Source organism: Mercenaria mercenaria, chromosome 6, assembly GCF_021730395.1.
Source record: "Mercenaria mercenaria strain notata chromosome 6, MADL_Memer_1, whole genome shotgun sequence".
NCBI lineage: Eukaryota > Metazoa > Mollusca > Bivalvia > Venerida > Veneridae > Mercenaria > Mercenaria mercenaria.
Window position 1 is genome coordinate 59,461,379 of NC_069366.1, and position 72,089 is coordinate 59,533,467.

The window sequence follows — 72,089 nt, forward strand, 5'->3', positions numbered from 1 at the left end:
ACGGACGCCAGGCTATTTTGAACAGACCGCGAAAGAGCCGTCCGGGCCCCTTCCGGTAGTCTGATGATGTATTAAGACAAGGTAACCGTCAGGTAGGTCTCATGTTGGGTTAGAGCATTTCAAGACTCTTAACTGGTTACCTGTCTCAAAGAGAGTAGATCAGATAACTCTCTGTCATGTGCATAGAATAAAGTCAGACACAGCTCCAGAATATCTTAAGGAACATTTTGTACCCCTTACTCATGTCCATGACCGTTGTACCAGATCCAGAGTGTCTGCACTTCCTTCTTCCGATTCGATTGAGGCTAGCTATACTTTTAGTGACACTACCAAAGGTAGAAAGCTTTGGTAGAAAATCATTTGCTTTTAATGGTACCGGTATTGTTCTGTGGAACAGTCTCCCTCAACATCTTCCCACACGTTCAAGCATGCCATTAAAGCCCACTTAATGGCCAGGTAATTTCATTTTAGTCACTCTCAAATAGTATTTGAATCTTTTAATATGTTTAATTATAAGAATCTTAATTTAAAGATATTCTTATCAAAGTAATTTATCAATTTTTACTTTACTGCAGTACTGATTCATTTTTACAATATCAATTCTTCCATTTCTGCATTTCTGAATTATGTAAATTTGTGCAATACTCGTATAACATGACTTTCTGTCATGCCTCCAATTATCAGGGACCACAATGGAAATTTGAGGAATCCTTTCCTCTTTTTTTGTGTTATCCCTGGTATAGATGAGCATTACATGGCATTTATTTCATATAATTTAGTCTGATGAATTTCAACATTGTTATATGTATCATTATGCATCAATTTGTCATTTGTTTTAAATCGCCATATTATGTACACTTGTGCCAATTAAAACTACTGCTACTGCTACTGCTACTGCTACAACTACTAGGTTGCAACTGAATTTCAAATATTCTTTATACCTTCCCGAGTGCCGTCCGATGAGCCAAAGCTAACCATGCCACCGTCCAATTTCAACTGTCCCCCGACGGGCACCGGAAAATTTTGTCCGATTATTCCTAAAATCCTAGCAGTTCGACATTTTGGCTGGGGCTTACAGTTCCGACATTTGACAACTGCGGTGTTCCATAGTGTAAAGAAACGGACGGTTATTTCTATAGGAGGGATAGTCCACCGAGATTTTTTAAAGCAAGAAAATGTTGAAATCTGTAAAACGAAGTATAAATTTGAGGATGGGTCTTCCACCTTGACATTTTTTAAAACATCCAACATAAACATAAATGGTGTGCGTTTAGAGGTCTTCGATAGATATTTCCGGATAAAAAGATTTTTTTCTCATTAACCTTTAGCCTGCTGGCGGCAAGTAATTCTGTCTTTGCGGTCAGTGCAGACCAAGATGTTCTCAGGCACTGTTCGCTATCCAGTCAGTAAATTTTCAGTGAACACCCCTTTAAATAATAAATGGTTCTGCCCAAATGAATGATGGACCAGTCCATTATAGAAATTCAGCAGGCTAAAGGTTAAAGGTGTGTGGTTGGCGGGGGGGGGGGGGGAGAGAGGGGTCGAGAGTCCTCCACAGATATCTTTGAAACACAACGTACAAGAATGGTAAAATGTGGGCGTGGGCTTACTCAAATAATTTTCCAATAACTAAATTTTTAGTCGTTAGATTTAGATTTTTATTTTTACTGTATACATGCGAGTGGCTTTTTGGAGTCCTCCCCGGACAAGGCATGGCAATGGTGGGTTCTGTGTGTTTATATGGGTAAGAAATATATCATTTACTCAGAAATGAAGTTTCCTCCGCAATAAGGTATACAATGCCATGTATCTTATTATTTATCTACATAATATTATATAAATGCGAATGATTTTTTTTCAAAATAGGCTACTTATCGCAGATTTTGTTGTTGTTTTTTCTTCATTTGTATACGACGTATTATGAGAACACCTGCGGCGGGCGGCGGGCGGGCGGCTCCAAAAGTTGTTCGCTTTCTAACTTGAGCAGTTCTTATCCGATGTTCACCAGACTTGGCCAGAATGTTAACATCTCGGGCAAGTTCGGTAATCAGCCGGATAGTCCCAGTAGTTCTGGAGTTACGCTCCTTTAATTGCTCAAAATTGCAAGTCTATACTTACTTATGGGCGTTTGTGAAACCTGTCCCAGGGTCATGCGAACGACGCATCAAATAACTGTGGTGAAGAGTTGTGTCAAGTTCTTTCAATATCTCTCGATGTATGTCAAAGTTAGAGTTGCATTGACCTCTCTCACGTGTGTTCCAATGGTCCTGCTTGACTGAATCTAGGGCCGTTATATTTTCAAGGTCAAAAGGTCAAGATCGGATGAGTGACTAAGTTCCATTATGACTCTCTTTGAAATAATATTGTCCATTCGTCCAAAAAAATATTCTTTTTGTAAATCATGAGATTATTATCAATACCGTTTTGCGTTGGATGTGTACATATCCAACGTATTTTGCTACTACATTTTTGTAAACTACCAAACTGCGTTAAGTGTAAAGCATTTTGAAAGTGACTACCAAGACTCGGTTGAATTTTTGGTAGTGACTACCAAAATGCGTTGCTACCATTTTGAGGTGCAACAATGCTTCAACTAGCAGTTCGTTTTCCGTGACTTACCAACTCGTTAGTCATTAACTAACATATTAGGCCTACAATGCAAATTTCTACAGACATTACATCTTTCCCTACATTATAATTGTATCCAGTCTGTTCAATCACACGCCGAGCAAATATTTTTGACTATTTACCGGTATTTAAATATAACAACATAACATAACATAACATAACATTTATTTGGCATTAAACACATATACATTTATAGCCAAAATATTTTTACAATGCCGTGTTTGTTTATTTATTCACTTTTTTGAAAACATACACTAGTATAAATTAGAAAATTAAAATCCTATAAAAATATTATAACTATAGGGGAAAGTGTGGAAAACACAAACTTGAATGACTTGCAAGCTTATTTTATTTCACAAATATTGTTTAAGCAATTATTTCGAAAGATCATGGTTAAGTAAGACTAATACAAAATTTCTTGCCCTGAAAAAAAGGAGTACTCGAATATCACTAACAATGTAGGGAACTAAAGAATTGTACTGTTTTATATCCAGTTTGGATGCAGAATTTTGCGCCGAAATATCAAACTTTAAAAGCACCCCCCCCCCCCCCCTCTTCTTCCCACACCTCCTACCTTATCCCCAACCTTGACTTTGCAAGGGCGTAGCGGGTGCGAAAGCATTCCCCTTTTCAACAAAGTTTGCAAACTGTATGTATTTTACACACTTTCAATGCCATTTATCATTTTCTGTATTTTAGCTCGCTACGCTCGCTAACTTACATATTTTCTAAATTGCGGTAGAAGTCAGGCGATTGAGTACATCCCACTGCTAGAGATGTAAAAAGCAACAACAGGCCCAACAAAAAAAGGTATGCTGCCGTTGTGTGGCTTGCCTGGTTTCCATTGCACGTTGAACGATATGAAGGTATTTTGTTAGACTGATGTGAATCTGCACTGCGGTGCGTCGCGAGACAGTAGAATCAAATCCGTGTCTTCAACCATTTAGCCACAGAGGACAAGATACACATAATCTTGCCACTGCACAGTAATAGTAGTTTCGCTGTAACATTGTTCACCAAACGAGATGATAAAATACATGTTATCAGGTATGTGTTAACAATGCAACGTTGGAAGAAATGCGACTGTGGAAAAGAAAGAAAGAGAAAAAAACACACACGCATATCGTAGATTAGTAAATACCAGTTGCTCTTTTATGAGCAGGTTTACTAATGTTTATAGATGTTAAAAATTTTGAAAACTCAATTTTTAAAACTCAAATGATGTATTATATTATGGCTATTATTCTATTCAACGATAACTGTTATACACAATATTGGCAAACATGTTCGCAAATTGAGTAGAGGCCATGCACCAGTTGACTCAAAATACTGCTGCAGTATAATTAATCAAGCAAATTAGAGTTCATTATTAGGAACCTGTCAATGTGCAACTTTTTGTTTGTTCCCCGTCCGTCACAAAAAATAAATCCTGGGATGATTTTAAAAGCACAGGCCTGAGGCTGTTATTTCAATGCAGTTCTTGTCTCCAGAAAACGAAATACATTTCCTCATCCTGTACTCTCTATGTTTGGGCAGCTAATACCCGAAGTAACTGAACACAAACATCTTGGTGTCTTTCTTTCCAGCGATTGTAGCTGGCACTCACATATTGACTTTATTTTAGACAAAGCATGGAAAAGAGTCAACGTCATGCGTAAAATCAAGTTTTCCATCGATCGGAGATCTCTGGAAACTATCTACACTTCCTTCGTCCGGCCTATTCTCGAATACGCCGATGTTGTTTGGAGTAATTGTACAAATTATGAAGTAGATCAACTTGACAAAATCCAACACGAATGTGCTCGTATAGCTACTGGTGCAACAAAACTAGTTTCCCTTGAAAAACTCCATGAAGAATCTCCATGGGAAAGTCTGTCAGAGCGCAGATACAAGTATAGACTCATTCTTTTCTTTAAAATGTACACAAATAAGACACCTGAATATCTCTCAACTCTAATACCTCATCCAGCTGAGCATCGCTATGATTTAAGAAATCCGAACAATGTACGTGGTATACCGTCCAGGACCACTTTATACTTTAATTCTTTTCTGCCTTCAGTGATACGTGACTGGAACCTCTTACCAGATAGTGTTCGTAATTTAACAACATTATCTTCTTTCAAAGATTACTTGAATAAAGATATTCGCCGTATACCCAAATACTATTATGTCGGAAAAAGGAAGCTCCAAGTACTTCACACAAGATTACGGACTAAATGCAGTGCACTCAATCATCATCTATTTCTTAGAAATATATCACCCACGCCTCTTTGTCAATGCGGCCAGATGGAGACGAATGCCCATTATCTATTAGAATGTACCTTATATACAGACTGTCGCCAAAAACTTTTCAATAACCTTCAGAACTACGATATCGACGAAAACCTTCTTCTTTATGGAAACACTTCTTTACCGGACGAGGATAATGTCAATATTTTCACAAATGTACACTGTTACATAGCTGAAAGTAAGAGATTCCTGTAAATTTTTCTGAACCTCAACGAGACACTATTTTACCCCCTTGTTTTATTTTATGTTCTCTAATTCTAGAAAATTTAATGAACTACTTCTAACTTCTCTTCTCTCATTAGCGCTCATATTGTTGTTCCAGAAACATGATTTTTTGATATACTAGACTACATTCCCATAGATATTATATTTAAAGCTTCACTGTACTTTTGCGAAACAATAATTTACCTGTCCATTTTAGGAGAAGAACTCTATAAGACTTGTCTTTCGTTCTAATCCTTTTCATCTACTGTACATGTAATGTTTGTATTTCAATATAATTTTGTATATTTTTGGGAATAAAATATGTTTAAACCAATGCAGTTCTTGAATAAAAGAATTGACGAATGAATTCTGAATACCAAATAAAATGCATGAATATGAACTGACAAATAAAATAAATACACAGAAAAAATAGAAATATATTGCTTTAACTAGAGATACAAATATATTAACACAAGTAAATCTAAAATTTTACCGAGTTATGTGAATAAGATTTTAAAGTACATGCTATAGATAATTAATAGTCTCCTGGTGTCAACCAGGGGCAAGTTGTCAAATAACCTGTATAAAACTTGTGTGACAAATGAAGTGTAATACATCAGCGCGGTGCATCTTTGATGTATTTTCTCCACACCGTTAACACCTTTCTCTACGGGCCTTGCGGAGTCTGCCAAATTTTAAGTTTACTGTAAATCGTGCAACATTTGCCGCTACCTTTTCATTTTATCATAGAATATACATGTATATACATTTTTATTACTATAAGTATGAAAATAGTCAATTGTATCTACAAATAATAAGAAAAAAAAAACACTGAAAATATATTTTAAGTTCTCAAAAACTACGAAAGAGCATTTACACGAGGTGTGTGTGTGTGTTTTTTTTTTCGAATAAAGAATAACGATAGATTAATAGGGTTTGTTTTTCAGTTTAAGTTCGTATGATGACTTTTCAGCTTTTGATGGAACGTATTGTGAACTTTCGAGATATACATGGCAATATGCTCTGTCGTAATAAACGGTATATTTATAGGCTGATATTTTATCCGATCATACTCAAACTTTCTTTAAACATATCTCTCCTGTTCAACAACCTCTGTATAACAAGCGCATTTCACTTCCCACCGGCGTTTTATGTGAAGACTGAGTAGTTTAGACTTGGCAAAATCTAAGAACTCTTTGTTCAGCATGTCATCCGTTATTATGAACCTCTTAGTATTGCTGGTCTATGTTGATGTAATTAAAATATAGAAAGCTTTAAGTATAATAAGGAAGACAAAATAAATTAAAACGCACGAACATACCGCGTTTACAGTATCATTATTGTTTTATAATTGTAGATAAAAAAGGGTGTAATGACAGGCGTTATTCCTAAAATATGTCCAGCCTTTGGTATGTTACAACTGTACTATATCGCATTGAAATGTATTGCCATTTAATTGAATGAGACTTGACTTACAAGTAGTTCTGTTATGTCTTCCATGCGTAATCGTATGTTTGAATCCGTGCATGGACCGTCGTCTAGAACGCCACGGCGTGCAGGATATAATTTCAGCTCACCACTCTATAGGAGATCATATCATGGTTCAGCTACACCGACACCTAGATCTAACAATGTCACCGCGCATTTCCACAGTTTTGAATATCCTACATCTACTGATAGGCATAATTCTGGTACACATAGATACCGCTCCGTAACACCGCCGCCATACTTTGAAAGCATAAGTGAGCCGGCTTTTTCCCACGATGTGCGTCAATCCGGTTCGATTAGGAACATTGAATTACCGCCGCCAACGAGAACAAATGATAACATCCGGAATTATGACAGCTTCAGAACATCGACTTACTCCGTCAGACCCACTAGCACTATAAACAATAGGGTCATTCCGGACGTTATCAGGACATCGACTCATTCCGTAAGACCGGCAGATACAGCGTTATATAGAAGCAACAGTCTTCCCAGAAACCCCCGTGCTTATGGACGTATGACTGGTTCACGTTACGGAGAAGATTCTCTTTCTCCTGAGACTGGACACACGATACCTTCAAGGAACAGGAGTTTCTCACCAACTGGACGAAACAACTGGACAGTATCAAGGCACACCAGTAATCGCAGTGTACCGATAACGAACATAGTAAACAATAATCGCGATATCAGACGAGATCGATACATATCACCGGGGACCACGGTATCAGATATTCGCTATAGCAGTGCAGGTCCGAATGCAGTAACTCCCATACACATGTTAAATGGCACAGGTCCGGTGACATGGACTCCAGAGAACAGGGTTCATTTTCCGGAAGCAAGTTTCGACTACGAATTACCGCAGCCAGTCACCTACTTTACTTACAGCGATGATGAAGAAGATGGAAGGAACTACAGAGAGAACAGGAACTGTAAGTATCATTTCTTTGTACATTTGAAATAGGAAAGTAACTTAGTTTCAGTTCTATATAATTGAGAAACTGGAACGATATAACATGTCGACAATTATACGAAAAAGTTCCGAATGAGGCAACAATATTGAACTCAATCGCATACGAACAGCGTGACAAGTTACAAGACAAGAACTTTTCAGTTCTATATATTGAATGATAAATCTGTTTTATAGGCATGTTTTGCGGTACTGTTGTACTTTTTTCATAATTACAGTGTTTATACTATAGCTGCCAGTTTTTTTTCATTAACGTACTATACATCATCTTTTTGTAAAATCCTGTTTTAGATTACTGTTTCCTCACAAATTTGCCATGGTTTTGCAAATTGCATTTGCATAGATGAATGTATTGCATATTATGTATTAAAATCATTGTTTTGATTATTGAAAGTAACGCTTTTCTAACGAAGTAATTAAGCATATTCTCGATTTGGACAGCTGCTTTATTTGTTTTTAACGTAAAATAGATAACCTTATAGAATTACCACTGCAAGAAGTTTCACATATATATATAAAAAGGTGTTAATATATCTTTTATGCCCGTGAAAGCAATAAAAGATAAAACTGTTCGTTGTTTATATCTGGTTGGTTCAAACTCACAGTGGGATTTTTTTGCCAATGACCGTTCCAAGGAGGCGACCCACGATGCTCCCAAACGACTGATGTGTTCTTGTTGCCTAAAACGTTTTGTTTGATATAGTTTTGTGTAAATGTCAATGATCTAAACACACATTGCAGATGGTTTTGTTTTGGGGATACTGTGTTCTTTGAGTGTCAGAATTTCTATTGGATCTTCCCAGCAAACAAAAGACGTCTTGAAGACGTCTTTATTTGGTTGTCTTGAAGACGTCTTTATTTGGTTATGTTATAATCGCGACATCTGTGACCAGAAAAAGACGTGTTTTCTGAACAGAACAGAACATGCATTTGATTAGAATTAATAAACAGCTCATCTTCTTTTATAATACAATATATTTGCATGCATACGAAAATGTTAAGTGACAAAGCATTGAGTGAGAGTGAATAAAACTTTGTACTACAATTTGGAGGATATTTTCTCCAACACAGTACATATATATTTACACTACAGTACATATATATTTTTACACTCTATTGATATTTTCTAAATCTTTTATGTTGTTTTACCTTCTTTTCTATGAGAAAATTCAAGTTTTCGTTCTTCTTAACTGCAATAACATTTACAACATAAACTGTAAGAAAAAGTAATATTAGATATATGTTGGATCGAAAGTTTGATCATTTCATAACTTCCACATAGAACTGGAGGGTGTAGCATTTTTATTGTGATTCCAATAGCCAATGTATTGGCTAGCGTTATAAAAGTCATGAAAATGAACTAAAATATGTAGATGATATTTCGTTACCGCTTCAGAAAATGTTACTAATTGTTATTAAAATTGTCTATTGTCTATTTTTAGAAATGGTATAATTACTTTTAATTATACATATACATGCATGTTAAAATATTCAGGAAAGCAATATTATTATGATTTAACTGGGATTCAATGAGAACATTAATAAAACCTTTTTCGTAACCACGGTAACAAAGGGTCTGTCTCCCTGCATTTGCTATCTATTAGTTTGGTTTACGCAATATTCGGCGGGAAAGATGCACACTGATGTACTCAGGGGTGATGTAGAAGAAGGGAGTACAATACTTTAAATATTATTATAACTTAATGATTATATTCATCAATAAATGTATATTTATAAGACCAATGGATTTATTAAATATCTGTTTTAACAACAAAATATTTCATTTTTACAAAGTTGGAGAGGATGTTTTCATCAGCAAATGTTTATAATATTTTTATGCTTCCATTAATTATTTCATTAGTAATTTATAAGTCTCAGAAATGTTTCTGCATATTTATTTTATTTACGGGAAAATGATAAACACTCGAAGTTTTAATGAATTTCAGGTGATACTAGGACCAATGGTTTAGTCGTGTGTAGAGCTATTAGATTAACACTTAGTGATTGGATTACCTATTGGACTTATTATGTTATATTTACTTAAACAAAATACAATCCCAGATCTTTGAAATAAAGATCAGAAAATACATGCTGATTACAAGTGTTAGATAAACAGAAAATAATGGGTATGAACTACTAGCTTTGTTATCCATTGGATAATGGTTGGAATTCACATTCCAGAAAACATTATGTCTTGCCATGAAGACATCACTTTAATACATGCCATAAAGACGTCTTTAAACAACCTGAACGCACATTACCAAAACAATTCAGAAAAAAACGTCATTAATTAAGGCGTCTCTAAAAAGACGTGTACTCACAAAAAAACAGAGGTCATAATGACGTCACAGAAAGACGTCATAACAGCCAAAATAGACGTCTTTTGCTTGCTGGGTTTGGTCTTGTTAATTGTTTTAAGAGAACGAGTGAGGTCATTACGGAATCTAAGAACAATGGTCCTGTAAACTGACCCTCATACATTGCTGAAATACGGCGGAACATCATTATTACTACTAGTTTTATAGATAGAATAAACGTCAAAAACTGATTTTGTAATAACTATCATATTTTTAGCTTTTCCACTGAACCAAAACGGCTCTGACGTCATATTAAAAGAGCTGGACTGTCATGTAGCAGAAAATGCACGAGATCACCATACGGATAGATTTGCAAAGTCACGTGACGAGTTTCTCGTTGTGAGACGGGCACAGACATTCCGTATTAGCTTGATTCTCAACACACGGTTCTCAGACTCTGATCATGACATCTGTATGGAATTTACAACTGGTAGGTAACTGTTACTTTTAATAAAATATTAAAATCTAGTTTATGGCACTGTTAGTTTCTGTTGAGTATAACAGTTTAGATTTTACTTATTTACCCCATGATCGATCGACACTAGCCTCTGGATATGTACTGTAGTCCCAATCCACGACTCTAGTTACCTCCCCTGACGGTTCGTTCACAGATGCAATATCAAACTGAAATGAAATGAAAGTGAAAATTACGCAACGGGTTGGACTACTGGATATGTACCCGGCGTCTTACACTTCGTTTCCATTTGTTTCTTACCCTATCTCACAGCTATTGTTGTGATTGTAAGCCGTTCCTTACACATTGCTGATTATTCCTCCGATCATTGTCACTTCATGACATTTTGACGTCTCAATATTCTAGTTTAAACAAAATCTATACCCCACTCACTATATGCTTTAAGGTATCTGATCCAGAAATAAGCAAGTTCTATATAACAGTGCAAATATTGATGCCTGGTAACCTTATATAATTTTGGTATCATTTGAAAGTGTATTGTCTACTGAAAAAGAAAAACCAAATTAGCGCTCTACATGACAAAAATATGGTATAGAATTTTTATTTTTTACTTAATAGTCTTCAATGATACTTCTACAGAAATCCAAATATTACAGTGTAAAATGTATCATTTCGCAGTTAAAAACACGACAATAATGATTCTTACATATTAATTATGATAATCGTACGCGCACAACTCTCACCACATGGTACCTCAAAAACAACATGAGGTCACCAGGCATCGAAATTTACCTATTTGTGGATCGGATACCTTAAAGAGAACAAATCAGGCAAAAGAGACAACGTAACACAACGTAACATAAACAGCAACTCACGATCAACTTTTCTCCAGGTTTTTGTTTCCCTTTCGCACTGTTCGTTAGAAAGCGTATTATAATAAACATAATTGACTTGCAGGTCCTTCACCTCAACCAGGCAAAGGTACCTTTATCAAACTGTCGTCTGCTTCAAAGATGCAAACTTTTGATACCTGGGGGATCAAAATAGAATCTGTAATGGGTAACAGAGTGACAGTCGGCATTGAAACATCAGCAGAAGCTATTGTCGGCGAATGGAAAATGGAGGCATCAGTGAATTACAAGAAAAGACAGGAAAACAACAGATCAGTGAGGAAAGAAACATATCTTTACATGCTGTTTAACCCTTGGGATAAAGGTAAACACGTATGCACGGAATTAGTATGTTCGTCCTGAACGTTTACCATGGAGTAAGGTTTACTGACTCGCAGTGCATGCTGCGCTAGGTCTGTGACTAGAAACATGTACAGACTTAATGAATGACAAGTGAAAACTGATGCATGACTGACGAGTTTGAAAACAGTTCATCCATTATTTAGTTTATGTAGGCACACAAATGTATGTATTAAGTCAATTTGATGTATCCGATAGTGTTTAAAACCTGGAAAAATACCCCCTGTCGCATGGGATATACATTTGCTACCAATAATTTCCTCCATTCATTCTAAAGGCACTGCAGAAAGTATATTAAAGATTTGCTGGGATTGGCCCTTTTCCACGAAAAGATACGGAAAGAACCAACATGAGGCTAGCTTTTTCCGAAGGAAAGCCGCACCTTATATCAAAATGATGTACCTCTGAATTACAACTAACGTATACTTATGGAGTACGATTGTGACGAAAGCTTAATACGATATTGATTGAGTTTTGGGTCTGATTCGAAGAATACCAGCTCGAATACATTTTCATATTGGATGGTCCTTTTCTTGCATACCAGACGGGGATTTCCGGTATTTTTACCGGTGCTGGAAAAATCTATCTTACACCCCGGGGTGTAAGATGACTCTCGTGCTTTAAATGACGTATTACGAACTATGTATATGTGGAAGATTTATGTAGTTATTTATATTTTATTTCGTAAAACGGACTAAAAATCCAATACCTTGACAGTTCCTCTTTGTTCCTGATAGTATATTTCTCGATTCAAAACACGTTATTTTATAAAATATTCATAACGTTACGCTGGAACTGATAAAACAAAACCGGAACTAAACATTGTTATTTGTCTTTGAAACGTCATGACGTCTTTCCTGTTTACGGACGTTGATTTCCCGCGCTTTGTTTAAATACGCTTCTATAAGAAATAGTTCTAAAAAGAAAGCCGTTCGACTGATTTTATTTTTATTATAATATCTTGATATCGGTATGCAAGAAAAAGATTCTGTCACTGGTTATAGGTGCAGATGGGAATATCCGCCTCTCGGGTAACTGTTTATGCGGTAACTCGGTAGGAACCTCGTTACCGCCTAAACAGTTACCCTCGAGGCCGGAAATTCCCATCTGCACCTACAACCAGTGAAAGAATCTTATAATACAGTGTGATTGAACACGCAAACCTTTGGATAAGCGGTTGCAAGTTTATCCTCAAGTAACCACTTACTCTGATAGTTCGAAGGTTCACATGAAAAAGTTTTCACTATTTTGTTGCTAATTTCATAATTTGCACTAGAAGAAATATTTTACAGGGGATGTCGTCTTTTTTCCTGACAAAACTATGCTATCAGAGTACATTCTCAATGACAGTGGATGTATTTTTACTGGAGGATACGATCAGATTGCGGCCAAACCTTGGTTTTATGGACAGGTATTTTTAAACACATTGATATATTTTGCCTGCTTTTATTTCTATATTTTTTTTGCAGTCTGACATTCAATTGTAAATAGTAAAGAAGACTTTTGGGTGTTACGGAAATGCGTATGAAGGAAGTCGTGTGATCTGAGCCACGTTTCTGTATGAAGAATGCCGAGTTATCTGATTAGAATAATAGGCGTTAAGTTGGTCTGCAGTTTGCATTTTGCAGTTCGCAATTCGAATTGCAAACTGCAAACTGTTTTGCATTTTGCAGTTCGAAATGCAAACCGCAAACTGATTTGTATTTTGCAGTTTGCATTTTGCAGTTCGAAATGCAAACCGCAAACTGATTTCCATTTTGCAGTTTTGCATTTTGCAGTTCGAATTGCAAAATGAATGATTTTGTGGTTCGAGTTATATATAAGTAGATGAACTTCGATTCGCTTTCCGAGAAAGTTGCGCTTTTTACATTCAATGAATGTGTACATTGTATCCTTCGTATATTATCTCATATTGTACAATCACTGAAGAAAGATTATCCCTGAGGGAATATTATCTAGAAACTATTACATATATGTCTTTGATTCTCACGGCAGGTCACACTGCAAATAATATTGAATGAATTTTAACTGAATGTTCTTTTGTTTTGTTCACTCTCGCATTGCTATGCATGTTTAGTATATTTTGTTCTTAAAACGATGAACTGTACATGTTCAAGTTATATCAATAAATTACTGTTCTGTTCTGTTCTGTATTTTGCTTTCAGGCTTTTAAATTAAACATTTCAACCCAATTTGCACTTTTAAATTTGAATTGCAAACTGCAAAACACTATGCATTTTGCAGTTCGAATTGCAAAATGAATTTTATTTTGCGGTTCAAGGTATATATATTTGTACGGCGATTCGCTTTATAAATTTATTTATTTATTTATTTGGGTTTTACGGCGCACCAACACAGTATAGGTTATATGGCGCCAAACAGGACTACAAATTTTGGTTCCACATCTCATTTACATTAAATTAAAGACATGAGGTATGGAATCAAAATTTGCATACCTGCTGGAATCACAGAGTTACTGCAAAACCAAGTGTTAAGACCCTATCAGTCGCCTCTTACGATCATGCAAGGGTAAAGCAGTGGTTCCAATTCTTTTCATACACAGATCGTCCCAGAACCACATGGGGCCGCTTTATAAATAAAGATTCTGTAATTTTTTGCCTTTCATGCTTTATTATTTAACATTTCCATCTAATTTGCACTTCGTAATTTGAATTGCAAACTGCAAAACATATCCATTTTGCAGTTCGAATAGCAAAATGAACTGTTATTTTGCGGTTCACGTTATATATATTTGTTTGTTTTTCGTGAATATGGAATATATCTCGCTTAGAGGTGAGAAAATCTCAAATATTTTCACAAGCGCGTAGCGCCAGTGAAAATGTGAACATTTTCTCACTTTGAGGTGAGATATATTCCATATTCACGAAAAACAAACAAATTTTCTTTTTATTTTATGCTTAATTATGTTGAGATAATTATGCATTTTGCAACAAATTTTAATCTTAGCGCGGGAAAATGGTCACAAAAAGGTCACACTTTCTGCGTTCAAAATTGACTACGCCAATGTTATTATATGTATATATTTCCCTTTTTCTTCTATAGAACTACGTGTACATTTAGTGAAGAAATATTACAGATACTTTGATATTCAAGTTCTTTTAAAGGTTCCGTAACACTTAGAATTTACTTACAGAATATTACTTTTTGTCGACTCTACCTAACACGAATAGATCTAATACTACGAATAATTTGGAAACGTGTTTGGGCGCCATTGTCTATGTATGACTGGTAACATGAGGAGCGCCAATCACCTAACAACGTAGGAAGTCCAGTTGCGTAACAAAAGCTCGCTCCGCCTCTACGAAAACTATGACTGACTATCTTCGAAGAGTTTAAGCCACTTAGAGCGAGGCAATTGCGGACACGGTTAATGAAAAGATCATATGTAAGGGTAACAAATGGCCATAAACTTTGTAAATAAAAGCCGGGCCCAGGAGTAAGCTGAAGACAGGAGACGGTAAATTTGATTTGATGCAAGGCATGAGTAAGTCAAAAGTTTGTGATTTAAACTGAATCACTTTACTCCATTTTTATGCTAGTTTGTGGTGCTTATAGACTCTTGAGACAACAGTATATACCGTCATATTAGACGCGGATCAAGATAATAGAACTGTTTTATAGCACTAATAAGACATTATTACATCGTCTATGAAAACAAATCTTTTAAGAGACGACTGTTTAAAGTGTTCAAACAGTTATAGAATTTTTACCCTCTCATTATTTTGATAAAACTCATTTTGTCATTTATTTTCATTGCATCCATCTAATGTTTCGTACATATGATAAGCTGTAATGCTTAAATCTAAATAAATGCTTAGTAAGATATAGCATAAATGTGCCTAAACAAAATATGTCATGATACACAATTTAAAGCAAAATATACTTTCTAATATAATGTGACATGTTCGTCTCTATTCTGGTAGACCACAGTTTCTGTAATGAATAATTAAAGTAGAAAACAACTTTAAAGAAAGCAAAAATATGTCGTTTCATGATGTACAGTGTAACATATTACGCTGACTTGACCTAAAACTTTCTATTATTTATGAAAGGTTACTAAGTTAAACAGTTAACAGAAATGTGCACGTATGAATATCTAAATGCAAATTTGCGGTAGTTTTTAATGTAAAAATCAATATGTAGCATAATGCTCTATGTCTTGAGGAGAAAAGTGTTAGTTATAATATATAGGTCTACGGAGTTCAAATGCCTTGTATACAAATATTGACAGAGTTTTCTGAATCTGCTTGTTTTCAGACGTTAACAACTCCATAAATTTTGGTATGTTTGGATGTTTCCAATAATATTTCTTAATATGATTTTGTTAATTATCTATAATATTCTTTGATTTATTAGTGGCACTCTTCCTAGTTCGCCATAGATAAAAGAATTCTGTGTTTGTAACCTTACGCCTAAAACGTTTTTGCAAAAGTGTATGTGCATATTTTCTATATATTCAGTACAACATATAAAACAAGGTCACAATCAAACATACTAATGAGAATAGAATTTCTACATTTATATTAACTGCAAAACGAATTTTTATTTTGCGTTTCAGTATTCAGTATTTCAATGTCCTTTTCGCTTTGTAATTTGAATTTCAAACTACGATTTTTATTTTGCTTTTCAGAATTTAGGATATCAATGTCCATTTCGATTTGTAAATCATGATTTTTTTATGTATGTACAAACTGAGAATGAAATAAACTTTGAAACTTTTAATTTGAATAACAAAGTGCAAAATATTTTGCATTTTGCTGTTAGAATTGTAAAATATTTTTTCATATCGATTCAATATATGTAATAAACTGCTTTTCAGTTTCTTAGAAAAGTGGTAATGGTTGGGATTTTCCAGACTTTAAAATTTAACAATTCAGTCTTATTTGCGTTTTTTGATTTGAATTGCAAACTGCAAAATATTTTGCATTTTGCAGTTCGAATAGCAAAATGCATTTTTATTTTCGATTCAATATATGTATCGAACTACGATGAAGGTTCTCAGAAGCATGGCATTTTGAGTGTGTGTGTGGGCGGGGGGCGCTTTTCTGGCTTGAAATTTTAAAGTTTCAATTAGGTTGCGTTTTATAATATGAATTGCAAACTTCAAAATATTTTGCATTTTGCAGTTCAAATTGCAAAATGATTCAATATGTATTGAACTGCGATGAAGTTTCTCAGAAAGGTGGTATTGTTTGGGGTTTTCAAAATTGAAAATTTAACGTTTCAATCTTAACGTTAACGCGTGTTCATTATATTTTCGTGTTATAACATCATCAGATATCCCTCGGGATACGTTGCTACTCTCGCCCTCGCCCTACCGAGCTTGGGCACCAAACGATCCCTTGGGATTCTGCAGATGTTATAACAAGAAAAAAAAAACGTGCGTTATCTATTCGTTCATTTTGAAAATTAATAATGCAAAGCGCAAATGAGAATGAAATGTTGAATTAAAAATTCTGAAAAGTCCAAAACATTAACATCTTTCTCGGAAAGCGAATCACGATTAATTTATATCTTAAACGGCGATCATTTTTCAATTTGAATAGCAAAGCGCAAAATATTTTGCTGTTAGCAATTAAAAATACAAAGCGCAAAAGTGACTGAAAAGTTCGATTTTAAAGTCTGAAATATATTCATTTTTAAATACTGAAAAGCTCAAAACATTACAATTCATATATATATAATGAATAATAAGTAAAACTTCATTTTGCCATTCGAATCGCAAATCGCAGAAAAGAAAAACGATGTGACTGAAATATTCAATGTTATAGCCCGAGTTGCTCAAAATATTAAATTTTTCATGGAAAGCGAATTGCGAATTATATATATCTCTCGAACTGCAAAATAAAAGTTCATTTTGCAATTCAAACTGCAAAGTGCAAAATGCAAAATATTTTGCAGTTTGCAATTCAAATTACAAAGTGCAAATTAGATTGAAATCTTCAATAATAAGGCCTGAAAGGCAAAAAAATAATAGATTATTTCTTAGAAAGAGAATTGCCGTCCTTATATATCTTGAACCACTTAAATCTTAAAAATGCATTTTGCAATTCGAACTGTAAAATGCGAAATGTTTTGCAGCTTGCAATTCAAATTACAAAGTGCATATTAGAGTGAAATGTTAAATTTCAAAGCCTAAAAAATGCGCTTCATATGTATCGTGAATCGCAAAATACAAAATTCATTTTGCAATTCGAACTGCAAAATGCAAAATGTTTTGCAGTTTGCAATTCATATTACAATGTACAAATTAGATTGAATTGTTAAAGTTTCAATCCTAAAAAGCCCAAAACAATTACAGCTTTCTCGGAAAGCAACGCGGTTCATACAAATCTTGAATTGCAAAATAAAAACGCATTTTGCAATTTGAATCGCAAACTGCAAAACAGTTTGTGGTTTTCAATTCGAATCGCAATCTGCTAAACAGTTTGCAGTTTGCAATTCGAACTGCAAATGCAAAACAGTTTGCGGTTTGCAATTCGAATTGCGAACTGCAAACTGCAAACTGCAGACCAACTTAACGCCTATATTAGAATATGCAATTACTGGTACACATCTCTATGCGTTCATTCCCTTAAGTAGGTGTTCTTTGGCGGATATCTTTTCAGCCATTTTCGTCCAAATGGTTGAGCCAGTAAATAAATTGAGGATATTATATCAGTGTCTTAAAATATTGAATTTATTAAACGAGTTAAATGAAATTAGTGTATTATCAATTTTATGTAATAGTCTTATTTCACTCCCTTCACGTGAAACATGTGAAAATATTTGTTACAGTTTGAATCTGGTATATTAGAAGCTGCCATTCTCTGTATGAACAAGGCGTTCAAATCGCGGCCAAGGCGAGCAATGGGAGATCCGGTTAGGGTGTCCAGAGCCATTTCCAAAATTGTATGATATTCTTTTATTCTTTTATAGTTTAGAATATATTACATAGAAAAGAAAACTAATTCATTCGCAATTTAGATCCAATTAATTTAATTCCTTATATTTCATGATAATAATTACTCAACGGAATTGCCAATAATTAAAGGATTGAGGCAACGTTTCGATCTGATAGGTTTTCTTACTATGTATTCTTACAATGTATTACATTTCAGGAAGTAAAAACATTTTCAAAATTGTTTTAAAAATGAGAATGTGATGAACGTTGCAATATTTGATGAAAATGGCAGTCATTTTGTCTCCAAGGCTGCATAAAACAAAATGGCGTGTTTTATTTAATTTTGGATTTTTGTTTGAACTGCATGCCCTTTATACCTTAAAATAATTCCTCTACTATTTCGAACCACGAAGCTAACGATCACGTTTCAGATGTTGAACTGAAGAAACAGTAGAAATTAATCTATTTAAAATTTGTTTTTTATGTTTTATTGTATGGTTATAAATAAAGGTAAACAGTAACGACGATAAAGGTGTTATAACTGGCAGCTGGTCCGGTAACTATAGGAACGGAACTGCACCTCTTGCTTGGGTAGGCAGTGTGTCCATTCTGAGACAGTATATGAAGTCAAAGATGCCAGTGAAATATGGACAATGTTTCGTCTTTGCTGGGGTAGTAACAACCCGTAAGTCTTACCTTACCAGGCGATATTTAGTCACATAATTATACATGTCTGTAATATTTTGGTATTATGAACATAATCATTTTCATATACATGTCATGATAAAAAATAAAACAATTTAGATAACATATTTCATGATGTTTTAACAAAACCTTTATAGACAGTGTTTATTGGCAGTGTTTATTTAACCATTATCCAGCTAAAATTTTAAAATGAACTGGTCCATCATTCAATTTGGGCAGCACCACTTATTATTTAAAAGGGTATTAACTGAAAATTTACATACTGAATAGCGAGCAGTGCAGACCATGATCAGATGTGCAGGCTGACCTTGGTCTGTACTGGTTGCAAAGGCAAAATCACTTGCCGGTGCAGCAGGCTAGGGATTAAACAAACCACCGAATATAACCGCAGGATCAACAATGAACTCCCTTATATGCCGGAAAGGAAACATTAGAAAAATATAAAACAAGAGAGATTTTGAATCCGCAAACACATGGTCCTGCTATTCACATTTTAATCTTAACTTGTGTTTTAATTGAAAACAACAAAAACAACAACAACAAAAAACAACAAACAAACAAAGGTTTGTAGAAAGTGTTTACAAGAAATTCTGTTTAATACATAATCTTTATAGAAGTTTCCCTTGTACTAAATCTTTAGTATCATTTTAGTTATTGAAATTATCTTATGTACATATATAACCGGTATGGCTAAGAAATATTGCTCTCTATCCTATCACTTCGCTGTAAAAAAAGTTTGCCTAAATTTGTATTTAACAAATGATCTAATTAATCCTCACATCAGAAACAAGTTTACCTGAACAGCTTGCCAAAATACATATTACAAAATAAAAACTTACTGACGTTACGAGCCTTCAAAACGCCTTCTAATTTGATTAAGACACAATGAACGAAACACTTAATAAAATGGTACGTTTGAAGAATATACAGTCACGAGCAAGAACGAACATGTCAGTTATGTTCATTCACTTAGCTTAGCGAAAGCTCTGTTGATATCATGTGACACAGGTGTAACAATGTACAGACCCGAATTACAGTTTGCACTAACATATTTAATTCGGATTATTGCGTCAAAATTACAATTATTCGATATTTGTTCTGCGCTATTTCAGTATGTAGAGCCCTTGGCATCCCATGCCGAACCGTGACCAACTTTTCGTCAGCTCATGATACTGACGGTAGTGTGACAGTAGATGTGCACTGGGACGCTCTTGGAAATTCCGAACTTACCTCACTCAATACTGATTCAATCTGGTAAATCGGTCATCTTAACATATCATCATATATCGTCAACTCAACATATCGTCATCTCAACATATCGACATCTCAACATACCGTCATCTCGACATGCCGTCATCTCAACACATCGTCATTTAAACATACCGTCATCTCAACATATTGTCATCTTAACATCTCATCATATATCAACTCAACATACCATCATCTCAACATATCGTCATTTCAACATACCGTTAGTTCAACATATTGTCATCTCGACATACCGTCAGCTCAGCATATCGTCATCTCAACATACCATCATTTCAACATACCTTCATCTCAACATACCATCATCTCAACATATCGTTATCTCAAACTATCGTCATTTCAACATACTATTATCTTAACATGTCGTCATTTCAACATACCGTCAGTTCAACATATCATTATCTCGAGTTATCGTCAGCTCAACATACCATCATCTCAACATATTGTCATTTCAACATATTGTCATCTCAACAAATTTCCACCTACCGTCAGCTCAAAATATCGTCATCTATTTCTTCTCATGTAGTCATCTCAACATATCGTCATCTCAACATATCGTGTCCTCAACTTTAGAGTCTGGACTCAAGATTGTAATGTTGTCTTTGTGTAAGTAAGAACAATTTTGTGTCAAAGGGTTAGGATAATCTTCCGAACTAAGGTTTTGATCGCAAGATGTGTCTTTGCGTTTACAGGAACCTTTATGTTGGAATAAAGAGAATATTCTTTTGAACTGAAGTATAGCTCCATACACACATTATAGTCTCAAAATTACAATCTGTCTGTTTGTTGTCAGGAAACTTTCGTATTTCTAATGCTGAGTATTATCTTGCGAACTAAGATAAAGCTCTTATGAATTTAATATTGTAATATTGTCTTTGTGATTACAGGAACTTTCATGTTTGGAATGATGCATGGATGAAGAGGAAAGATTTACCTCCCGGAAATGACGGGTGGCAGGTTTTAGACTCGACACCACAGGAAACTAGTGACGGTAATATGAATATAGATTTTGATATTGTTACACGCACTGAATGCCTCGCCGGTCAATAGTGAAAACTATTTACTGAAGAAAGGGCAAATAAGTTTGACAATTGACAGGCAAGCTATTAAATAAATGCTTTATTAGGTATATGATATCAGAAATAGATCTCAATGTTCGCAGATGTTTTTTTCAAGTTTTGACTTCAGCCCAGTTAACTTGTGTTTATATAGCACAGACTATGGACTGGCGTTCCATAATGACATGCAGATTTCTTATCTGGTGCGTGATGTAATTTGTGACGTCATTTTAATGTAGGGGAGAACGGGATTGAATGTGCCACGGGTTGGTTGTGCCACACATGACTTTCCATGTTTATTGAAGAGCTGTGACGGCATTTTCAAATATTTTAAACCGCGCAATTTTTCAAATACACATCTTGGAAAGCACATATGGGGCGCCGTTTTACTATTTTATAGGCATTTTTTGATATCAAAAAATCATTTCTTGATATCAAAAATTAGATTTCTTGATATCAAGAATTCCATTTCTTGATATCAGAAAATCATTGCTTGATATCAAAAAATCAGTCACATTTCTTGATATCAAAAAATCGATTTTTTGATATCAGGAATTCATTTTCTGATATCAAGAAATGCTGTCCATTTTCTGATATCAAAAAAATAGAATTTTTGATATCAGGAAATGAAATTTTGATATTAAAAATTCGTGTTATTTCTTGATATCAAGAAATCGAATTCTTGATATCAATAAATGATTTTCTGATCTCAAAAAATCGACTTCTTGATATCAATAAATCAATTTTCTATATCAAGAAATCAAGCCTATTTTTTTATATCAAAAATTCGGCACTTCACGATCTAAATATAGATGGATTGAACAGGATCATGTAGAATTGTATAATCCCCGCTATGGAACGCCTAAACTGTCTTGACATGATGATTATTACTTCATCATGTACATTTCCCAATATATTCGGTACAAATTATAATCTTTCTTGTAGATATAAAACAGTTTGTTATGTACATTTACTAGTTTGTCCGGTACATTTCTTAGTTTGTGTTGTGCATTCACCAGTTTGTGCTGTCCAATTAATAGTTTGTTATGTGCTTTTCCCAATATTTGCGGTACAAATCATAACTTGTCTTGTAGATAAAGCAGTTTGTTATGTTTTAATAGACAGATATGTATTAGTTATCTTTTCAAAAGTTTCCGAAAATAGATAATTGCCGAAAAGAACTTATTTAACAAAAGTAGTCTATTTGTTGTATGTATGAGAATCCACTTGTGAAGACAAAAATTGTAAGGGTACACGTTGTGTAATTTAACATGAAATCGGATATTTTTTAAGCAATCAGTTGGACAGCACAAACTGGCGAATGCACAACACAAATAAAGAAATGTACCGGACAAACTAGTAAATGTACATAACAAACTGTTTTATCTACATAACAAATTATTATTTGTACCGAACATATTGGGAAAAGCACATAACGAACTATTAATTGGACAGCACAAACTAATGTATGGACATCACCAACTAATAAATGTACCGGACAAACTAGTAACTGTACATAACAAACAGTTTTGTCTACCAAATATACTGGAAAATGCACACGACGAACTATTAATTGTACAGCACAAACTAGTGAATGCACAACATAAACTAAGAAATGTACCGGACAAACTAGTAAATCTAAATAACAAACTGCTTTATTTACAAGAAAGATTATGATTTGTACCGAATATATTGGAAAAAGCACATGACAAACTGATAATCATTATGTCAAGACAGTCTAGGCGTTCCATACCCCGCACTAAATGAATTAATTAGGGGTTATCCCTAATTGCATGTCTATTTTTAGAATAGCGGGAATTTCTGATATCAAGAAATACTGGCCATTTTTTGATATCAAGAAATCGAATTCTTGATATCAAAAAATTTCTTGATATCAAGAATTCGATTTCCTGATATCAAAAAATATAACTAATTTTTTGATATCAAGAAATGATTTTCTGATATCAAGAAATCGAATTCCTGATATCAAGAAGTCGATTTTTTTGATATCAAAACTTCATTTCCTTATATCAAAAATTCGTTTTTTTTTATGTAAAAAAATTAGACAGCATTTCTTGATATCAAAAAATGAATTCCTGATATCAAAAAAAAAATCGATTTTTTGATATCAAGAAATGATTTCTTGAGATCAGAAATTCGATTTCTTGATATCAAGAATCGTTTCTTGATATCAAAAAATAATTCTTGATATCAAGAAATCGAATTTTGATATCAAGAAATCATTTCTTGATATCAAAAATGCCTAGAAAATAGTAAAACGGCGCCCCATAAGTATGCACAAGCACTGTAAACAAAAGGACAACGAAACTGTGTTTGAAAAACCAGTTTGCACCGCTATAAGTAAATTTTTGATGTTATTACACATTTGTGTTCTGACTACGTTATCATGTATATTTATTGACATATGATATATTATGAAATTCATAATTTTGAGATGTGTGATAACAGAAATATTAAAAGGTTTAATGTCATGTAGTTTTATAATGTTATACCATACTGTATGGTGAGGGTTAACCCCGCAAATGGTACCCCGAATACTGTCACATCCTACCCCAGACGCGGGGCAGGTTGTGACGTTTGACAGGCCACGTTCACACTAGCAGTATTCTTAAGCTAAAGACTATATCCGCTGTTGTTACATCTCATGTTTTAACGGAAATGTTATTTCATGTAAACATGGTCTTGATGTACTGATAAACTGAAACAGCGCCCGAGAAGAAACCAAAATATGAAAAATGGCACATTCAACCCCGTTCTCCCCTATGTTGTCACGTAAAAACGACTAAATTGACGTCGATATTTTAAATTTCACACAGTTTCTCTCAAGTTAAAGTAATGAATATCATTTATGTAATAGGTGTCATATGTGTAGATGCGTACGCAATAAAAAGATTGTAATGTTTTGTCTTTGTATCGAGGCATAGGGGGCCTAATTATGCACTTGTTCTTTCGTGGAATATTATTTGTCCCCAAAAGGCGCGCAATATTTCCGCTTTTGAACCCGTGTGTATTTCTCTATACAAATCTGATAATTTATATTTATATCAATGTTTGTGACCTTTTGCTGGTACTTCAAAGTTTACTTTATCTAAAAGATATTTGTAGTGACTCTGATTAATTGTTTTTAATACCATTTTGTTGAAAAATCTATGATATAGTCGGGATTTTGGCTTACCGATTTAAATATTTTATGTATATAACGAACTATATCAGAGATAATTGGATTCGTATGATGGCACATTTCTGCTTCAAGATAGCTAGATAGCTATCACGATGATATTGTAAACTTTCCGAGAAAATTGTGCATTTTTTCTGAAAATATTTTAGCGCAAAATTTCGAGTTGGTGCTTGAAACTGCCACGAGATACTTGATTGCTATCACGATAATATTTTCTGAAAACATTATCGCATTAAATTAGTGTTTTTTAGATTTGCTTTTTTTTATTTTCAGGAAACTTAATGCTATTTGAAAAAAAAACCGTTTCAGAATAGTTCGAAATATCACAAGATAATTGCTGAAAGCATCGAAATAACTATCTTGCTAATAAATGGCATGTGTGGGCACTTATGCAAAAATATCGAGATACTAATGTAAATTGTCGTAATAACATTTCCAGGAAACTTTCGAGTATTGAGATAATCTTTTCAGAAAACTGCGTTTTATCAAGATAACGTTTTTAAGTATCGCGATTGCTACCTAGCTATATCGTGGCAGAAATATGCCACCATAGATTCGATATCTTTGCACATTTACTTTCTTATTGCCGTTATATTTCATTTAGGCGAATTCCGATGCGGTCCAGCGCCACTGACAGCCGTATTGAACGGAAAATGTGACATGAATTACGACACGGCATTTATCTATGCCGAGGTAAATGCGGACCGAGTTCACTGGAGCAAACAGGACGACGGAAATTGGCAAATGATAAATATAGACAAAGCTATGTGAGTGTAGTGTGAAATTTAAATATAAATAATGTATTCTGTCAGTTAAATGGTTCTGTCACTGGAACGAATCAATAGCGAGCAATTTATGATACAAATGCACGACAGTATTGCGTGCTTACACTTTTGACAAAGACAGCTTGACATTTAGAACAAGAACACGAACTTTATTTTTTTATATTAAGCCAACGGCTGTTTGCTTACTTTTATTTAAGCTTAGCTCAGTCATAAAACATTTTACTCTCGTCAAACGGGTGTTGTACTCGCTAGACGCAAGGGCGATGTCCGTACTTTCAGCAGTCGTTTTGTTGGTAGCGTTTTGTATTCTTTATCTGTTGATATATTTATAAGTATTGATACCCACCCATTCGTTCATATTGATATTATACAATTAGATCTATTGCCTTTTGGCAAGGCCAATATGTGGATTCATTGACCTGATAAAAGCGATATCGACCGAACCTAAAATGCAACAACTGTTTTATTATCAAATCCAGTCTACTTATAAAGGCATGAAGGTAGTAATTCGCAGGATATATGCCTCCGTGCTCCACTCTCGAGAATGTAGCCCATACCAATATTTGGTGCAATTTTTCCGCCTAGTAAAGGCCACTTTCATGCCAGATATAAGCATTATTAATGCTTGATTGTAAAGAGGAATGTCTGCGGATGATTTTAAGCTTCATTATTTGCTTTAAAATATGAGTCGAAGCTGTTTTGTAAAATGAAAGCGAAAGAAGGTATTTCCCTATGTCTACCTACGCAATATTAACGTTTTGATCACGTATCTCAGTCACGTGACCATGGTTGCAGTGCAAAATGGTCAACCCCATATTCTTTTGGTATTTTTTGATTGCCTAAAGAGAGACCTTTGAAACAAGACAAGGATAGTCTCGCAGGAAGTGAGAGACTAGAAATGCTGATAAAAATATGTTATAAATTGTTATTTTTACATGAAAAATAGTGAATGCATGTATAAGCCTACCTTCTAACCTATAAGGTTAATTGAATGCAGAGGACAAATATCTGCAGCCTACTATTTCTGTATTCAGAACCTTCGCAGACAAACTGAAGGATGTTAAATGTTTTACCAACAGGCTGCAAATCCATAACTTCAGCTTTCCAAAGACTTCCTTGTTATATTATAATAACATATCTCTGTTTTGATGTATAATTAAGACATAATATATACCAAACAGTGATTAGATCTAGTCATTCAATAAAATCATTGTTTGGAGTTTAAATGCGAAGGAATTAGCCTATATCACGAGGGTGCAGCCCAAGTGATAATAATTACGCATCTAACAAACAGTGATATTATTGATGAGCAAATCACTGTCACAGTTTGAGATAGATCTATATTATTTCGATTCTAACACGTTATTATGTTTTACTATTTACCCATCAAATATTTGCCTGATTTTCTGTTGATTCCGCTACGCTGTCTAACGCTATGACGTAATAATTGTGACGTCAGAAAATGATTTTTTTGAATAATAACACACAGTTTTCAGCCTTGCTTGTGTAATAGGAAAACAAATCGGGTCGTGTTAGAATTAAAAGTAGGCCTACTTCGTCTGTAATTTTTTCTAGGATAGTCATTACAGTATTGATTCCTAAATTCTATTTTAACATTTGGTATTGACAAGGGACAGAACTTTGACACGAAGCAGTACATGTTCAATACTAATTAGCATGTTGTGTGCAAGCGATTCGAAGATAGCGTTAATTAATTACCTCTGTGTTAGTACACAATAGACTTTATTTGTTCAGTAGCCTATGCTTTAAAATTAGGCTAGTCTAGTCAAATTTGACTGAGGGCAATTATGTAATAGTAAACACTTGTGTTTTTATTTCATTATTAGGCCTACATCGTTTAAGGGAATGCACCTGTGATTCAGATCTGTTCATTAATTAAGTATCGCGTAGGTAAAACAGAATTTGGCTGTAAGCCCGTGATAATTCTTCTACACTACGCCACTAAAATACCAAAACAAAAAGTAATAATAATCATGACACACGATATAGTTATGTGATTAAACATTTGAAATTAGATCTACAAAGAAAAAAACAAAAACAATAAAAGTATACGTTTTATTTTGATACCCATCATTTGTTATCGGTGCATATTCACCAGACTATATTGGAATCCCCTTGTCCAGTTAATCTGTTTCTTCGTCCGACCCAGTGATAGATAACATTGTCATAAACTGTACAGCACAAGAATACTAAAACTTTGTCTTACATAACTTTAGAATAATCTCGTTTTGTGTACTACATTTGTAACTTTTTTTTTTCAAATTTAGGACAATACTAGTAGCTTTGACACATTGATATATAAATTATATTTGTTTGTGTTTTTTAAAGATCTATATTACCTTTCACATAGTGAACACCAGATGCAATATCTTCATTGAAAATGTATAGTGTTTATGACTGACTTATACGAAAAAAGAGAAATAATTTTACCTACTTTACAGTTACCAGTAAAATATATTTGATATTTTTCACAAAGAAAATAGAAACAGATATACATGTATATCCTTATATATTCAAATAGTTCATTGAAAAACGTGTAATAAAACTTTAAAATGATAACTTTCAATGAGAGAAAGTGTAGAGCGCAATAATCTTATCTCTGTTTTCATCAATTTTCAATTATCTCTATTTTTTGTGTGTTGAATTATCACACTTATATAAATATTTCAGGTGAAAACAGTAGCACCTTGGCGCGGACATTTTCTAAAATGTATTTAAAAAGCGATAGTGTCGATGAAAGGGGTGTATGATGAATGACCTATGTAACTTAGTCGTGAATTAGTTTAGATTGATCTCCCTTTTGTAATTGATTTTTGCTTTGTTTTCATTTAAAACAATATGTATTGCATTTAATATTGAAGGAATTCTTTCAATAAAAAGGAAAAGGCGTTTAAAACAAGCTTTTAGCCATGTTTGAATTACTTCAAGTGGTTATCTCTTGTTCGAACAATTGTTATTGTTTCCTGCGTCGTATATAAGCAGTCTAATAAACGTGTATGCGTAAGTGTAATACGACCCACTAAATGATATTACTCTTTGTTGAAAAAAGTTGTCCGAAATCAATATAGAGCCTACATCTGAATGTACATTATTTTGCAAACAGTGTTCTGTGGATAAGTAAATTTCTATTTGATTACAATCGCAATACACTGAAATTTCACGTCACATTCAAATTCATTAAATGTCAATCTATGAAATCTCAATACCACCATTTTCTACTTCCATACAGTGTTGGAAAAATGATAAGTACGAAGAAACCTGATGGTCTCCCTTTACCAGACAATTTTGACGATTGTGAAAAATTCAGAGATGATATCACTTCCCAGTACAAATATTTGGAAGGTAAGCCGTCTGTTTAAAAAAATGCACGTATTGAAAAAAATGATGATTATGTTAAACTAACACACATATACATTTTTCTTTTTAAAAGATGAGATATTTCAGATTATCCCCTGTTCCTATTGCCAAAGCGGAAAAGGACGTGAAAAAAAAAAATTATGTCTTCATGATGTTTTCTGGTTTTTACTCATTACTTTCCGAATTTTAGCCACGCCATGAGAAAACCAACATAGCGCATTTGCGACCAGTAAAGATTCAGACCAGCCTGCGCATCCGCGCAGTCTGGTCAGGATCCATGCTGTTTCTCTAATTTCAATAGGCTTTGAAAGCGAACAGCATGGATCCTGACCAGACTGTGCGGATGCGCAGGCTGGTCTGGATCCATGATGTTCGCAAAAGCAGTATGTTGGTTTTCTCATGGTGCGGCTTATTTCATTTTATATCTGGAACCAGGAAGTGAGAGAGAACGGATGTCAGTGATATCAGCGGCCCTTAGTGCTCCCCGTGGGCTCGATCGTGTCTATACAAAGGACAGTGTAAGTTCAAACCTTTATTTCATTAAATCGTTTCGAATGCCAGTGTAATTCCATTGAATCTTATATAAGGATAATGTCACTTCATTGAGTCTATACCAAGGACATTGAGTTTATACCAAGAACATTGAGTCTATACCAAGGAAAATGAGTCATATTCCGTTTTCACAACCACGAGTACTGCATGCTACATTTTACAAAAAATCGTAATACATTTAACGCTACTGTGTTAAAATAGTAAACTTGTTTACGGTTCTGCACAAAATCCCAAGTACAAGATTGCATGTATTAAATAGTCCGTAATTTTGTACTTTAAAATGCCAATTTTTATAATTATTTTATGACATTTCCGTCCGATTGCCTGTCCGTCAACATATTCGTTTCTGGACTATAGAGAACTTATAATGGCTATAGTACGGCTTTCAAACTATCCACAATAGCTATAAGTATCACTGCAGGGACAGCACTATATGCTGTGACTCAAAAAGCATAGGGAACCCTATTTAACTTTTGTATTGTTTTAGCTCGACTATCCGAAGAATAGGTAGAGATATTGAACTCAACCATGCGTCGGCGTCGGCTGTATGTAAGCTGGTATCTCAGAAACTACTTGTGGTATTGTACTGAAACTTCACACCCTTAATCACTGTGACAAACTGACTTATACTGCACAAGTTCAATAACTCTATTTTGCTTCTTTTTACAAAAGTATGTCACTTTTTCGACTTGGCAATTTTTGGTTAAGTTTAAGTATGTAAGATGGTATCTCAGTACCCACTGATGGGAATAGAATGAAACTTCACACACTTTGTCACTGTGCTGATCTAAAATGCAGTACACAAGTTCTGTAACTTTACTTCGCATTTTTAGTATATCATGCTTCTTTTTCGACTTGTATATACATTTAACTGACAAGGCTATTAAATAGTCGAGCGTTGCTGTCCTCCGACAGCTCTTGTTTATTTCTGTTCTCTAAACCAGGATATATGATAGCCACGGGCTCAAACTTTATAGAGAATCTTATTCTAGTAGTATATTCCTGTTGCTTTATTAGTGTCAGGATACGAGTAATATGACCCAGGGAAGTGCCTACACCTTTAGTATCTTGAACAATGAAATGGGTCCAATCGCTAAGGTGACTATGTCTTAGACTAGCTGACAAACGAAACAGAATGTCCTTTGTTAAAACGTAGAGCTGGTGAGACCAAATATCTCATATATAGAATTTTCCTCTGGCTACCTTGCATAAATGATTCGTGTACCAGTGATTCGTAAATGATTTCATTTATGAGCTAGACAATTTCAGTGATCAGGCAAATCACTAAATGTTTCAAATTAAAAATCTTCAATTAAAAATGATCAGCACAAACTCCTATAGGCCGGTGATTCTATACTTGACTGGTCTTTTTGTTGAAGTTCCCGTCAGACAATGCCTTTGAATCAACAACATACGAGTCCTATCGCATAGATGCTCGGCCTCTGCCCTTCTTATTGAAATTATAACTCCATGATTGCCCTGACTCCTGGATAATCAGCGCCTATAGCTATCATATGTAGCATTCAACTACCATATAGGTATATCCCAGATGCCTTGGCTGTACTTCGCCAATAACGCTGAACCGTCTGTAAGCTGGAACTCCCTACTCTCAGTAGATTACCAAACTCTGGGTCTCTGTCTCAGCTTTCCGCTGCTCAGCCTAAATTTGTTATAGTCTATAGCATTCAACTACCATAAAGGTAAAACTCCTATGTGCTGGCCCTATAGCTCGAAACCTTGTTGAAATTCTGCAACTCTTCTTTAGTCTATGAACTTCAAACGTCTTCTTTTTAATAGTTTATCCGCCCTGACAGAGCAGTTGCAATAACCTCCTTCTCAAGGTACTGGGATAAATTATTAGTTGAATCCTCTATGTGTCCTTTTCAATCGCTGGATACCGAATGAACTCTCTGATTGATTGATTGATTGATTTTGAGTTTAGTAAGGGTTCATCCGCCCTTTCGGGCACAGTATAGCTTTCGCTATGTAGAGTACAGACCTCCGGCATGTCACCAGCCTGGGACGCCGTTAAAGATGCTTTTTGAAGCCAAAGTGGTGAAAATTTACCTCTACGCAATTTCCGTAGAGTATATGCCAAAGATAAAAAAATTTGATGCCAAAAGTAAATCACTGTCACGGCCAATGAGGCCTAAACGACAGAGACTCGTAAAGAGACATGTTTGCTCGAAGGCGCCCTTAAAAGGGCGGTAAGTGCTGCAAGCCGCTTTTGTCGTCGCTGGAATCCGCCGCTGCTCCTCCTCTGTGGGTGTTGGGTCCCTCCCCGCTCGCCCCCACGTTGAGCGTGGAGTTTGAGCAGCTCGGGGGCTTCTCTGCATGCCGTCTGTATTCTGCAGGCCGTCTGAACAGCAAGCCGTCAGCCAAGTTCATAGCTCCTTGTTACAAACAGTCCCTTTTAGGGCCACTCCCGCCAGCTTACAAGAAAGATACAAGATACAAGAAACTTTATTTAACGTCGGATATGAAATTAACAATTAACATTAGCTTAAAGCTATTTCCCGACAAACGTATTCAGTCAGGACATTGACAGAAAAATGCCAATGACCTAGTTCTGTCAATGTCCTGTGCCTTCTCGAGACGTGCACTCACTGGCGGGTTGGAGAACCTCTCTGTCATCCGTTTACCTATTTAGTATTTATATTTTAGCAGACGTGAGCTTTCATTAGTGCTATTTATAGAACGTGTTCTGATTGGTCCAAATTTGTATTTTACAACAAGTACTTGCTTTATCAAATATCTGGTTCCCTTTAACTTTTGTATATGACATAATGTGTGATGCTGGGATCCAGCTATCCACATAATGAACCCAAATCAGCCACAAATGACCCAGATTCTATTATTTACAGCAATTCAACAATAATTATAACAATGACAGCATGAAAAGGGAGTCAAACACTATCTGTGCTTATATGTCACGTTATCGATATATCAGATATACAAATTATTCTGACAATTAGTATTACTTCAGTTCATACAGAGGTCCCACAGATAGGCATAGGAAATAGAGATCAATATAACTGCACCTTTACTAATCCTACCAGGTGTTCTGTGTTACAAAAGTGGATCTATTGTGACATTTTGATACAAGCAAAACTGTATTATCTGCACTATTATTTACCTACTGGTACTTCGTTTTATTATTGGCTTGTTAAAAGTTAATTTTTTACCATATGTAAGTTGACAGAATCATAGGAACCATGTCTTGAGGGGTAAATCAAACACAAATGAATAAATCCTTAATGATTTTGTTGTGCAAAAAAGTATGATATTGTGTCTTAAACAGTTTTCATTTTCCACTCAATTGTGTAATTGCAAGGGAAGTAAACTAATAGATCTCTACTTATAAGTACTAGCCCAAGGCAAGAGTTGTCATTCTTTGTGGATCACAACTTTAAATTAAAAATTAAAACTTCTGTTATTGATATTAACAAAACTATCATAAACTTCACATTTGTGAAATCATTTTTGGTTATTTCAAGGACTTGGAAATTAATTTCTAGACTTTATTTAATGTAATTCTATCATTGAAAATTTTAGGGCCTATCTCTACCACAGAGATTAGTACTATTCAACTTTCACATAACAAGCGCAAGAGGAAGGGAAGTATTCTTTTGGCAAATATATACTGTTATATATGAGCCGCACCATGAGAAAACCAACATAGTGCGTTTGCGACCAGTGCATCCGCGCAGTCTGGTCAGGAGCCATGCTGTCCGCTTTCAAAGCCTATTGCAATCAGAGAAACAATATTAGCGAACAGCATGGATCCTAACCATACAGGCTGGTCTGGATCCATGCTGGTCGCAAACGCACTATATTAAGAAATCTGTAAAACAGTAACATTTCTTTTAACTGTTTACACAAAACCTTTTGCAGGACATCAAATTTGAAATCTTGACTCCTAAATCGGTTATGGTTGGGTCTGATTTTGAAATCGTCATTGAGTTCTCGAATTCTGCTGGCGTATCGAGAACACTGTCTGGTCGGATATTGTGTGAAGTCACAAAGTACACGGGAACTGTAGTCCGTACATGCAAAAAGGAGGCTTTAAATGTCGAAATAGAAGCTTATCAACGTAAGTAAAACACAACTGAGACAGATATATCTTACTAGCTTCTAGTCTTTCTATCTAATTATTTTCTTGTTAAATCACCTTTTTTTTCTTGATTTATGCTTGTTTTGTTAAGAAAATACATATGTGTATGTGATTAATTAAACTTAGGATGAGGACAGACAGTTTCGGTTACATACTTACTTTATATTATTGATACATAGCCGTTACTATGTTGTAACAATCATATTTTCTGTATCATCGGCAGCTAAACTTCGGGCGAGTTCGTGCGTTTCCGCACACGTCCGGAAATACCACGGACACGGCAAATAAAGAAATAATACAAAAACCACCAACTTTTAAACGTCTAGGGAAGCAAGAAGACATTAAAATAATTTCAAAATAAAAACATATATAAAAAGTTTATTGTCTGTAGAATACTTCAATAGGATAATAAATATTCTCAAAATATGTATAAAGTGGCTACAGGGAAAAGAATAAGATACTATCACAGGTTTTTGCTTATTTTATTCAGTAACTTTATGCCGTAAACAGAGACTGATAGTGATGTTTTTTAATCGCCAAGGGAAGCATTAATTCTTCACTTTAGATCAATAATTTTTATATCTTTGTAAAGGGAAAAGAATGACGAACACTTCAATAGGATAATAAATATTGTGAGTTCATTCTAATTAAAACAATATTTGTTCAAACTTTTTTTCCTTCTTTGTTTCTATTGGAAAATATCAACCAGATAAAAATCGATATCGCACTGCCAGGTGATTTCAAGGGGGATAATTTTACCGATAAGACGACAAATTTTACCTAATTGTTGATCATGTTTGAAAAGAGTCATTCAAGAGATAGTGTCTGTAATATCTATAAGCCAAGTGAACAATGTGTTTTGTATATATTATAATTGTTTTCAGTTTCTATGAGTAAAGTACATAATTTTAAAAAGTACAGTTTGTTTAATTGATTGTTTGAGAATTTAACATAGCGTCGCTGTGAGGAAATCAACGTTAGAGCTTTGCGACTAGTATGGAACCAGATCACCCAGACCTAGGCACACCACTGTCCATTAATCAGTTACATCCGCGTACTGCAGCTGATTAACGAACAATATGAATACAATCAGCAGGTTTAAAAGCTACCAGTATGTTTATATTTGAAAAATAACTTAAGTTTATGTACAACGTATCAACTCGATCATAATTGCGTTACAGAGCAGAGAGTGGTGATGCATGTCGCTGTAGAGGAGTACGTGGACGCTGTGGCTGAAGCAGCTATGTTTAGATTTGCAATGATCACTCGGGTGAAAGAGTCAGGACAACAGTTTGCGGCAGTAAACACTTTCCGGCTCCGTTTGCCCGATCTTTCTGTCAAAGTAAGCCGAGTTTTTTCACGCCTTGTGTTATATCACCAGGGCTAAAAAAAGTGTAGAAAGTAGCCTGGTGGTGCTTATACCTTTTTAGTTCACCTGTCACGTAGTGACAAGTTGAGCTTCTATGACCGTTCTTCGTCCGTCCGTCGTCGTCTGTCCACAATTTCTTGTGAACACGATAGAGACCACAATTTGCAATCAACTTTAATCAAACTTGCGCACAACTTGAACTGGCATAATACCTAGGTTCCTTTCGAAAACAGGCCAGATATCGTCATGGGTTCTAGAGTTATGACCCCTTAGGAGGCCAAAATTTGCTATTTTGGCCTTTGCAACCATATAGAGACTTCATTTATGGTTTGATTTAAATTTAAATACAAACTTGCAAAATATCTTTAACAACAATAGATTTTGGATTCCATGATGAATGTGTTAGATTCAGTCAAAGGTTCTGGAGTTACGGCCCCTGATTGACCCCTTAAAGAGCAAAAATCGATTATTTTTTACCTTGTGAACACGATAGAAGTGACATTTTACATTCGATTTTAACCACACTTACACACAACTTATATTTATCTTGATGATCCCTAGGCCAGTTTTGAAACTGGGGCATATGGGGTCAAAAACTAGGTCACCAGGTCTTAGATTAGACCTCTTTTTTCGGGTTAGAAATCTGTTACTCTTCGATCGATTTTCTTAAACTTAAGTTTTATTCATTATAACCGCTAATAATGAACCAGTCATGTTGTCTTTAAGGTGTCACGAAGGGTCAAAGTGGATACTTCACTTAGTCGTCTGTGCAATAACTTTGATTCTTTTACCTAGAGTTTAAACTTAGTGTAAATGTTAAATGCTAAGAATTCATCCATCTATAATTAAAGCCATGGTAATTTGGGTCAAAATGTTTAAAAGTTTTTTTTTTTTTTTTTTTTTTTTTTTATAGAAAATGAGATTTTGTTGTTTGAGTATTATAACAGCTAAATGTTTAATACTTTGCACAGTGTTTATTATAAGTAGGTAAATAAATAGGCCAAGAACCGTAATTCTACCTTTATATACATTTATACATCGATCTGTTAAAATTAAGCTGTAATGTTCTGCAGATCCGTGACAGATTTTTGAGGGCAGGAGTTCCGGTTGACATCACTGTATGCTTTGACAACCCTCTTAAGACAAGAACACTTTCAAACTGCCTCATTCTTGCTGAATGTCCTGGTATGAAACATATGAAGGTATTTTCAACAAGGTAAGTGAACTACTTAAAACACCAATTTATTTTCATGGCGACCTTTAAAATGTCAGCATGTATAGGACTATTTAAAGAGAAATGAATACGTTCTTATTAACTACCGATAGTTGCTATTGCAGCCAGCTCCGGTTTAATATGTTTGCTTATGCCAAGATTGTTGTTTCACTTTAATAATCAATGTATGAAATAATCTCTTTTATCATGTTCAAATAAATACATGTAAATCAACGTTCTGATTGTTTTGTTGCAAACTTTTTTTTTATATATATATATTATCATTATGTTTGAACTCTTTGTGCTTAGGTAGATTTAAACTCTACGTTAATTATTTTAGTTTATGAATTATTGTAAAGGTAGTGGCTTGTTATCAATCGCTAGTTTACGTATTGTCAGTATACGATTTCGGTATCCTCGTTTTTACGTAGGGCCATGTGAATGTTCAGCTACATTTTACATCCGACAAATACCGCATTGCGTAATGAGACTGGCATCAGTATGTAATCATATTGCCGAGTGTCATAACTCATAACGTGTGCAATGTATTAACACAGAAATTGTATGATTGGCCTAACAATCTTTTCTTGTATTTATACATTGCTCGCATAAATCTTATGCTACACATGTATATGGTCATCATTTTTAATTATGTACGGCTTTCACAGTTCAAACTGCTGGACAAAATGGCCCCCAGAGCTAAAAATAGAAACATTGTCTGGCTTTCTGCTGGTCGGATTTCGACGAAACTTCACAGAAGTGATCAGTAACAAGCCTAGTCGTGCATATCGCCGACACGTTCCGCTTGCTGCACAAAATGGCCGCCAGAGCTAAAGGTATACATAGGGGGAGACATATGTTTTTTGTGACAAAAACATCTTCTAGTTAACACCTGTATTTATATCTTCTCGTTTACACAGGAATGTACTGCCTGGAGAACAGTTTCAAACTACTATACAGATAACACCCGACACGAGAGGAACGTGCCCATTGTTTCTGACATTCAACTGCGATCAGATCCACGACATAAAAGGCACCTGTACACTTTATATTCAATGATGATTGGGAGAGAGAGAGAGAGACTTATACTAAACCTCAATAGAGATAACATGTGACACGAAAGAATCGTGCACTTTGTTCTGACTATTTAGCTTCGATCAGATCCTTGGCATTACAGGCACACACTTTATATACAATAATAACCGAGGCATTCCGTAGACCTACATGTGCATTGTACATGTACTTGTTTATTACAAAAAGATCTAATAATTATGCAATGTGTAATATAGAGATTTTAAATGAAAATGTAGAATTTCTGTCTCTCTTCAGATGCTTTAAAGTTCAAAACTAAACCCGTTTCGTGAATGTAAGAGGAGAGCTTTTAAAAAATAATTTTCATCATTTGTAAATTTTGTAAGTAGTATTCGTAAACATTCAGTTACGTACATGCGATGTAAAGACAAAACATTAAGATTCATATCGAGGGTTCAACGCAATAAGGGCGTATCTACATATGATTATTATATGTAGATACGCCCTTATTGCGTTGAACCCTCGATATGCAACTACATTACTGGTATTAAATGATTAAATATCTACGGTTATAGTTTTTCCTCTGTATTCCTGTCAAATACAACAAACTATTACACTCTTAAAACCCTAGTAAACACGCCAAACTTCAGCGGTTGTGTTAAACTTCAGTGGCAGGGACCAGTTTCGTTTTGTTTCCCGAAATAGTGAAAAATCATGAGTTTTACTCCTGTAGTTGAAATAATGGCAGGTTTTCGACTATTATTAGATTTTATAAAGAAACAATTGTCCTCCTATGCCAAGTGGTTAAGTTGACTTCGGATCACTTGTCATTCGGCGATGTGGGCCCAAAACCTTGCTTTAAGTTTATAAGTCTTCAAGTAAGGAAGTCATATAACAGACTTACGCAATGTCGCTGGTTGAGAGGCATCTGAGGTCTTCCTCCGTCATCAAAAGCTAGAAAAGTCACCACATGACCTATAAACGTTTCGGTATTACTGTAAACCAAACTGTACGAAAGATACTCCGTAGGATCTGGATTGGTTTATTTTTGCTAAATGCGAAATTAAGGCATAACATATCTTTAATAAATACACTTATAACAGAACTACATGTGTGTAGCTATCTATGCTATAGAAATATCATTTTAGAATGATTTATAATCAAATGTTTATAAACGTATGATAAATAAATAGTTAGTACTTATCTCATATCTGATGCGCGTAATAAATGATGCGTGTTCTGGTAGATGAAGACGATGACTGTCCTACCTAATATGACGACTTGAGCATTTTACACGAAGATGTACAGAACATAGTTCCCTGTATTCATGATTCTTAACAAGTCAAATGGTTTATCGCTGCCAGAAATTTATACAAAGCGGACAGAAGTTGCGAAATTGTCATTTGTGCAGGAAAGAAGCGTTTACCATAATGTTCAGTACTGGACAGGTATAGTGATCATGCAAGGACACATCCAATTTTCTCAGAGAGGGTCCGATCCCCTGCCCCCCCCCACCCTGGAAATTTTGAAATTTAGCACTTCATTTTTTGCATTCTGGGACAGTTTTATGGACTAACCTGTTAAATCTGGGAAAATGATAAAATCAAGCTTTCTTGAAGGTAAAATTCTTAGTTTGTTTTAGATAAATAATATGAATTATGTCGAGGTCGTATGTAGCAGCAGCCGCATATACTTTACATGCAGTCCTAATGTTGCCTTTTTCGAAAAACATTTTCTTTCCTTCTTGTCTTCTTTCCTTTCTTAAAGATTTTCCAGAGGGGGTCCGGACCCCCGGTCCCCCCTCCCCCCTCTGGATCCGCGCATGGTGACATATCATGCTTTCTGTTTATGCAGGTAAACTTGTGTTTGGTTAAATTTCAACAGAGCACAATTGTCTGAACAGTGTACAAACTCATTACTGTTTTTTCAGGCAAGGGTGGAAAAAAAGTGGTAGACAATGAAAGTAGTAACATTTTTATTAAAAAAAATAAACAATGAGACAAACATTTCCAACATCTTTGGACGGTTCAAAAATCCCATGTTAAACATACGATAAAGCCCGAAACGCGTGAAAATGTTCCGAATGTATATCGGGTGAAGTAAGCGCTCTATGTATTGAGTTAGATTATGCGTCTAGATTGATTAAACTGGGCGAGCCTACTTACTTATTACTTGAGGATGAAAAAAAACGTTTTCTTTTAAATGTTGCTCTTAAACAAGGGTGGCGGTTGAACTACTAAAAGTACAACAACATTAAATTTACAATAAATCGTACGGTATGTTTTATAATCAGTAGAAGCTAGTCGTATTTACGCTTATGAGACCCGTTTCACCCACAAGTAAAGAATTCACAGGTCCATCATGAAATATTTTCCCCAGCGCGCATATACTTGTCCTATACAATATGGCCGCGATCAATAAACAATTGAGAATGTTTTGTTTCATTATATTTTCTCGTCGAGTCCATTTCATTTTTAAATAACAGAATATCCGCCTAAACGGCGGCGGGGCGGATGGGGATGGGAGTGTGAATGGTGTTGCACATTTCTTTACCTCTGTTGAACCGAGTCAAACTGCAACACTATGCTACTTCCCCTTATCGGTACAGTTGACACTGCCACCACGTACAAACTGGGCTGAATTTCAGGCGAAATATAGTTTTCATTATTTTAATTTTGTTGTACAAAGTTTTTTTTTTATCTCAGTAGTGAAATATTATATATTTTGCTTGTAAAACGAGCAAAGAAAATATAAAAACAATGCAGTAATACTAAAATTACTTTTTTCTGGTGTTGTGACGCGCATCTGCTAAAAATGTAAAGAATGGAATTATTTGAGAGTTAGATAGACAGATTTATTCGTGAATATACATGCATTTAGATTAAGGCAAGCATTTGATTTACCAGGCGTTGCCAAGCGTGTCGCCATTTTAGGATCACATTGTTGAACCATCATCACGTGATTTGCTCGGAGGCAGGATGATTGACAATATTCCTGCGTGGAGGTTGAAACAGAGTCTGCTATTTTTTTGCTAGGTTGCGTTCTACGCTTCCAACGCGTCTTGTCATAGATAAAAAATATTTCAAAGAAAATACCAAAAAAGTTACCCTGTTTTTCTTCAAGTTTACTTTGTACCTTCCTGGATTAATTTATTTAACAATTCCTTACACGATAAACAAGGAAATTGTTACTAGATTCGAGTGAGTAGTTAAAGTGTTGAACTCTCATAAAGCAATCAGTAATGGATCGAGCTAATCTTTCATTAGGGATTACCGATGTCTTAAAATAAACATACGAAGTAATAACACTGATTTTTGGAAGTCCATAGGAAGAATAGGTGTTTCACATTCCAGGTGTAGACCAATACCGTTTGAAGTAGTAAATGATGATGGGTCTGTTTCAAATAATATTGAAACAGTGCTTTGTAAGTGGAAAAATGATTTTAAAAATCTTTTTGTGCCTAGACAAAATAATTTGCATTATGGTAAAAATGTAACAAATGACGTAGTAACAGATGAAAGTCGGGCTAGATGTTCAGAATTAAATAGAGATATTTCTATTCTCGATGTTAGAACAGCTATTATGAAAGCTAAATGTGGAAAAGCATGTGGAATAGATAGTTTGCCTGTGGATATTTTAAAAAATGAGACATGTGTCTCATTTTTACATATTTTATATAATGTTTGTTTTAACACAGGGGTTGTACCATCAGAATGGGGTAAGATTATAATTAATCCTATACCAAAAAGTAGTACACTTGACCCTCGAGACCCATTATCTTATAGAGGTATTTCGTTATCGTGCTCGATGTACAAAATATATTGTTCTATTTTGAATACCAGACTAGCTACTTGGGCGGAGCATTATGATATTTTAGTCGATGAACAAAATGGTTTTCGTAAGCAAAGGAGTACAGTCGATCATATTTCTTCCTTAACAAATATTATTGACACAAGAAAAAAGTCTAAACAATCTATCTTTTGTGCCTTCATAGATTTTAAAAAGGCTTACGATTTTATAGATAGAGGTATTCTGTGGTTAAAATTATCCGACCCAGATGTAGGTATAAATGGAAAGATTCTAACTGCTCTGAAATCTTTATATAGCAATGTTACTTCATGTGTGAGAATTAACGGTCTGCGTACCGACTGGTTTAATGTTCAATGTGGTCTTAGGCAAGGGTGCTCGTTGTCACCTATGTTGTTTAATTTATATGTTAATAACCTTGCTGTAAGACTTAAGCAAGCAGATAAAGGTATAAGTTTAGAAAATAGTAAACTCTGTATTCTTTTGTATGCGGATGATATAGTCCTACTAGCAGAAAATGAAGAAGATTTGCAATATATGTTAAACATTTTAAATGAATGGTGTAACCAAAATAATATGGTTGTTAACCCATTAAAAAGTAATATTGTACACTTTAGGCCACAATCTGTTCACAGAACTGCATATACTTTCACATGTGGAACCAATGATATAAAGGTGATTAAGAAATACACTTACCTGGGACTGCTATTGGATGAGTATTTAGATTTTGGAATAACTGCTAAAAGTGTTTCTCAGAGTGCGGGTAGAGCCCTTGGTCTGCTGATTGCGAAATGTACGTCTGTAGGGGGTGTGCCTTATAATGCTTTCAAAAAGTTATATGACAGTACGGTATGGCCAGTAATAGCATACGGGGCTTCAGTTTGGGGTACTAAATCCTACTCTTGTGTTAATGCGGTGCAGAGTCGAGCGATGCGGTTCTTTTTGGGTATGGGCAAGTACACGCCAAACAGTGCTCTCTATGGTGAACTTTCATGGAAACCCCCACATGTGAAACAATGGAGATCTGTGGCACAGCAATTTTATAGAATAAAGACTATGGATAATAATAGAATCAATTATAGAATCTTTGCTCTATGCTGTAATAAGAGTAATAGAAATTGTAAAAATTGGCAGTTTCAAGTTAAGTTACATTTGTCTAATACTGGTTTGCTAGATTACTATGAAAATTGTGACAGGAACTCGTCTAGATATTTTTATGACTTAGTTGAAAATGCACCTATGGATAAATATATTGAAATTTGGAAAGAAAGTTTAGAAAATGAAGTTGGTCCATCTGGTAGAGGTAAGAATAAATTGAGGACCTATTGCCTGTTCAAACATGACTATGTAACAGAGAACTATGTTAAGTCCTTAATACCTTTGAAACATAAATCAGCATTAGCAAAATTCAGATGTGGCGTTGCCCCTATTAGACTTGAGACTGGTAGATATGAAAACTTACCAGAGGAGCAAAGACTATGTCCAATATGTAGGCAAGGAGTTGAGAATGAAATGCATGTATTGTTACACTGTAATGCTTATATTGATCAAAGAAGTACAATGTTTACAAAAGCAACTGATATTGATAATGGTTTTAATAATTTTTCTGACCAGGAAAAACTTGTGTTTGTTCTCTCCAGCAATATTGATAATATGCTTAATGTCACTGCCAAAACCTGTTATAATATTCTTAAAACTAGAAATAATCTGTTGTATAAGGAATAACTAGAATTATAATTCTTATTTGAGCTACTACATGGGAGGGTCTGCAGTGGGATATTTTTGGACTGGGATTTGTTACGTTCTAGGTGTCTGGTTTGGCCGTCTACTTGGTTTATCTGCACTGGTGTGGCGCATTTACTGTCGAATGTTTGAAAGGCGGTGTGGATCAAGAAGCACATTGTTACCTTTTCTTGTCGTGTATATCTTTGATGCTGGTCTTCTCATGGGGTAGCTCATTTCCTACTATTTTATAGACATGTACAATATATTAAGCAATAGTGGTGAAACATGAGTTATTTCATGGGAATCATTCCTTAATACATAAGCCTGTAGTAACATTTCTTTTTTCACCAATAATTTGAGGAGGTATATGTTTACAAATGGTCGTTTTTTCTGTATGTAATGTAAGGACTACCTTTGTATGAAAATGTGACTTGTTTTAGTAGTAAACCAAATTTTACGATGTAAATAATGTATCAACTCAGTTAAAATCTTATATAATGTTAAGGTATTCTTTTATGACAGTGCAGATTATCATTGCTAACCAGTCCCCTCATGATCTGATCATGGAGGGTAATTGGTTTTTTAAAATATTTTTAGCTCACCTGTCACAAAGTGACAAGGTGAGCTTTTGTGATCGCGCGGTGTCCGTCGTCCGTCCGTGCGTCCGTAAACTTTTGCTTGTGACCACTCTAGAGGTCACATTTTTTGTGGGATCTTTATGAAAATTGGTCAGAATGTTCATCTTGATGATATCTAGGTCAAGTTTGAAACTGGGTCACGTGCCGTCAAAAACTAGGTCAGTAGGTTATAAAATAGAAAAACCTTGTGACCTCTCTAGAGGCCATAATTTTCAATGGATCTTCATGAAAATTGGTCAGAATGTTTACCTTGATGATATCTAGGTCAAGTTTGAAACTGGGTTACGTGCGATCAAAAACTAGGTCAGTAGGTCTAAAAATAGAAAAACCTTGTGACCTTTCTAGAGGCCATATATTTCACAAGATCTTCATGAAAATTGGTCAGAACGTTCACCTTGATGATATCTAGGTCAAGTTCGAAACTGGGTCACGTGCCATCAAAAACTAGGTCAGTAGGTCAAATAATAGAAAAACTTTGTGACCTCTCTAAAGGCCATATTTTTCATGGGATCTGTATGAAAATTGGTCTGAATGTTCATCTTGATGATTTCTAGGTCAAGTTCGAAACTGGGTTACGTGCGGTCAAAAACTAGGTCAGTAGGTCTAAAAATAGAAAACTTTGTGACCTCTCTAGAGGCCATATATTTCATGAAATCTTCATGAAAATTGGTGAGAATGTTCACCTTGATGATATCTAGGTCAAGTTTGAAAGTGGGTCACGTGCCATCAAAAACTAGGTCAGAAGGTCAAATAATAGAAAAACCTTGTGACCTCTCTAGAGGCCATATTTTCCATGGGATCTGTATGAAAGTTGGTCTGAATGTTCATCTTGATGATGTCTAGGTCAAGTTCGAAAGTGGGTCACGTGCCCTCAAAAACTAGGTCAGTAGGTCAAATAATAGAAAAACCTTGTGACCTCTCTAAAGGCCATATTTTTCAATGGATCTTCATGAAAGTTGGTTTGAATGTTCATCTTGATGATATCTAGGTGAAATTCGAAACAGGGTTATGTGCGGTCAAAAACTAGGTCAGTAGGTCTAAAAATAGAAAAACCTTGTGACCTCTCTAGAGGCCATATTTTTCATGGGATCTGTATGAAAGTTGGTTTGAATGTTTATCTTGATGATATCTAGGTCAAGTTTGAAACTGGGTCAACTGCGATCAAAAACTAGGTCAGTAGGTCTTGAAATAGAAAAACCTTGTGACCTCTCTAGAGGTCATACCCTTGAATGGATCTTCATGAAAATTGGTCAGAATGTTCACCTTGATGATATCTAGGTCAAGTTTGGAACTGGGTCACGTGCCTTAAAAAACTAGGTCAATAGGTCAAATAATAGGAAAACCTTGTGACCTCTCTAGAGACCATATTTTTCAATGGATCTTCATGAAAATTGGTCAGAATTTTTATCTTGATAATATCTATGTCAAGTTCAAAACTGGGTCACATGAGCTCAAAAACTAGGTCACTATGTCAAATAATAGAAAAACAACGTCATACTCAAAACTGGATCATGTGGGAAGAGGTGAGCGATTAAGGACCATCATGGTCCTCTTGTTTATTTTGCGCACTAGTGCCACGATTTACAGTCTTCAGTATCTTATTGTCATAACTTTTTATTGCAGTTTTTTTTTTTAATAAAAAAAAGGTTAGCAGTGGTAAGCTGATTTTTAAGATGATTTTGTGTAAATATTTGTTTGTAGCTTGTGTCTGTATAATGTCCTAACAAATTAAAGCTCAGTGAGATTACCGATCTATGACGTTTAGCAATTATGTGATATAAAAATATGTTTGGTCTAAATCAATAATTACTTATCTTACACAATAAAATTTGGGGCTGGTTAGTTGTGGTGTGAGAGTCATGCCCTTGGTTTTCCTCATTGATATGCTTTATGATAAAAAGTCTCTTATAATTCTATTTCAAGAATGGCCAGTACTATGTATCTTATGGTTTGTAAAATCTTTATGTGCATATGTAATGTATTGGAAGAGACTGAAATAAATAAATAAATATAAATACGAAGTAAGCCATCGCTGGTTGAGTCATTAGTCTCCAAACTCGTTTACTTTAAACAACATTAACATAATTGCACTAGCAATTAAACTGATAGTAAAGTTACAGATATATCAAAGTATTCAAAGAATAATACCTTTTGAGTGATAGAATGACGACAATAGGATTTGTACTTTAATACTAATAAAGCATTGTAAAGCATATGTACTTTCTATGTACTTTCTTAACACACGACGTATTTACAAATAACAAGACTATCTTTTTTTAAATTCGTCAAGTTTTAAACAAAGATTCAACTTCACAGTTTGTAATATCTAAATGATGTAGAAGTTTTTATAAATTAACTTCTATAAAAGTCAATAGTTAAAAGCCTTAAACCCTTTTATACTTTAAGTGTTTTCTTTCATAAGTATGTTTGTACAATATTTTCTACCTTCCTCGATTTTTATGAAGATGTAATTAACAGTTTCTTAAACGCTACTCTAGGGAATTGTTACCTCTATGCGGATTGCATCCACACAATTATGGCGATTTTCCAGCTTTTAGGGTGGAGGAAGACCTCTGGTACCCCTCCGTGAATTATTTCATCACGACCGTGCACCTGGGTAGAGCCACAGCCCTTCCGTAAGCCATCTGGATGGCTTCCTTTTTACAGATTTTATTCCTCACATGAAAAATTTAACGCCCCGAGTGAAGCTCGAACCCATATAGGTGAAGGGCAAGTGATTTGAAGTCAGCGACCTCAACCACTCGGCCACAGAGGCCCTCAGGACGAATTGTACAAAACAACGATAACACGAGGCTTTAGTTTCTTTATCATTTATTATCCATTACAAATTTAGGTTTACATGACATACTATGATTGAAATAATAAGTAAAGGGATGAAGATGGAGAAAATGAAAAGAATGAATGATAGAGTTATGTTTTAAAGGATACATGAATATACATCATATAACTTACAGATATCTTTTTATAAGTTCAGAAAATACCATCTTAAATTATTCTGGTTAACCTATATCAGTTAAGTTGGTCTGCAGTTCGCAGTTCGCAGTTCGCGTTTCGAATTGCGAACTGCAAACTGGTCTGCAGTTCGCAGTTCGCGATTCGAATTGCGAACTGCAAACTGGTCTACAGTTCGCGATTCGAATTGCGAACTGTTAACTGGTCTGCACTTTACGATTCAAATGTCAACGTGCAGTCTGATCTACACTGTCCTGCGCATTGCAGACAAGAATGCATTTCACAGTTGGTCTGCAGTTCGTGTTTCGAATTGCGAACTGCAAACTGGTCTGCAGTTCGCGATTCGTGTTGCGAACTGCAAACTAGTCTGCAGTTTACGATTCAAATTTCAACGTGCAGTCTGATCAACACTGTCCTGCGCATTGCAGACAAGAATGCATTTCACAGTTGGTCTGCAGTTCGCGTTTCGAATTGCGAACTGCAAACTGGTCTGCAGTTCGCGATTCGTGTTGCGAACTGCAAACTAATCTGCAGTTTACGATTCAAATTTCAAAGTGCAGTCTGATCAGCACTGTCCAGCGCATTGCGGACAAGAATGCATTTAATAATTAGTCTGCAGTTCTCATTTCGCGTTTCCAACTGCGAACTGGTCCGCGGTTCGGGTTCCAAATTGCACACTGCAATCTTGTTTGCTGATTACAATAAAAATTTCAAAGTGCAGTCAGATCAGCACTTTCTTGCGCATTGCAGACAAGAATGCATTTCACAGTTGGTCTATAGTTCGCCGTTTGTGTTTCCAATTGTGAACTGCAAACTGGTCTGTAGTTCGCAGTTCGCGATTCGAATTGCGAACTGCAAACTGGTCTGCAGTTCGGGATTCGTATTTCGAACTGTAAACTGGGACACAATTTACGATTCAAATTTCAAAGTGCAGTCTGATCAGCACTGTCCAGCGCATTGCGGACAAGAATGCTTTTCATAATTAGTCTGCAGTTCGCATTTCGCGTTTCCAAGTGCGAACTGCAAACTGGTCCACAGTTCGCGTTTCAAATTGCAAACTGCAATCTTGTCTGCTGATTACAATAAAAATTTCAAAGTGCAGTCTGATCAGCACTTTCTTGCGCATTGCAGACAAGAATGCTTTTCACAGTTGGTCTATAGTTCGCAGTTTGTGAGTGACATGAGGAGGTGACAGTTAAAATTTTGGCTTATGTTTGTTGCTTATTGTATTGAGAATAAATCTAGACCATTTTCATTGTAAATTTCCTGGAATAAGTTTTATTCTTTGCGACAAATGTCTACCTACGCGTAATTGCTAAACGGCTGTTTTCATGGGGGCATTTTTAGAGGGTGATGTTTCTCAGAACAGATTATTTTTCTTATATACAACATAACATGTCAATATTTTTCTATTTTTGATAAGAAGACATGTTATACTAAATGACCATATATGGTTTTCATATCATTGAAATGCTCTAAAGTGCTGAAAATGAGGTCTGAATGTTTTGTTATTAATATGAAATAAATAAGGAATTGAATTGGTAGAATGTAACCTACATGACAAGAATTCACAAAGACTGTACGGGCAAGGATGAAGTGCCTCGGATATCTCCGTTAATATTCGTAATAACACGTTCATTGCCGAGGATATCCAATTCAATTAAACAGCAGACGATACCGCCAGGGAAAAGTATTAGTTTCCCCGCTATGCGCGGCGCACGTCACTATTAAGTTTAAAGAACATGAAATGTTACATCCCGTGACAAACATGCTATAACTTCTACATGTTTTCATTGTTTATATTTAAGCTTATCTACTAATAAACTTTGATAATGTGGGAGTTGACCTGAATACAATCGACATTGTTTATTGTCCAATACAGGTAAATCCAATAATTGCTTTGCAATAGATCTATGACGGATTATCTTTGAACACCCCTGGCCTTATTAGACTCAACTGCCACATTATCAAAGTTTATTAGTATATTCGTCACCGGTAATTGATATGGGCGGCTCCTCCATAAAAATGTTACTAAATTCATTGGAAAAAATCCTGCAAGATAGAGAAGCTCCATTTCAAAATTTTTCATTTCTTCTTTACTTTTCCATTTGCAGATCGCATTTGAAAACGTGAACTGAGAACTGCAAACTGCAGACCAACTGTTAAATGCATTCTTGTCTACATTTTGCTGGACAGTGCTGATCAGACTGCACCTTGAAATTTGAATCGTAAACTGCAGCACAGTGTACAGTTCTCAATACGAATCTCGAACTGCAGACCAGTTTTCAGTTCGAATTTGAATCGCGAACTGCAGACCATTTTGCAGTTCGCAATTCGAATCGCGAACTGCGAACTGCGAACTGCAGGCCAGTTTGCAGTTCGCAATTCGAAAGGCGAACTGCGAACAGCGGACCAGTTTGCAGTTCGCAATTCGAATCGCGAACTGCGAACTGCAGGCCAGTTTGCAGTTCGCAATTCGAAAGGCGAACTGCGAACTGCGAACCAGTTTGCAGTTCACAATTCGAAACGCAAACTGCGAACTGTAGACCAACTGTGAAATGCATTCTTGTCTGCAGTTCTAATGGAGAGGGAGGAAGTGCAGACTTCTCACATTTATGTTTAGCAAACACTTGCCTATTACTTTAAAGTATAAGAGTAACCTTCAAATTCATTTTCATTTTGAATCTTGAACTGCAGACCAGTTTGCAGTTCGCAATTCGAATCGTGAACTGCGAACTGCAGACCAGTTTGCAGTTCGCAATTCGAATTAAGAACTACGAATTGCGAACTGCGAACTGAGAACTGCAGACTAGTTTGCAGTTCGTAGTTCGAATCGAAAACTAGGAGCCGCAGATTTGCCGGCACTTTGCAGTTCTACTGAAGAGGGAGGAAGTGCAGACCATTAACATTAATGAGCCGTGCCATGAGAAAATCAACATAGTGGGTTTGCGACCAGCATGGATCCAGACCAGCTTGCGCATCCGCGAAGTCTGGTCAGGATCCATGCTGTTCACTTTTAAAGCCTACTGCAATTAGAGAAACTATTAGCGAACAGCATGGATCCTGACCAGTTTGAGCGGATGCGCAAGCTGGTCTGGATCCATGCTGGTCGCAAACCCACTATGTTGATTTTCTCATGGCACGTTTCAAAATTTTATATTTAGCAAATACTGACCTGTTACTTAAAAGTATAAGAGTAACGTTCAAATATATTTTTATTTTGAATCTTGAACCGCAGACCAGTTTGCAGTTCGCAATTCGAATCACGAACTACGAACTGCAGACCAGTTTGCAGTTCGCAATTCGAAACGCGAACTGCGAACTGCAGACCAGTTTGCAGTTCGCAATTCGAAACACAAACTGCGAACTATAGACCAGCTGTGAAATGCGGAAGAAAGTGCTGATCAGACTGCACTTTGAAATTTTTATTGTAATCAGCCGACAAGATTGCAGTTTGCAATTCGGAACGCGAACTGCGGACCAGTTTGCAGTTCGCAGTTGGAAACGCGAAATGCGAACTGCAGACTAATTATGAAATGCATTCTTGTCCGCAATGCGCTGGACAGTCAAGTCAAGTCAAGTCAAAAGTTTATGAAATGTAACAAAGGCCTCCGGCCCAAAATACACTACATAATATATAGTAAGTAAATATATAAACAGTTGTGATCCCACAAAATGTATACATATACAATCGGATAAGTTAAAATACATATTCATAGGTTCAGCACACAGTCGACTAGTAAACATAGGCTGCTGAATATCATATTTAACAGGTCAAACATTATTTAAGAGTTTCTCAAGATACAATGCTGTTAGATATAACACCTTTTCATTATCAGAGCTAAGTATGTTATAAAAACTTTGTATACTTCTGTCAGATGAATACCAACTAAGAAGATACTGATTACGGATCTCACTAAATTTCTCACATTGAAAAAAAGCATGATATTCACATTCAACAATACTAGTGTTACTTCTATTATAACAAAATTGGCAGATACGAAGATACGAGATTCAAAAGGTGTATTGTTGTGCCTACCAGTTTCAACATGCAGCTTATGGCTTGAACAACGAAATTTTGACATTGCTAGTCTGTATTTAAATGGCAAATTTATTGTAAGGTAACGTTCTGTATTTAATAAAGTTTTAAAATGTTTATAATGTTGACATCTACTTGATTCTTCGATAGACTCTTTCCAGTTTTGTTTATGACAATCTATGAGTCTTTGACGAAAAATACTAACGAAGTAGTCAATATTTCCAACATCATGTGAAACCCAAACATAACCCAAACCATACAAAAATAACAAGTGTTTGACCTGAGAAGCCCAGGTGATTCTACCTACGTTATCTAAAGATTTTAGCATAAAATAACACCGTTTAGGGTAGCTAGAGTTATCCATCTGTATTAGTTAGCTGATCAGACTGCACTTTGAAATTTGAATCGTAAATTGTAGCCCAGTTTACAGTTTGCAATACGAATCCCGAACTGCAGACCAGTTTGCAGTTCGAATTCAAATCGCGAACTGCAGACCAGTTTGCAGTTCGCAATTGGAAACACAACCTGCGAACTATAGACCAACTGTGAAATGCATTCTTGTCTGCAATGCGCAAGAAAGTGCTGATCAGACTGCACTTTGAAATTTTTATTGTAATCAGCAGACAAGATTGCAGTTCGCAATTTAGAACGCGAACTGCGGACCAGTTTGCAGTTCGCAGTTGGAAACGCGAAATGCAAACTGCAGACTAATTATGAAATGCATTCTTGTCTGCAATGCGCTGGACAGTGCTGATCAGACTGCACTTTGAAATTTGAATTGTAAACTGCAGCCCAGTTTACAGTTCGCAATATGAATCTCAAACTGCAGACCAGTTTGTAGTTCGAATTCGAATCGCGAATTGCAGACCAGTTTGCAGTTCGCAATTCGAAATGCGAACTGCAGACCAACTGTGAAATGCATTCTTGTCTGCAATGCGCAGGACAGTGTTGATCAGACTGCACGTTGACATTTGAATCGTAAAGCGCAGACCAGTTTACAGTTTGCAATTCGAATCGCGAACTGCAGACCAGTTTGCAGTTCGCAATTCGAAACGCGAACTTTTAACTTCAGACCAAATGTGAAATGCATTCTTGTCTACAATTTGCCGGGCAGTGCTGATCAGACTGCACACTTTGAAATTTGAATCGTAAACTGCAGACTAGTTTGCAGTTCGCAACACGAATCGCAAACTGCAGACCAGTTTGCAGTTCGCAATTCGAAACGAGAACTGCAGACCAACTGTGAAATGCATTCTTGTCTGCAATGTGCAGGACATTGTTGATCAGACTGCACGTTGACATTTGAATCGTAAAGTGCAGACCAGTTTACAGTTCGCAATTCGAATCGCGAATTGCAGACCAGTTTGCAGTTCGCAATTCGAATCGCGAACTGCGAACTGCGAACTGCAGACCAGTTTGCAGTTCGCAATTCGAAACGCGAACTGCGAACTGCGAACTGCAGACCAACTTAACTAAAATGGTTAACCTTATTTTTCATAAGTGCTATTTTTTAGTCTTAGTTTTGATACTATAGTACAAATAAAATGAATTTTATATATTGTTTCCCACTAGAGTTCGGACATTGTTCATGCCATTTTTGTTGAGCACTGGTCTCGGGCGTTTGACCGACATGAGGCCTCATTGCAGTTATAAATATAATTGCTTTCATGATTAAAGTAACAGACAAATAAAATGGAAACAGAAGAAACACTAAGTGGCTCTTCAAACACTAAAATAACAACGTCATTATATCACCAACGACGAGGCATCAACTAAAACTATCATCTTAAGCATTTACATAGACGGAAATAACAACACTTTGCCAATGATACTAATGTTTGAAGAATAAAACGTAAAGTTTCAACTTTATCTTTACATCTTTCGCAGTGGACACTGACGGAATGTAACGCGATGGCGCGCCGCCCTGTAAATGCGGATTACAAATAGAAATGAAAAGTTCCTTAAATCAAACCGATTCAGACGATTGGTTAAGTTTGTCACGGTACGGGCTTGGTCATGTAAGAGGAGTATATATTATGTCAGGCAACCATGTATCTGTATCTAACACTGTAGAAACAAAGTGTGGTCTTCACTAATACATCAAGTAATGTGCATACTGCTCCATTCGTTCAAAAATGTTTAGACATTCAAAACAATCATGTATAATTACCATTGATCATGGAAATACAAAAGAAAACTGTTATTCTGTGGCGCGTCTTTAATCATTTTTATCATGGATCGTCTAATTTCATTTTTACGAGTGGCTTCAAAACATTAGAAAATGTACATACTAGGTCTAAAATTATCTTGTTATTAACAGATTTTTTTTACAAAATTCCCAAATACTTTTAAGAAAAACACCAAAACTATGCTTTTAAGGCAGTTTATTGAAGAGCACGTGTCTTCAGCAATTTGTTTCCAATTTTATTGTTATTCTTGGTCTATCTTTGTCATCAATAAAAGTAAATCCAGACAAGCAAGTGGCTGTTAGCTTATTAAGGTACATTAAGCGTTACTGGCGTTACTGGTCTAGCTGCAGTATTTTCTTAGTATATCTATTTATTATATACTTATATAAATTCTATCAAAATACGGCTCGTATTTTAGCAGGAAATATGAACAGGCAGAAAAAAATCCGTACTGTACCTTTTGTATTGTATGTTGCCGGACTACTTCCATTTAATATGCATGACCCAGCACTGGTCTATAAAGAGTGCACATAAAAACCTTCACTCTGTTCTATTTTAACATTGACAAACATTGAAAATTTTGTTTGAAAACAAAACACAAAAAACAAAATGGTGGAGGCATATAATAAAAAGGTCATTATAATAGTAGCTAGATCTGGGAATTGGTATTCGGTTCTCGAGGATTTTGCAAGGTCGGATCACACTCGGCGCTTGGGTGTCTCGTGAGATCCAATCTAGCAAAATCCGCTCGAGCCGAATACAGCATCCCAGATCACGCTACTGTTATAATAACCCTGTTATATATATAACGTTCAGACATTCCACTCAAGGAAGTATCAAGACTGTCTTCAAGGAGTTTGCAGCTAGAAAAAAACAAGGTATAGAATAATTTGATGAATCGCTTCACAGCTGTTACTATACCCATTTTCTTGGTATATGTTTTATTCAATTTGACTCATCTGAGAGTTGCTGGTCATAATTTACAATACAAATTGTTTATTAGAACTAAACTGAAGCTTATGTATATGACAAAGAGGATTGGGAGACAACACAATTAGCAACATTAAGTAAGTAAGTAAGTAAGTAAATTTTATTATAGTGACATTGTGTATAACATATATACAAAGTACAAAATCAATGGAAACATTTTACAACACCCGGCCACGTTGGGCCTATAAGTCACTCTAAAAATATAACTTTTTATACAACTTATTCTCGCAATATTCATACAATTAAACATATACGTGATAAAGAATATATTCTGAACATTTTTTGTTGGAAAAAAAAGAAGCACATAGATGTCTTGCACATAAAACTAATAATGCTGCCGACATACGAATGCTCGACAAAGTATACAAAAGCGTGATTAACTGTGATTAAATGTTCACTCTCTGTAAATTCCATAACTAGCGTAACGCGAAATATCACTTGCGAGCATTCAAGTTTGCAGTATTAGTTGAACAAGAGAGATTTTCGTCTACTCATACCATTTACAATAAATTTAGCAACAAGAACATAATGAGTATTTATCAAATATTTCAACTTTTCTTCACAAGACAGTGTTAGAAACATGCTATTACTTTCTAATGCTCTGTTCATCATATTTACTCTGATATCTGTATAAGTAGGACAGTTCAGTAAAAGATGCGTTTCATCTTCTATAGAACCATTGTTACAAAATTGACAAATTCTATCGTTTGGATTAAGACCAATATATCTACCTGTTTCAACTTTTAAGGGTAAAATTCCACAACGAAATTGAGCTAAATGTGACCTTTCAACTTTCGGTAAGTTACTCTGAAGATACTTTTCGGTAATGTACTCAGATTTAAACTGTACATAAGTTCTCAGTTTTGAAACAGTTCGCATCTTTTCAGACCATTCAGACTTATAACTTTCTAACAGACGATCTTCTAATTCTTTAAGATCCACGGTGGTTTGATTTACATAATGATCTAAAAGATTTGCCACATCTAAGACATGTTTGATTTCTGAACACCAAGTATTTCCTGTAGACTGAAAATCATGTTCAAAAACCTTACGAGTAAGCCTAGTACTTCCATGGTTAGCAGTCTATTCCAAAGTCGGACCATATTGACCCAACGCCTGTGTCTTGAGATAATCCATCCCATATCACCAGTCATGGCTAAAATTGGTGTGAATTTGTGAACGCCCATGAAATAACGAACCGCTCTATTCTGAACCATGTCTATTTGATTAAAACTTTTAAACCCCCAAACTGAGGAACAGTAGTCTAATACAGGCACAACACCTGTATAAAACAGTTTGCTGTAAGTTTTGTAACTAACATCTTTATGATTATGGATATTTGAAATTACACCGCCCAAAGCTCTACTGCCAGCTTGAGCTAAAGTATCAGCAGTATGCGAAAAATCCAAGTGTTCGTGTAAATGTACGCCAAGATATCTATAAACATCCGTATACTCTATAGTTTGATTACACATATGGAATTCGTAAGCACTGCGTGGTTTACCTTTTTTTCTAAAGTGCATCACATTTGATTTAGCATAATTAACTTTAAGACGCCATTTACAACACCAGTCATACAGAAAATCAAGCATAATTTGCATATCACGTTCATTTTCTGACAACAATAGAATGTCGTCAGCATATAACAAGCAACATATCTGAGTGTCATTTATATGTATCCCCTTGTTAAGAGACTTAAGTCCTTCAACAAGATCATTTAAGAAGAAAGAAAAAATCGTCGGCGAACTGCTGTCGCCCTGACGCACGCCCGACAATGTAGGGAACCAGAGTCTGTCAGCATACCGTTTAGTTTAACAGCTGATTTTGTATCAGTCAAAATGGATTTTACTGAATTGTAAAACTTTCCGTTTATACCATTATTCAACATTTTATATAGTAAAACATCTCTGTTTACAAAGTCAAAAGCTTTTTGAAGATCAATGAAAGTCCCGAACGTATCCTGTTTTTTTGATAATCTGTTTCGTATGACTGAACAAGCTGTGAACACATGATCTTCACACGAGCGTTTTCGCCTAAAACCAGTTTGCTCTTCCATCAGTTTATTATTATCTTCCAGATATGATATAAGGCGATTATTCAAGATTGACGAATAGAGTTTACTTACAACCGACAAAAGACTAATACCTCGGTAGTTTAATGGTATTCGTTTATCTTTGTTGCTGTCTTTAGGTAACGGAAAAATCATAGCCTTTCTCCATATGCTAGGAATTAAACCGGTGTCAAAACATAAATTAAATAAGGAATATAGTACATCAATAACTATTGGGAATTTTAATACTTCACTCGGAATTTTATCAAAACCTATACTTTTCCCTTTTTTGGCTTTATCTACCACTCCCTTAACTTCCGCTTTTGTAATAGGTGTATTAAGGAATCTGTTTTCCTCGAACAGGGGATCTAACATACTATCCTCTATAAACGACTTTTCTTGTAAAATACGTTCATAAAAAGTTTCGTCAAAATCCCCTTCACTTCCTGCCGCATTGTACAGGGTCTCAAATTCGTCCGCCCATTTCTTAAAGACCACTTGTTCATCCGAAATAATGTTTCCATCATCATCGTATACCTCCAAAGGAATAGTGGTTTTACGTTTTGGTCCTAGATTTTTTATTTTTTAACATTAAATCCAATCACCAGCAAAAATAAAGCTTACGAAGAAATTGCTTTTCAGTGGCGTTAGATACACCCTTATCTAAAAAGGTTAAACCTAGATGATATTGGGGGAATACACTCCTACATATTTCTCAGCCTGACCCCCCCCCCCCCCCCATCCCCCTCAACTGAATAGGGAAAGCGCAGATCTACAGAGTTCATTGTGCCTGAAATCATTTGTCCTCCATCTCTGATTCAAGTTGGGAAGTTGGCAGTTACTTGCGGAGAGCAGGTTTGTACTGGTACAGATTCTAGGAGCACTGGTTAGGTTAACTGCCCGACGTTAAATAATTGAAATACTGTTAAAAAACGGCGTTAAACCCAAAACAAACAAACAAACAAACACACACACAAACAAACAAACAAACAAACACATTTCTAATATTTTCAGATAGCAGCTGCAGTCTGTGTTATTGAACACGATGGTAAATCTCTGTGCTCAGATGCTATGCTATCTTAATTTGACAATAAATTTGATGCCGATCTTCCGTAAGAATATCCGTGTCTAATTCAAGACAAAACGATTTTAATACGATTTTGTCATTATATTAACAGCAAAATTACACTCGCAAATAGTCCCAACAATGTGCACAGCTAATTGACATAAATTGCTGTTGACAGCATCAAATCTAAAATGATGCAACACAATAGCAGAACGTCGTCAAGAAAGCACTTATGACACAGGAAATGTTGCCATTTTAAAATGCTTAATTGTTATCTTTGATATAAGATACAATATAAAGTAACTAACACAACATGAACCAATCATTGACAATATGATATATCTTTTTAGGGAAATTTACTACTAGAGGACAGAAATAGAACTGTGAACAGATAAAAAACCTTGTATATCACATAGGAATATTCTAGAAACACTTCTGTTCTATTGATGTTCTCAAAGTCTTCCATGATAGCTTAGCATTGAAATTACATTTTGTTTTCTAGAAAATCGAACAGTGCTTGCAAAATAAATAATATTTTGACTTAATATGGAAAATAAGCATAATTTCTTTTCTTTCAATGGTTTCCACAAATTTTATCAACAAGATCATTTTTTATTTCACTGATGTATTCCAGTATTTCATTGACTGAGTGAGCTGGATTATAGCCGAGAACAGTTTTATTGAAAAACATCATTAAAAGAAATATATATTTAGTGTTTAAAATATAAATTGTAAATACACTGATATCGAAAAAAATAAACTGTTGATAAAAATATTTCATCTTCACATATTTTGATAGATGCCTGTCTGTTTTAAAAGGGATACAATGATGTGGACTGAAGATGTTTCCATCAACTCTTCAAAAATTTAACCTCACATCATGTACAGCGATATGGTGCGAAGTCAATTAAAATATTTTGAATATTAAGCGGTGCTAGACATGGTACTCATTCAGGTTGATCTTCTTTCTTCAGAAGATAAGTGAGTTAAACGTATATGACCTATACAAATATATATATAAAAAAAACTTCCCTCCTCTGTTCCCTTGGTGCCATTCACTTAAAGTAGATTTTATATCATGAAGTTTCTAGAACGGCGCATTATTTCATGACGATTGCCATTTATAGATAAAAAATATTGACACAATAACATTAATAAATTATTTAAATAAATAATTTAAAATTCATACACAATATATTATTTAAATAAATAATTTAAAATTCATACACAATATATGACGGGGCGGACATATATCTCTCACAGTGTGAAAATATAGATTTCATATTTTCACAGTGGGAGTGATGAGATATGAAAATATTTAACTGATAGAATATGATATTTCATTTAGTTATCATAAAATAAATTACATTAATGTGAAGTTTGCTGAACGCAGTAAAATATGACAACGGTATGAATTAACATTGCATTTTATATTACGTTAATTTCCAGTCCTACCTTTTAGCAGCTATATTTTACATACAATATAAAATGTACTTAATTAAGAAAACAGTTTAAGATAAGCAGTTGTGGGTAAAGAGCGTCCTGAGCGTTCTGTCAATTGTATTGTGTTTAAAAATTCAAGAATTGTGTCTAAACGTTTTGAATGTTAATGATGCTCACTAAGCAGTCAGTCGATAAAACAGCGATCAACCCTTTAATGGCTTATCATACATTAAAACAGAAAAAAATGTGGAAGAACAGAGGTCGCCAAACACGACATAAACGAAATTGTTGCGTGCATGTTCATGGACGGTAGTGGAAATTCAAGCTAAACATATATTGTTCACGTTCAAAGGCTTTCAAGATTTTGCTCTACTTTAAGAAATAGCTTCAAAACAGTTTCTCACCAAAACATTATTTTGCAATACGCATTTTTTTTTGCCTCATTCCAACAAACAATAATTTATGTTTGCTAAGTCAGCGTTTATAAAATTATTAACTGGTGCACCATAGAATACAACCTGATTTTCGCCTTGGTCAATATGACTTTATGTCTAAATGTCAGGTCATATTTCATGACCCACTAAATTGAAGAATATATATTCTACCTAAACTGGAGAACTACTTTTTCGTTATTCCTTTCGCATATGGATAAGAAGTCTAATATACGGTTGTCAATCTTTTCTTTTCACCTTCTGCAATATAAATGCGTTTGTATGTGATTTGCGTTTTTTTTACACAACCATGAAAAATTTAAGGATACTCATATTGACAAGAAAGAACTATACCGTGTTAATTTGTAGTGAACCAGTAATGATGCTCGACAATTTTTTTACGTAATCTCCATATAAGGTTTCAGTATTCTCCGTTTTTCACGGAAAGTTATGTAAGTGTTGAACTATTTTTACGTCCAAATCTTAACGTGAGTACGTAGTAACACGAAAATTGCATAATAGACGCTACATTTCAAGAATGTAAGTTTTGAAAAAAGTCCAGATGATTTCGACTTGAAAAAATTAATAACAGTTTTTCTTTGAATTTTTACGCTGTGAGTTTTATATAACATAAATTGAAAAAAAAACAAAAAAACAAGCTCAACGTGCACGCGTGGCAACGGTAACGTTTCAAATAGTAAAAAGGAAACCATCGTTACAGATGGAATTTTATCTAAATTTTTTTACATTCAAATTAAAAAAATAAGATATTTGCCTTTAATTAGACATGCTTTCGCAGTTTCAAAATGTTCTATCATGGTAAAGATCCGCATTGGACAATCCTAAAGGATGTGAGGAATGTTTCATTTTTCATTATCTCTCATCAACAGAATCAATCATACTGCGTCTGCTGTTACTATCATTTCGGTTGTTTTGGTCCATTGTTTCCACAGGATCTTCTTACAGTCTTATATACAAGATTAATGGTGAACTTATTTACAGGACACAGTGCAAGATACAGAAGATTCTCCAATACAAGACGTTCTTTAGAGTGCTAGGTGTAAAACAGTTTTACATAGAAAAGTTAGAAATATTAATAGGAAGAACCCTTTAGTCGAAGTCAAGCGTGTTCCCATTAACTATTTCATGGTACAACCTACTATAACGTTATTTCAATGATTCATTATTCAATGAGACAAAAGGCAATGACCAGTAGGATACGACCAGTGACAAGCTGCCTGCAGCTGCGACTGGAAATAGTAATGAATCTTAGAAAAGTGTTGCAATAAGTCGTGGTTTGTCTTGAACAGTTACATGACCGACTTTGGTCGATGGGAGGTTTTAGTGCGGGTCCAAAAATATGTCAAAATATTGTCAAACTGGTGGTTACTTGTCATTGCTGGTCTTAAGCACTAGGTAGATTTTAAACGATTGTTGTGATGCAACAGAATGGTCTTACATTGCCGTTGCCAACCATTAGACTCTCAAGTCATAGGAAGTCTCGGATGATCATACGACAAGTCCTCCAATGGTTGCGACTAGTGGCACTATCAGTGTGCTTCAAGTTGGCAGATTAGTCAGGGACATTTCTTATTTTGTGACTGCTAGGCTGGCATTGTAAACAAAACTTGACCTAGACCAGGACGTCCTATATCGCACTATTTACATGGCCGCTGGCAAAAGCAGCTGGAGTGTGCTTGGTGTATTACACTCGGATGACAGAACGAGTAACGCACTTATATATCGACTTTCTGATCTAACAAATTGGAACTCTTGTTAAAATAAATAGCTAAGTATGTGTTTATTGAAGTTTTAGTACTCAGGCACTTTTAGCTCTGTTTTCCCTAATGATTAAATAGATTGTTTAACAATCCCTTAGTATATTAATGAACTGTGTTTAATACCTAGGTAGTTTAAATTAAAGTATTGCACAGGATGTCGTTAACTTATTTCTGAGGAAAAGCCTTTGATTGACGTGCACGGGTTGATAAATCATCTATAAAATGTTATTTAGACAAAGCAGTTGTTGTTCATTAGGGTGTATTTAACATAAGTCTGGATACATTTGGTAACTGATCAGTTTAAAAGGGCCTATCTATCAGTTGTCGTATACATAATTGCCGAATCCGCCGCCCTGCATTCACTATAAAATAAAAAATATTCATTTAAAGGTTGTTCAAATGCCTTTTTTCATTCCTTATTGAGATAATTTTAGAAAAATTATAGTGCGGCGTCTTTGATTTTGTTTTTATAGATGGACTAGTTTGAACTATTTGCATTTCAAGCTAAACCCATTAACCATGATAAATGTTCAAATATATCCAAACCGTATATGTAGCATCAATGTCAATCCAAACCGTATATGTAGCATCATTGTCAATCCAAACCGTATATGTAGCATCATTGTCAATCCAAACCGTATATGTAGCTGTTAATATACGTATGATAGGTACGCTTGTAAGTCTTAACAAAGAAAGATACACAATACATCATGGGGTCCGTCTGCAGTATCAATCGGCCCTGATCTAGGCACAGCCTGACCAGCTAAATGTCAATCTGAGCACACAACAGTAGAAATAGGAGGGGAACAGCAGAGAAGGTGTTTAGCCATGAGAGGCGGCGACAGTACATCTGTTTTATCGGTCAAATGACCGGCACAAAAACGTTATTCAAACGTTTGAAGAATGTTCCGCCAGTTCATGCACTGCACGTTTCTGTTACCTGATACATGTCCGGTAATTGTGCAGTCATTTTGTGTTTATCCGCTCAATGCAGCGACCGCAAGATCCGTGAGCAGCAGCGAGGATAGTTCTGGCTACCATAACTTAACTGAAGCTGTTTTTTATTTTCTGTTGGTCTGAGATCCATAACAGCATATATTTTTATTATTTCCGTAATAAGCCATTTCTGGCCCATGAACATCTCTGAGCTGAAATTGTTTAGCTACAGCGAGGACGACGTGTATCAACGCATAAAATTTTGCCGTAGTTTTTTCTACCCGTTTACACTATCCGACAAGGTGTTACTGGTGCGGGTGTTTTTTTTTCTTTAAAGTATTAGAAAATGGAATTGAATTCTTCATGGAATGTTTACGAAAGATAGGGCTGTCAAACGGCTGTACTCAAAGGAGACAATGTATTATCTAGAGCGTTTCTCGAACACGTCATCCTCGTTCAGTGTCACAGTGTTTGCCGACTTCTTCTGTCAGCAAGGAACGGTAATTTTAACTTAGTTAACAAACACTTCGCCCAAGAAATATCCATTGTTGTGCCCACGATAGCCATAGCATGACTGGTATAGATGGCTGTCCTTTCTTCGGCTGTGATCTAATTATATGTTTTAACTTTCTTTAACTTTCTGGGAGATGAAGTTGCAATTTTCGCAATTGAATCGAAGCTTTCTCAGTCGCAAGTTGAATTAAAAACACTTTTACATTTTAGTTTTGAATGCTCTGCACAAAGCAAATTTCCAACAGTTTCTGTATATTAACTACACGGTTGCCCTTGAGTCACTGTTCTCTGTTTTCAGATCTCGTGGCTGCAGAGTGTCGTCTCTAACCTTAAATCGAGCATCACTTGATACTCCTGGTACGAGAAGTGTCAGGTAATAATGGTACCGCTAGGAGTAATTGTTCGTTACCTGAGAACGGTTCCGTATATAAACTTGCTGATACATTCTCTGTATATCTATTACCAACCTCTTAGAATCAGTTTCCTGTTTTCCGTGGCTTATATACTTTCGGGATTGTTAATTTTACTTTTGAAACTTTTTATAATGTGTGTAGCATAGATTAATGTTTTAATTGAATTCTCTTATCACCTCTGTCACTGGCCATTTTCTTTCAATGTTTTTGATACAGACACATTGAAAGCAAAATGTACAATGTGCATAATTTTTATGAAAAAAAGATATAGCTGTAGATGTTTTCATAAAATATGGTGAAATATTTTCTTGTAAAGTATCATTTTTCAAATTAAACTCTGAAAGGGTGCATTAATAGAATGTATAGAAAAATCACTTTCAGGTCAGAGGGTTAGTACCTAGTAGAAATTTCTACAGAGGTTGAGGTCGTCCGAATTTTTCGTCTACCGTGAACTGAAAACTGATCTAGTACCTGTTTTAATCTTAGAACAGGAAGAAAATAAAACGCATGATGACATTTCTATGGCTTTTCCTGCACCTGATGGACCTAAGTGCAAATGTTCATATGGAATGTCAGAGTGATCAATGGAAATCACATAGAACTGACTAGTTTACGTGCTAAAAGTCAGCGGAGTGACACGGTACAACGTTTAACGTTATGACGGAATAATGGTAACGTACAAACAGTGACTCTGGCGGTCTTCTTTGTTTAATAGAAATAAAATAAATCAGGCCATGTTAAAATTAATAGTAAACAATGTATAATCAATCAACATATCCAGTTTTTGGTTATGTTTGTAGCTTGGCTAATGTTTATCAGAACTGTCTTCCATTTACTTCAGTTTAAACCAACCATTTATGTGAAACAGCAGTTACCTGCAATTACTCTTTTGCAAAAAAAAAATAGAAGAAAAAATTAGAAAACTACTAGGCTGTTATATTTATTTTGCCTTTGCCTCATTGACATTCTATCGTTACTTTACATCAAACGCCAATATACCATTTGCAGCATTTCAATTTTTCTATGTAATGAATGAGAATCTTTTTTATGTTCATTTTAAAAACAATACTAGCATTTTCAAGTGTTCCAGTTTAAACATTGCAATGCATCATAAAATGCAAATTTTTACCCTGAACAATATCTATCGTCTAACGGCACCAGAACGATCGTTTTCCTAGACAAAAGACTTTAATCGAGTGTACCCTTTGTCAAACTGTCGTGTTAAAAAGTTGAAGCGTGGAAGTATTTGACAGACGAAAAGTGTAGCCATTGCTGTATTTGTTTTGTGACCATTTCAAAAACATGCAAGCAGGACTTGGGCGCGGTTTTTATGATTGTGTGTTTAATATGATAAATATATATGAGGCCATGCACAATTCTAAAGTGTAATGGCATACGCGTAAAAGAGGGTATGTGCTTCAACTGAACATATTTGTAATATGACTTTTAATAAACAAAAATCTATCTTTTTATATTTTTTTTTCGAAGACGAAGCGTTCAATTAACATAAATGTAGTGATCGATTACAAAATTACTTTATTGGTAGGACAAATAAAGACAATAATAAAGCAATCTTAATTTTAACCTTGACAAACTGTAGCATAGATCCCTTTTCCTAAACATAAGTAGTTAGTACATGCACGAGCGGCACGTTTCTGCAGACGGCCCTGGCTTCATTATCATGTATTTAGATACTTTAAATTGTGAAACATAATTGTTCAAATACCGTAACATATTGTATGAAATATTGCTATCATAAAATTAAGCAATGAGGGTAGCATTTCTCTAGCATAACGACAAGCTACATGTGTGCACTGTGACGTAATTATAGCCATTAACTTTATTCTGTATTCCAGTGAGAGATTTTATCTTCTTTTTTTTTTAATTCAAAGTATTGCATAGACGTTTGCAGGTAAGCGGCTCGCTGGAGAGACAGGTGTTTCACAACTTCTGACACTGAGCCGATAAGAAACCTCGATAACACACATTGGCTTCTAAAATAGAAGAAAGTGGACGATCCGCAGATAGCCAAACACGACAAAAATGAAATTGTTGCAAGCTCCATTTGACTGAGCCTGTTCAGGTACTTCTTATTTCTTCCACTTTATTTAAATACAGGTAACTGTATAGCAGCGAAGGAAGGGTATCATGTCCCTACTGACACCTGTTTGAGTTCAAATTATAATTTTGTCGGTGCTTCTTTTAATAAGTCAACTTTGTTGAGATAATGTTTACATAGTGAATTTATATTCCTATAAAGTTTGACTGATTTAATTAACAATGTATACATCTATTTTTTCACGAAATTTCATGGAAGTTTTGCTACAATCATCATATTTCACAGAAATTTACTTGATCAATTGTTTTCAAACTCTTCACAATCATTTTTGCAAAATTACCCCTCCCCCTTTTCACTGAAAAAATCTCAAGAAAACATGTCTCTTTTGAACTGTTGTGCTAGTAATAATTATTCGCTATCATTAAATGAAAATGTAGAACCAGGTACTATATGTTTGACTTACAGTTTACAAAATTACGCCCTCCCTCAACTCAGACAATTTTGGCAAACGTTTTGTATATAAGCTAGTACTGCGTGATAGGGACTGTCATTATAGACAGCTCTAATCTAAAATATACTTTACTGTCAAACTTGTTATAGAAAGTATGTTTTTACTTTTCAGTAGCAGCATTTACATATATGTTATTTCATTCCTTTTTTTTTAATTTTCATTCCAAAACATCTTTCCTGGATGCTTACTCGTTTTTATTGCTTTGTTTTTACGTTACTTGTAAACGTTATTCCAGAATGAGGAACATAATTATATAATTAATATGGGCTAATACTGAAGCAACTTTTGCGGTAAATCTCAAATATAGCCTATCTTATGGCAAAAAAAAATGTATTCTAAAAATTTGAATCTCTGCTAAAATTTGGAAAATGCTATATGATCTAGACTTTTAACACAACAAACAACTGGTAACTAGTCGAGTTTAATTAAACCTTTACTGTGTCCTTCGAATATTTGAGCAGCGCCATGAGAAAACCAACATAGTGGCTTTGCGACCAGCATGGATCCAGACCAGCCTGCGCATCCGCGCAGTCTGGTCAGGATCCATGCTGTTCGCTGACGGTTTCTCCAATTCCAATAGGCTTTAAAAGCGAACAGCATGGAGCCTGACCAGACTGCGCGGATGCGCAGGCTGGTCTGGATCTATGCTGGTCGCAAAGCCACTATGTTGGTTTTCTCATGGCGCGGCTCATTTATCCATTTAGGTATTTAAGCGCATTTGGACCAAAGTCTTATTACCAGATATATGGAAAAAAATAGAAGGTATTAATAGTGGCAAGTATTCAATCAAAACAAGTATCTGATTACGGAAAATCTCAGACACAGGTAAACTGTACTGAAGAAAAACGCTACAAAACCTATTCTCATTTTTCATTAATGTACTGAAATAATAGTTTCCGCCTGGCGGCCTTAGTTTTATTAACTATAAAACTTAATGCACTAAGCCTTACTCAATTTACATTGATAAACATTCACTGACAATTTCCAGTAACATTACCACAGGCTTAGCATAAGTGAAACGTATTTAAGACGTTTCCATTAGTTTAACAGAAAATTCTCTTAAATCAACAAATGCACGTAAATATGCCTTGATAATGTGCACGAAAAACTGACAGTAATTGATTTTGAAACCATAAAAATGATTAAATTGGTTCATATAAGGACACGACATTTCTTAAACAACAGTGAGTACACTTCCTGAAAATTGTTTTAAGTCTTGTGTTTTAAAATTACGTCTTTTCTATGATACTTGATAATGTTTTTTTTTTTCTGTATTCATGTTGTATTATACAGTATGGAACGTAACAGGGTCAAGGTCACAAGCATATCCCAAGGACTTTTTAAAAACAAAAGTAATGTATTAACAGCACGTGAATCGCCTCGTTTGTATATTATGGTAACAAAATCCATAACTGATATAGCATTTCTATTCGATAGGACAAGTGAAACTCTCAGCAAGGCTGTGAGTGAGAAGCGTCGCGAGCAAAACGGTGCCTCTTAATTCTATGCAAAGACGACAAAGCGCCAGCAATTATAAACACACTGGTGCCAATAGATACTTCATCTTATAGTGTGGATGGGAAAAAATTGTTCTTGTCAAATTATTACGCCAATAAAGTTGTTTCTCTACGTGCGTAAATTCTACTTGCTACGTAAAATATTTCGCTGTATTAAACAAAACAAAAATACAAAGAGTGGATTGAGAGTATTGTCCCGATTCTGATGTCTCCTTCTCCAATCCAATAATAACCCTTTAATTAACATCGGCAGGAAATGTAACCAGCTGAAAAGCTGTTAAATATCACTGGCCAAGTTGACAAAGCTCTTGTATGTCAACTTGGTATAAAATGGCATGGCATTGCATTGCCATAAACATGATAAATATAACCTATTGTCAGGATAACTAGATAATAAAAACAATATTAAATGCTGTTCATCGATATTCTCGCATTTATTGAAGTAGTATTTATTTACTTCTGGCGAAAAAAGAGGTCATTTTATCGAAGCAATCTGCCATATCTAAAAAGGCCCACCACTCTTAAATAGATATTAGGCTTGTCTAAAGTATCACTTAGCTATTGTCTTGCTATATTACACATGTACAATACCATTAGCACTAATTTTCAATTATTTGTTTATTAACTTGTAAGTATGATAAAACAGTCATATAATTTTTTCACGAAATAATCAAATTATAATTGGGTATTACATATTTAACAAATAATCAAGGCCTTCGAGTGGTTTATTGTCTAAATTACCACGGTTCAGAGTTCAAATGCGTAGGAATTGAACCGCGAGGGCGTTAGCCCGAGTTGTTAAATACAGAAGCATCTGAACTCTGAACCGTGGTAAATTAGACGATAAATCACAAGAAAAATATCAATGTTATACTTGGTCTTATAACATATCTGTAGCTATTAAACTCCTTTTAATAATTTCAAATTTTAGGTACTATCTCAACATAATGCAATAAAAATAAAAAAGGTTTCTGTTTACCAATTTGTGCATGGCGTGCGTTAGATTGTAGATTTGCATGGGGTATATTTTTTCACATCACGAAAGGTTATCGTTCCTTCTGCAAGAGATATGAAAAGACATAGCAATTCTAGGTCTTTTCCATACAAACATCTTTTTCTGACCTTACGGTTACTCTTGGAATTCGACATAATGATTTCCTTAGACATATCATTCAGAGATATATCAGTGTTAGAAGGGGTTATGCTTCTTTATAGCCTTTTTGTCCTATTGCTTTGCGTCAGTGTGCGTGATACACGTTCAGTTTTACACTGAAGAAAAAAAACCTTGCAGAAATGAAATAATTGTGATAAATGCAACTCGGAATCTATTACTTAAACGGTTATTTCATTCATAATGACACATCTTTTAGCCTTTATAATGTGAAATTTGACGAAGCTTTGCAAGCTAGTGAAAAAAAACCCCAAGTCATACTAGTGTGTACAAGTTTTAGCTATATCTATAAACAATTGACTCACTTTACTGAACACTGAAGATCAAAAGCTTTTACGTTTCAAATACAGCTTCTCAAGTGCAATACTTTAAAAAAAAAGATAAATATCAAACAGGGAAAGCCATGTTCCAAACACACAGCCGGCACGCGGATGCGCACACGACCAACACACACACTCGCACACAAAGCAAGCACTCTAGGACAAAACAAACAAGTAAAGTAACAAGGGGCACAGCCTTGGAACGGTCGGTGGCAAAACCACCACTGGGGTGTTTATGCCGGTTTATGGTGCACCTAACCTAACTCTTACCCCCACCGTGTTCCAAGATCATAAGACAGTGGAAATAAAAGTTTTCCCCGCCAGGGGAACCTAACATCCGTCATAACAACGTACGGCATGTTACGTAAAACACGAAAATGTTCTTGTATATCTATATGAAAAACAATCACGCATGTACTCAATGCCTAAAGAGTTGCAGAAGACAGCGCAACAAGAAAAACACCTTTAAGGGACCGACGAAATAGGCCAGGCGACAGAAATCAAAATAGCTCAGCCGTGTTAGGATTTAAGAACTACTTGCAAAGCTTCAGAAATCACACTAAAATTAAAAGAAAAACGAATGTAATCTTTCATATTGTAATGACATTTGCAAAGATCACACGAAACTGCTAGTACACGTGTACCAGTGGGTCAAACGTAAACTATAAAATATTTCAGAAACTGTTAAATTAGTTTCGAAGAAAATTTCCTTCATTATCAAAACGAGATTTTAGAACAGCATCAATTTGGAATGCATACAGTAAATAGAACCCATGGTTACTTTCAAACGAAGCAGAAATTCCCCATATACAATGACGTATTTGCACAATGACGCGAGTCGCTTTTGTTGACAGATTTATTTTGCAAAATAAATATATCACGCACCTCTGAGCTAAAGGGAACATGTCTGAGGATTCACTGTAAACAAGTAACAACCTAATATTTGAGCCGCGTCATGAGAAAACCAACGTAGTGGCTTTGCGACCAGCATGGATTCAGACCAGCCTGCGCATCCGCGCAGTCTGGTCAGGATCCATGCAGTTCGCTAACGGTTTCTCTAATTGCAATAGGCTTTGAAAGCGAACAGCATGGATCCTGACTAGACTGTGTGATGCACAGGCTGGTCTGGATCCATGCTGGTCGCAAAACCACTATGTTGGTTTTCACATGACGCGGCTCATTTTTTTAATCATGTATGCCAATTTATTTGCAACAAACTTATATATGAATATATTTTTTTTCAAATGTATTAATTACATTCAATCATGTTAAAGATTTTTATATTAAACTGATTTACGAATAAAAATGAAATCTGGTAAAAATCGCTACAGTGCGCACTCTGTCTTTGAAGTAGAATATAATACTTGATAAGGCATTTGTTTATCGCAAATAATCCATTCTCGCAACTTGTATGCAAATATTTTTGATACTCATTTATTATAATTCAATAAGTGGACTTTCGATATATGCTACAGACAATGCTAGAATATACACGCAATAATACAAAAAATGTTAAACAAGGTTTATGTGAAGGTCTCGGCTAAACTTATCAAATTGCTTGAATTAAAAGATATTAGAATTGTTTAATCTTTTTGTGAATCGTTTGTAAAATGACAGCCAAGACTATCACTAAACAAACAAAAAGAAAAAAAGAAAAAAGTCTTACAGCAAATCTTCCATAATTTCTGCCCTTCTTCATCGGATAATCGGCCGCTACTGTGACATGTCTTTATTTTATTGGTGTTAATACTCTGCATTTAAATGGTTTATTCAATTTAACTCAGTTTGTTGATTTTCCAGTATATGTATTTAAAACCTCTATATGTTTTCGTTATTTATTCATATTTCTCCAGGAGAACAATTTTTATATTACTCAACATTTAGAAAAAACAACAACATTGTTATAGCATCAAGAAGTCATTTTCCAGGTAAAGATATTTGTCGTGTCTTTATCTAGGAAATCAGAATCATAAATAAACGTAAGCTAGTAATATTTTGTAATTCATAGTTCAATTAATTAACACCATATTACTTATTAAACTTTCAAAATAAGTCACGGTATTCAAGTTGAAATTTAACTATAAATAATAAAATACTACAAATCATACAATAATCTTTAAGCATATATTTCTGAAGCATAGGAAACACCCACGTGTCACGGTATATAACTTGAATTTTAAAATGGGGAGAGTCCCGATCTGGCTGCACATTTGTCTCCACCCTGTGACGCAAGTAAAGTGATAACAGACTTGAGTTTGTTCGTCAGAGGCTAAGACATGTGCAACATCCCTCGCACCCGAAATATTCGTGCAATATCCCTGGCACCCGGAACATCCCTCGAACCCAAAACATTGGTGCAACATCCCTCGCACCCGAAACATTCGTGCAACATCCCTCGCACCCGAAACACCCCTCGCACCAAAAACATTGGTGCAACATCCCTCGCACCAAAAACATTTTGCAAAATCCCTCGCACCCGAATCATTCGTGCAACATCCCTCGCACAGGAAACATCACTCGCACCCAAAACATTCGTGCAACATCACTCGCACCCAAAAACATTCGTGCAACATCACTAGCGCCCGAAACATTGGATTGAGCGGACCTGTTATTCGAACTGTTATTCAAAATGTGCAACATCACTCGTACCCGAAACATTGGATTGAGCGGAACTGTTATTCGAACTGTAATTCAAAATGTGCAACGTCACTCGCACCCGAAACACTGGATTGAGCGGAACTGTTATTCGAACTGTTATTCAAAATGTGCAACGTCATTCGCACCCGAAACACTGGATTGAGCGGAACTGTTATTCGAACTGTTATTTAAAATGTGCAACGTCACTCGCACCCGAAACACTGGATTGAGCGGAATTGTTATTCGAACTGTTATTCAAAATGTGCAACGTCACTCGCACCCGAAACACTGGATTGAGCGGAACTGTTATTCAAAGACACTGAATGGACTCGATGATCTCGAAGGATACTAAGATATAAAACAATGAATCTAAGTACCAAGCCCCTACACGGCACTTACAGACTATTGTTGAAAGTGTTAATAAACTCATGAAGAAGATCCACTGGAAGCATAAAGCATGTGGAATGCAATTAAACAAAACATAAACCACAATTTATTATAAAAGACTAAACATAAAAACAAAAACAAAAAATATTGTACTTTTACTAATACAGTTCACATATTAAGCATTGTAGTTCACATACTGAGTATTCATGTACACTAAGTATTGTCACACAAAGACAATAATTCATTTAAATTTCGGAAATAGTCATACTGGTGTAATATTTATTTTGTTTCATTCGGTCCGCGTAAAGTAAAATGAAAAGTACAATTGCTTTAACATTGCCAAACCAGTCAACAAAGTTTATAGCTCATGGTTTTCATTTAGCCTTTCACACTCCCCTTTAAAACCAAAACAAAATCTCTTAAACGGTTGTTTAGCCATATCATTACTAGCAAAATTTTCTTTGGGCATACTATAAAAGGCCAGTTGTTAATATACCAATTTTTCCAACATGATAAATATTACATATTACGTAACGAGCTACATTAGGAGAGAAATATGCAAATATTTACGATGCCCCTACATTTCTAGAAGATATTTAGTATCAGAAGATCTTTTGTCTCCATTTGGCTTGGTTTTAACATTCATATGAAATACAAGTTAACACTTCTTGTCAAGTATTTATCATTTCTCGTTTAAAAGACTGAACTGTTTTTCTGAAACCTTTAGAAATGTTTCCATCATAAATATGCCCATCATCTTTCCCATGCAGTCTGAGCATCAGTATAAACTGGAGAGCTTTCAATGCATTTGCAATGCCATTATATTGACAATTCCACATGATTTTATCTTAGATACCAAAACATGAACCTTCCTTAAGTGATCTCTTATGGCATATTTATCCTACATAAGATCTTTGAATTATCCCTAAATTAGAACCACCTCCACATGATTACTTCATTTAAGTAACGAATAAAGTGGAGCAACATTCTTACAACTGATTTAACTTTATGCACAAGTTAAACTGATATAAGTGTACTTATAGTATGCTTGCTTTCGCATTGCATCGTATTGACCATATAATCGCATTGCTATTTTGAAACTAAACATGCTGTCGCATTGTATTGGTAGTATCACCTATCATAACGAGGGGTTAACATTTTTCATATCATCTTCTCAGGAATGCAATATTCATTTTATTATACCGAAATGACATTAAAGGTCAAAACATTTACTGTAAAATCAACATAATGATTTAAATGATTTATTTAACGTTAAAAATGAATTACCAAATAATGGAGAGTGAATTAAGGAGTGCTTACTTG

The 72,089-nt window shown here is 35.2% G+C and overlaps 2 protein-coding genes across 2 annotated transcripts; both read left to right on the forward strand.

Annotated features, from left to right (window-relative positions):
• The first annotated feature begins 6,610 nt into the window (after window positions 1-6,610).
• Window positions 6,611-7,567, forward strand: LOC128558053 (uncharacterized). The gene has a single exon (XM_053546837.1). It carries the CDS (start codon window positions 6,611-6,613, stop codon window positions 7,565-7,567), a length of 957 nt encoding a protein of 318 aa, XP_053402812.1.
• A 2,506-nt stretch (window positions 7,568-10,073) lies between these two features.
• On the forward strand, window positions 10,074-37,635 carry LOC123550456 (hemocyte protein-glutamine gamma-glutamyltransferase-like). Its single transcript, XM_045338884.2, has 14 exons — window positions 10,074-10,360; window positions 11,303-11,560; window positions 12,888-13,006; window positions 18,394-18,507; window positions 19,010-19,184; window positions 20,317-20,458; window positions 21,358-21,461; window positions 25,332-25,494; window positions 28,763-28,875; window positions 29,326-29,408; window positions 33,337-33,535; window positions 34,738-34,898; window positions 35,999-36,141; window positions 37,059-37,635. The coding sequence occupies exons 1-14, from the start codon at window positions 10,345-10,347 to the stop codon at window positions 37,195-37,197; spliced, it is 1,929 nt and encodes a 642-aa protein (XP_045194819.2). The 5' UTR covers window positions 10,074-10,344; the 3' UTR covers window positions 37,198-37,635.
• The last annotated feature ends 34,454 nt before the right edge of the window (window positions 37,636-72,089 follow it).

What these genes read in the sequence shown, in the direction of transcription:
- LOC128558053 (XM_053546837.1), top strand. Translation starts at nt 6,611, where the DNA reads ATGTCTTCCATGCGTAATCGTATGTTTGAATCCGTGCATGGACCGTCG.
- LOC123550456 (XM_045338884.2), top strand. An exon ending in TGCTGGGGTAGTAACAACCC is followed by an intron (nt 19,185 to 20,316) that starts GTAAGTCTTACC and finishes GCGCTATTTCAG; the next exon opens with TATGTAGAGCCCTTGGCATC. An exon ending in ATGAAGGTATTTTCAACAAG is followed by an intron (nt 36,142 to 37,058) that starts GTAAGTGAACTA and finishes TCGTTTACACAG; the next exon opens with GAATGTACTGCCTGGAGAAC.